Raw genomic sequence first — 70,172 nt, forward strand, 5'->3', positions numbered from 1 at the left:
GACCTCTTCCCATTGATGACAATGATGATGCTTGGGTTGACTATTCAATGTCAGGACTACAGGCTGATCTACTTGTAGAATAGTCCAGCCTCTGTACCCAGACAGCAATTGGGAAATAGAGTAGTTGCAAAAGTTGTTGAATGGACTCCATTAGGGAAGCCACAGCCCAGCGGGTGTGGTCTGCACAATATCACGTCGCTGCCTCCAGCCCAGCCATGAAGAGAAGCCCCCGGGGAAGTGGTGTGGCCGTTGCTCCCGGAGCCTCCATCCCCTGCCCACTCACCCCAGCTAATTTCATTGGGCTTCATTCGATTTTTCCGAGAGGCTATGGCAATATAAATAATAAAGCAAGAGAGGCAGATCCATTTGGCTGGCTCAGTGGACTTCTCCTGAATGTGCTGTGAGTATGACGTCTTCCCTTTGAAAAGATCGAGTGCTTGTCTGTTCCTTGCTTCAGATGGAGGGAGGATATGGTACTATCTCTGGGTGGTGTATTAAAAGAAAGTCCTACAGATGTTCCAAAATCTGGGGATGCCCTCTCACCTTGAGGAGCTCATTGGTATCTTCGAGGGAGGTCCTGATGCTTTTCTGGAGGAAAAAGCTTGATGGGTGTGGGGCTGGGAGTGGTCTTGAGAGATAAGGCAGCCCCTGCAACTCGGGTCCACCCTGCTCTATGACTCTGGCCACACTCAGCCTTGTATGGGAGCTGTTGGTGCATCTCTATCACTCCCCAAGGACAGAGGTTGTGTTCACCAACTCACTATTTCATGGAGAAAGTGAGGCCAGGCAGCTCGTCGGGTGCATTTTTGCAGAGTGGCCTTCGCTGACCGGATTCCCACTCTGACCCATCACTGATGCACGTTGCAGCCTTGGTCTCCTCCTTTATCCACTCTGGGCCTTTTTCCCCTGGAGAGCACAGCTGGTCCTGAAGTTGATGGTCACTCAGCTTTTCCAACCCACGTATTCCCTCATGTTAGCATGAAGTCACTGAAGGGGAGGAGGACCAGGCCAGGCAAAGAGCTGGACTGTTCTCCAGGGTTTGGAGAAGTCCGTGGGCTGGCTGGGCTGGGGATTCAACAGCAGCATCTGTATGGACCATTTCTTGGGCATTGCTCTAGTGCTCCAGTGCCCGACACATAAGGAAGACTCAAAACTATTTCTTAAAAGGATGAAGGCAGAAATCTACAGGGCAAATGAAGAAGTGAGATGGTGCACATGTGCTCCATCCTTCGTTTTCTAGAAAGGAGGAAAAAGTATATTGTAGCAGTTGTTAGAGTTTCTTTTATAGGGCTTCTTGCACTATCCACAGGGGAACAGGACATGTCTCACCACCACTTAGTTCTAAACTTGCTTTTAACAACAGTAATTCAATTTTTAATATATTTAGAGTGATTTCTCCTTAAAACAATATCGATCCCTTAAAACAGTTGGACCACAGGGCATGCCTGGAACGTCTCTTGAAGTCCAGGACTTGGCGATGGTCTGTCGGGACCCAGAGCACATCTTTAGGAAGGATCCCTCAGGTGTCTCAGCCCGGGGGAGGGCACTGAGTTTATCCCAGGGTTGTACACTCCGTGGGGGGTCTCTGGAAAGGATCTGAGCAAAGGTGGGGTCTCGAGGGCCTGGGGTTCCCTGGGGCAGGAAAGGATGCTTGGTGTGTCCAGCCTGCAGGAAGCGTCTCTCCATGGGGCAGGGAACATTCTGGTTGTCCGAAGATCAGGACACTGGGGATGAGAACTGGCCAGAGCACCCTAAGATTTTTGGTCTTGTTGGATTGAGGAAGGATGTCACATCAATGGCCGGTCGGTTTCATCCCAGGGAAGAGAGATAGGAGAGTAAACTATCAGGAGAGGGGTGACCCCTCTCCTCTAAAGTAAGCGGTTGCAAACTACTGTGCGCTGGGTAGACCTTCTGTAGCCTGTGTGTGCTCTGTTTGTTTATTATTGTTTCCTCAAGCTACTGGTGATACGCAGGAAAGCATTTTGTGAAATTACTAATGTTGTTATTGTTCAATCTGTGGTTGCGTCTCACTGTCACTTCAGTCGGCTGCTTCCGATGCCTAAGCATGTGGGGACAGCGTGGCAGGTGGAAGCAGTGGCGTCCCCATGGGGAAGCCCCTCACATGCGGCCTAGAAGCCACCTGAGCTGCTCGTTGAGAGGCCTTCACGCCGGTTTGGCTCTGCCTTCCGGAGGGATGGCTTCTGGGTCAATGAGACACGATTTTATGTATTCATAAGAGAAGGAAATTATTTTCCCAAGTTAATACAGAATGCAGGAGTGGATGGTCAGAGAAGAACTGAAATACTGATCATAGCTTTATCTTCCCCCTCCGTACCCCACAGCGTTCAGTCTCTGTCTTGTTCCATTTCTTCTTGATTTTATTTTCCTTCTATTCATTTATTTGGTTTAATTTTGGGTGACAACCAGACACTCGCATTCCAAACTAAAAGCCAACAGAGAATTGCTCAACTCAGGAGAGCAACCTATCAATTTATTGAGAAATAACCAGTTGCTCAGCTATTTTAATTGATGGCATTAAACAATTAGCCTACTCAGGCATCTTACCCATCTGACAAATATGGGTCCGTGCAGAGCCCATGACAGTAGATGGAAAGGCCCAGAATGGAGCGAGTGTGTGCTGTTTTGGGGGGAGGAGGGCAGGTCAGGTTGTGTTATTTGGGGGGGGCGTGGGCAGGAGGCCCGTGGGGACCACCACAGAGGGACACAGGCTTGCAGAGGGGGAGGAAGCTGAGACGGGGCCAGGCCAGGGTGTGGGCTGCGTCCTAAGAGGCTGGCACAGCCAGCTGATTAGCAGCTTCTAGTGGGGAAGAGACCAAATGACCCCCCCCATTTAACAGATGAAGATACTGAGAGCCCACAGGGCTGGAAGACTTACCTCCCACCACCTGACAAACCCGTGGGTGGGAGAAGACCAATGTCTGGTCTCGGGATTCCATCGTCAGTTCTCGTTTCTGACACTCAGCGGAGTAGAGATTTCCAGGGGCCAAGCGTCCCCGTAAAGCTGTGTAGGAGGAGTGTTTCTGGGCTGGAGCTTGCTGCAGGTTCTGCTTCAGGCCTGCCCGGCCCTGGCTTGTCCCCACAGCTCCCGCCAGGTTGCTCAACCGCCCTGCGTCCCAGCTGGCTGGCAACCCCACTGCCGAGAACGTTCCCTCAGAGCGACATGTCTTAACTTCTCCGCTCCTGGGCCTTGGGAAAGAGCGCCCGCTCGGAGGAACAGAAGCTTCTCTTTTTAATCCGGGCGGCCCGTGTCAACGGTGCAGCCCACTAACCCGAAAATGAATCTTTTCCACTTTCTATTTTCCTTTGTTTATCTGAAGCAGCCTGTAGCATTTTGCCAATTTCTCTTCTATAATCTATTTTCAGACAGCACACAGGGCCTTGTTCATCACCAACTACTTTTAATTTTTACCGAACAAAAAAGTAGCCCTTGTGAATGGAAGGTGCTTAGAGAACACCCAGGCTCAGAGAGGGAAAGTGCCTCCCAGGGTGTCACACAGCTATGGAGGCGTGAGGTCAGAGCACAGAACTCCTGACCTCCTGGTAGTCCTGGCATTTTTTTAATATTGACTTGTATTTGTTAGGATACTTTTGGCTTGAAGGAACTGACCATGTAACTTGACATCACTGGGAGTCTAGAGGTGGGGGGGACCCTGGGGTCAGCTTGGTCAGTGGCTTCATCTCCAGCTTCTCTGCAAAGCCCTCGTTGGCATCCTCTTGTGTTCTGGCTGTGCCCTGCAGTCACTGCCCTCTTGGGGCAACATGGCCCCCCAGGACAGCCAGGGAAGACAGAGGGCAGCACCCCAACATGCCAACACGCAGCCCTGAAATTCCCCTGCATTGGACCCCTTAAGTCACACGCCCTTCCCTAAACAAGGATCAGGGCAGAAATTCTCTCCTGCACTGATTGGATCAGGTCTGGCTTCTGAATCACCCACTAGCAGGGCAGTTGTGATTATCCTGCACCAATCAGACCCTCCCAAACAGGGTGTGGCCCCTGTCCCGAGGCACACGGGCTGCCTGAGGAAAGCGTAGCCACTGAGAAAAAAAAGAAGTTCTGCTGTGAAGCTGGAAGGCAGAGTGGATGCTTAGGGAGCAACAGGTAGCAGCCGCTAGAATTTTCCAATGCTATACCACAAACTCCTTGAAGACTAGTGTCTGCCATGATGAAGGCTCATAGTGCCTGGCATAGAAAGATTTGGGGCACAAAGATCTTGGGAACTGGGGGCACTCCTGTGCACAGGCCCTGCCTGGTGTTCATTCGTCTGTCCCTGCAGTCAACCAGGAGGAGCTCACCGCGTGCCAGGCACTGGAATTTCATGGCAGTGGCCCCTGACAGCACCGGCCAGCTCCTCTCTGTGGGTGGTGCTGTGAGGGTCGGCTGCTGACGGCTCACAGCTGCCTTCCCCTCTCCAGAAAATTGCCCTTGGCCAATAGGAGCTAATTGACCCAGGAAGTTATACGCTATGCCCTGCATCTTGAGGACAGACCACAGCTACCTGTGACTGATTCTGTTCAAAAGGTCAGCCTCAGGGGCCCTCCCGCCATGGATCAGACCAAGGCTAGTTGTTACCTGGGTCTACATCCTGGCTCTCTCCTTCCCGTTCCCATCCCATGTCCCTCACTTCTCCATGGGCCCCTCCTGGGACAACCCCCTCAATACACAATGTGCCCCTGAACCCCCATCTCATGCTCTGCTTCTGGGGACCCCAATCTAAGACAACCATGAACAGCCTTAACTGCAGAGGCCCTCACTGTTTCCCACAGATTACAGATATGTAAAGATGTCAGCCACAGGAACAAAGCAGAGGAAATGACATTACAGAGGACCAAGCAAAGAAATCTGCCTTCATTTTACTATAAATTGGTATAAAAATCACTGATGGTATGTGCAACTAGAGAAATCAGCAAACTTTTTGGAATGCAGTTCTTTTGCACCTCTCTGCAGCATTTGGGCTGGAGATGAAGGGAAAACAGTCAGTAAAAGTCTTGTCCGCCGAAGCTCACAGCTGGAAGACGTCCCAGCTGAGTGGGTGGAAGGAGCAGCAGCCCGGCCGGAAGCAGACTGGGCTGTTTCTCTCTGTGATGCACCCTTTCCCTTCCCTGGAAAGGGTGCAGGGAAGAAGGCTTCCTGGAGACCTGAGTCCTCCTGAAGTGGGCGTCCACCACTTACGGACCATATAATTTTAGACAAAGGGCTTGATTTCTGCAAATTAGTCAGGATTCTTTTGGCTAAGAGGAAAAAAATCCCACTCAAAACCACCCCATCCTAAAAGGGAAATTTATTGGCTCTTACAAGTTGGGAAATCGCAACTTGGTATCTTTCAGAATGGAAGTGGGTGGTAAATCAAGGTGAAAGGACTGCAAAGGGACTGCAAAGATGTCACTGGGTACACCCGTCCATCTCTGTCTCTTCACTTCTTTCTGTCTCTCTTCTCTCCTTCTGCATGTGGAGGTCATGGTGACATTCAGTCTCAGGGCTCCATCGTTAAGCCAGTCACCCCAAAGTCGAGAGGGAATTGCATTCTCCAGGAAAGACACAGATTGATCTCATCTTGGTCACACTCTTGTTCTTTAGCCAGTCAGTGTGGCGGAGGGATGGAGTGTTAGTTAGGATGGCATGGTCTGGGTCGTGTGCCCACGCTGTGGGATGGTCTCTGTGGTCCATGGAGAGGAGTGAGCAGTTCCTCAAAGGAACCGAGACACTGCTACCATAAGGCAGGGGAGGCGGGTGCGAAACAACAACTGTCTTCTAGACTCAGCCCTTTGATTTATGAAATGGGGAGAAGCCTTTCTAGTCCCCAGGTGATTATAAAGATTAAACGCTAAAAAGGACGTCAAAACACCCATCAACTAGTCACTATATTTCTTCTTCCATGTGGGCTTCCTTGTAGATAAAACAGGGGCACCGGGGCTCTTCTGTTCTTTTTTCTGCTAACCTCAGGTCTACTACTCAACAGGACAATCCTCAGGGAAAATGAACCCCACGCTGGGCCTGGGCCTCTTTCTGGCTGGCCTGCTCTCCGTGAAAGGTCTTCTGAAGCCCACCTTCTCGGATCAGAATCACGAAACTTTGGACCGGTCCAGAGAGTGGAAAGGAAGGATGGCAGCCAAGGAGCTTGCAAAGCGCAACATGGGTTTTGGCTTCAAGCTGCTCAAGAAGCTGGCCTCCATCGACTCCAGCAGGAACATCTTCTTTTCCCCCCTGAGTATCTCCACAGCCTTCTCCATGCTGTCTCTGGGGGCCCAGGACACCACCCTGGCCGAGATCAAGCAGGGATTCAATTTCAGGAAGATGCCAGAGAAAGACCTTCATGAGGGCTTCCACTACCTTATCCGCAAGCTGAACCAGGAGACCCAGCGCGTCAAGATGAAACTTGGGAACACCCTGTTCATCGACCAGAAGCTGCAGCCACAGCGGGAGTTTCTGAGAGATATCAAGAACTTGTACTACGCAGACACTGTCCCCACCAACTTTCAGAACATGGAAAACGCTCGGGAGCAGATCAATAATTATGTCAGTGAGAAAACCCATGGAAAAATTAACAACCTGGTCAAGAATATAGACTCTGGCACTGTGATGCTTCTTACAAATTATATTTTCTTTCGAGGTAAGTCTTATGGCATGTTGGCATAGAAAGGATAGGATGACCATTAGACTTGGATTAAAACTCTGGATTGGCCACTTGCTTGCTCTGTGACCTTGAATTCATATGAGACTAATCTCTCAGAACCCCATTTTTCTGTCTATAACACATCAGGCAGTTCCTGGGATTCAAAGTGCAAATGTATGTGCAACGAGTTTTGTGAAGTCTGTCATTCTCCATATGCAATATTTTCATTATTGCTGATCATCCTGACACAACATTGGTTGTGCAAGTTGGAGGGACATTTTGTCCCCATTTCTTTGGTGTCAAAAAATTCCAGAGAGAGATTCATTGACTTACTCCAAGTTACAAAGCTGTCAATAAGCATCATGACTAGAACTCATTTCTCTTGGCCCTAGGGCTGTGCACTTTCCACCACTCCAGGTAGACACCCAGGGTGGTGATTGTGTTGATTGTGGTGATGATGATCACTTGGTGGACGCCTTGGTCTCCATGTCAGACTTTATAGATAGTCCCCAAATCTGAGAGAGAGGCTGAAAAAGAAGATGGAAGAATGTTCTCTAATTTGAGCTTCATGCCCCCCCACCACACACACATACCCACACAACACATGCTCCCACATGTGTTGGCCAAAATAGGTGAGAATCAAAGGCCAACACCCCTCAGTCCAGGCAAAATCACTGCTGGGCTTGTCAGCAACATGGTCCTGAATTTGGAAGTTCAGGCCTCCCAAAATCCCCAGGTAGACTGATGACTCTGGAGGAAAAAGTAGGTGATAATGGCAGTCTGAAACCTCAGTTTGCCCAAACTAGAGAAAAAGAAAGGAAAATTTTGAATTTCCCCAAGTCCCTATGTTCCCTAGATCACAGCAGGAACAACAGTGACAGTAACGATGCTTATGATGACTACCATCCACGCAACACTCACTATACACCATCACTGAGTGTGCTGCCCTGTCCCACTAAGTCTCAAGGGATCCCTGTGTGGTACCTGTCACTATTCCCATTCTGTGAATAAGGACTTTGAAGTCCAGGGAGGTTGAGATACTTGTCCAAGGTCATCCTTTTAGAACAATGAAACCGGGATTTGAATGCAGGGACTTGGCTCTATAGTGGGGTCTCTGAGGGTAGAAGGTTTGAAAAGACTCAGGTCTGAGTTTATGACCAGTGGGGTCAAACCATCATCAGGGTAAAAAAGGAGGGGTCTAAACACCCAGCTTTTGGTGTTCGCTGCTCTTCAACAGGCTCCCAAAGGCATCCTGTTTCATTAGTTTTCCAAGCTCCACAGAGTGGCTCCTTCTGGGCTGACTTAGAATGGAGTCAAGCATCTTTACTCTTGTCAGACCCAATTAAGCCCCATTAATTGTAATGCAGTCCCGTCTGTTGGAACATAATCCACAGGCGTTCTCAGGCTCAGGGGCACCTGGGCTTATGGCAGTCTACTGCTCTCCTCTTAGCATGGCAGCCCTCGTTCTGGCTTATTTGGGAACAGATAATTGGGTTTGAGCCCATCCCATCAGAAGTCTTCAGGGCATGGCATGAGGACAGGGACTCATGGAGTTCTTGTCTGCTATCCCAGAATATCCAGACCCCTTACCCTGTGTGGTGAGATTCTGTGTGGACAGAAACCAGTATTTAGTTGGATTCAATCACCTCTTTTCCCACACGATACTTACATCACTTTGTCACTCTTTAATCCTAAGCCAAGTGGCAGTATGAGTTTGATCCAAAATCAACTAAAGAGGAAGATTTCATTCTGGAGAGAAACAATTCAGTGAAGGTGCCCATGATGTTCCACGGGGGCATGTATGAAGTTGGCCGTGACGACCAGCTCTCCTGTACCGTCCTGGAAATACCCTACCTGAAAAACATCACAGCCACCTTCGTTCTTCCAGACGAGGGCAAGATGAGGCACCTGGAGGAGGCCTTGCAGGAGGACATTTTTGCCAAATGGAAGCCATTAATGTTACACAGGTAAAGAGATTGCCTGGCTCATTTAGCATCTTCCTTCTTCCTGCCTCCCCTTCTACCCTGTTGTTTCCATCCCAGATTTCTTGAGCTCTCACCTCACAGCCAAGTCCTCTTCTGGGCTCTGTAATAACCTTATATTATGGTGGGAAGCAGATTGGGAAAGAAGTCAGAGGAATACAGTGAAACATTTGCTATTTGAGGAGACACATTACAACTGCAGGAGCATAGTGGATAGAGTCTTGGTGGAGGGTGACCGCAGGAAGGGGTGAGAGAAGGATTTCTGGTGGTCCAGACCACTTCAGGGGTCCTCTATGGGAGTGCCAGGGAATGGGCTATTCCTGCATGTTCTCTCTGCAGTCTCCTCCATGCTGGAAGACTAGGAGAGGCCAAAGAGAACATCACCCTCTCCTGCTAGAGAAGTAACCAAGTCAACATACTCACCCCTAAAAGACACACCCCAACTCACGAGTGCCTAGAACATGCTGGGATTTAGGCTGGGGCTGACTTCGCCTGTGCTCTGGGCAGGAGGCTGACACCGGCTTTGTATTTGCATAATGCTGCCACTCTGATTTCCCCAGAGGAAACACTCAATTTTCCCAGGGTCCACATTTAGGAGGCACAAAACTGCTGGTGGCTTTGAAATAGCCATTTTGCTGTTAACCAATGCCAAGGGGCCACTCTCAGCCTTTTCCATATGTACTGGGACGTGTGTCCACCTTCCAGCAGCATCCTGCACTTGCTGCCTTCACTGTGGCACAAACTAAAGCCAACCTCCCCACTTGTGCCCTGGCCCCTACATCCTCTCGCTACTCAGGAACGTCTCCCTAGACGTCCTCTCCTTGCTTTCCTACATCAGCAGACGCTTCTGTTCTCTACGGAATTGTTTGCATCAGATATAAAGATGCTATTATTCTTCCCATCATAAAACCTCACAGGGGCCCAGGGATAACTTACAGTGCATAGAAGTGGCTTCTATGCAAGAAAGACAAGGCGGGAATCTGCCGTCTGTCTGGGCAGCCAAAGGCCATGCGGGGCTGTAGGGCATCTCGGTGCTGTTGTTTTTCCCAACTTACAACCTTCTCTTGACTTGCACGACCCCCAGGTATTGCTCGCTTTGCAGGGAGATACCTTGAGGCATTTGCCTCCATCCGTTGTCCCCATGGTCCCCGGTTCCCATCATGCTCTCCTAAACCCACTCCTGACCCGCTCTGGGCCCCCTCGCACAGATGCTTCCGTCACCAGGGTCCCAGGGTGTCCGTGCTGTGGAATCGGAGGTCAGTGCCAGGCCTCTGCTGGACCTGTTGCTCTCCCCGCTCCTCACTTGGCTGCCAGCCCTGCACTCCCTGGGCGCCTCCCGCTCTCTCCTTCTCTGTCCTTCAGAGGAGACTCCTCAGGGCCTCAGAGCTCAGTGCCTCGGGCCCCTTTCCTGTCTGTCTGCTGCTTTAGTGAGTGCACCAGGCTCAGAACTTCACACGCCATCTCTGTTACCAGGACTGTCACATTTCTACCCCCAGCCCCAGTTCTCCACTCCAAACTCCAGAGCCACAGTCCTTCCGTTTGCCCCGGGATCTCCCCTGGTGTCCGATGGGATCTCAGTGTCAGCATGTCCAGAACAACCTCCCCGAGCTTGCGCACTGGGGAGGTTGCTGCCTGCAGCAGCACAGACTCAGGTGGCGATGGGGGCGGCAGCAATGGTGAAAGGGACAGGAGAGGGGAGGGACGGGAGACCTCAAGGGAGCGGACTCGGGTCAGAATGCTTCACGCTGGAGAAAGGGATCACAGTCAGGTGCTGCTCACCACTGGACATCGGCGGTGACTCTGGGAAGAGCTGCTTCCACGGAATGTGGAGGTCACAGGCCTGACCAGAGTGGCTTGAGGCAATAACGGGGCTAGTGGACAGAGCTGGAAGGGACAATCTCTGCTATCAAAGGGAGAAAAGAGGTGGACCGGAAGCTGGAGAGGTGACTCAGGGTCCAGGGAGTTGTTTTTGCTTTTGATTTGTAAGATAGGGATAGTTCTAGCCTGCAGTCTGCTCGAGCTGACCAAGGAGACAGCATTAATGGATGATGCGGGAGAGAGAAGAAACAGGAACGAGGTCCTTGAAGGTGAGAAGAAATGGGGCCCGGGGCCAGGTGAATAAAATCCAGGGCCTGCAGGTACCTTGGGGACACCTGGCCCGAGGCTCTGGGCAGGGAGGCTGACACAGGCCCGTCCACAGAGGACGTGAGGCTGCCAACTCAGGGCCAAGAGGATGAACACCTGCTGTCACAGACTGTCTGCTGAGTGCCGTAGACATATTGGTTTCAGCACTCTTGGAGGCCCGTGGGTGCCGTGCTACCATCCTCCTTTTCGCACAAGCGATTTAGAGGGCAAGATCGTCTGCCCCAAGACGTGGGGCGCACGAGAGGCAGAGTGTATTTGACCTCAGCTCTGTCTGGCTCCAGATGTCGGGGCCCTGCTGCCCCAGCATCAGGTCTGCTGTGCTTAGGGCTGGCTCAGGGCTTGGGCATGGCAGAGACTACAGTGGGGACATCTTCAGTGGCCACGGCTGAAGGGGCCCTGAGATGGCAGGGACGGGGACGAGGGCTCCAGGGCAGGCTCACAGTTCAGAAAGCACAAGATGTTTTGAAACAAAGGTCCCAGGGCTGAGTGGCTCTCCTCCTTCCGTGGATGAAGAGAGAAGACCCGAGAGACCTTTGGGGTTGGGAGGACAAACAGTCTCATTTATCATCTATCCTGAGGCTCGCCCTGGAGACTGGCAGGGCTCTACCACTCACACTCGTCACTCGCACCTCCCCAGGGTTGTAGACGTGACTGTGCCCAAACTCCACATCACGGGCACCCATGACCTGAAGAGGACTCTCTCCCACCTGGGCATCACCAGGGTCTTCGAGGAGCATGGCGACCTCACCAGGATCTCCCCTCACCGCAGCCTGAAAGTGGGCGAGGTAAGCCTGCCCCGCCCCCTCCAGCACGGGAGCCTTCACAGCCCCGGCCACCAGCTGTCACAGTGGCTGTAGAGTGAGGATTCCAACCGCCAGGCGCAGCAGCCTGGCATCCAGCTCTGCCCCGACCAGCCATGTGAGCCCGGACAAATCACGTGACCTCCCCAAGCCTTGTGTTTCCCATCTCTAAAACTGGTGCTATTTTGGAAATCAATTCGATTCCACAAACATTGATCAAGGCCTGGAACTTTTACCAGGCCTGGAACAGGTCTAGGTGTAGCCCAGAGCCTCTCTCCAAGGCCTCGCAGACTCCTTAGGGGTATGTGGTGAACTCGTTCTGCACAGTTAGGAGTCAGAGAGCACAGGGCCCGTGGTCTCTGGCAAGGGTGGGCACCTGCCTTTTGGGGCAAGAAGAGAGCACATATAGGCAGGGTCACCAGATTTAGCAGATAATATAAGATACCCACTTCAGTTTGAATTTCAGATAAACAATGAATTATATTTTGTGTGTGTATGTCCCAAATATTGCATGGGACATACTTACACTAAAACATATGCATTATCTATCTTGAATTCAAATTTAACTGGACATCCCGTATTCTGCCTGGCAACCCTACTTTTGAGTTAAAAGGGCATCAAAAGGGGAAAAGATTTCAACAAGCAGAGATGGGTACGGGGAGGGCATTCCAGTTGGGGGAACGGGAACGGCGTGGTGGAGGAGGGGTGGTGGGGACTGGCGGGCGCGAGGGGGGCGGGGGTGCAGTTCAAGCCAGTCTGGAGGGATCCAGTCTGCCAAGCGGAGCCAGTTGCTCTGGATCCAAAGGCACAGACTCAGCTGTCCTTTCCAATTTGCAAGAGGGAAAGACTCAGTCAGTAGAATTTTCTCACTTTTGAGTTTTTCTGCCACAGCCATCCCCCAAATGCTCAATGCCAGCTCCCCTTTCTGTGGGTCTTGAATGACTCGTTTCTTTCCCATAGGTAGGTGTGCTGATAGCTGTGATCCTAACACAGGGTATTGGCCTGTTTTCTGCAAGTAAAAGTGTTAGACTTTTGTAGACTAAAATGCAATGTGTGGGTATTTCACAGAGGCCTGTCACGTTCCTAGTATCCAACACCTCGTCACAGTTATTGATGCCATTGGGGTGGGTCTGGGGTCTGAGTCACCTCCAACAGCTAATCCGGAATCTGGCTTCCTCTTAAGCACCCACCAGGTGCATAAAAGGAGGTACGGGGGCTTCAGGCAGGGACGCCCCCACCCCCCTTCTACCCAGCCACTGCTCAACAGACCCTTTCTGCCATGGTGACGGTGGATGCCTCCCTGTAATTCATGGGAAGCAGCCCCCACTCCATTTCCCCCCGCCATAACTGATGTTCCCCCCGCACCATCTTTCTTTGCACTGCATCTGCCTGTCAAATATCCTCCAGCGATGATGGCAGAAGAGCCAGGAGCCCCGGGGTGGCTGGCACCAGACGAGTTACTGCTGTGCTGGGCAGCTTTGGCCAAGTTGTCTCCCTCTCTGGGGCTCTCTGGGCCTCTGGCCCAGCAGTCTCTGAGCAGCAGGCAAGAACTGACCTTGCCCTTGGTTCCCGCAGGCGGTGCACGAGGCTGAGCTGAAGATGGATGAGAAGGGCACGGAGGGGGCCGCGGGCTCCGGAGCACAGACGCTGCCCATGGAGACGCCAATGCCCGTCAAGATAAACAAACCATACATACTCATAATCCACGAGACGTTGACGCCTTCCATACTCTTCTTGGGAAAGATTGTTAACCCTATTGGGAAATAAAGGGGAATTCTTGCTTGCTGTAGACGCCAATTACGGCTTGGGGCTGAAAATGTTTCATCTCCCTGGGACGGAGGCCACATGCACATTCTACTCTAATCCCAAGACCGCCTGGTGAGAGCATTGCCAGCTCTCAGGGCTCCTCTGCGCCATTTCCTCCCTCAGCCCCCTCCCTACTCATTCCACGGTCAAGATCGGGTGCCCCCCACCCGCTTGGTGGTGTTCTCTCCCACCCAGCAGACAGGGTTTTTTTGTGATTTAATAAACAAACACTCTTTCCCCCTCCCCGCTGCCCCAGGTCTGCTGCTGTTGGTGGATACTTTGGGAAAGGTGTGAGCCACAGCAAGTACTTGGGGTTTGGAGTGAGAGAGAGACCTGGGTTCAAATCCTGGAACAAGGTATCTTTGGGAAAGCCACATACCTTCTCAGAGCTGCTGTTTCCTTATCTTTTAAGTGAGGATCATGCTCTCCCCTGTGGGTCTCTGAGGAAGCTAGCTGTTACTAGCATGCTGTTGGGAACTTGGTCTCCCTTTGCCAGCCCTTGGCCTTGGGTCCTCAGCACGTGAGCTATGCAGTTATCTTCCCCAGAGTGTCCATGTAGGAGCTCTGGGCTGAGCCAGGCATCCAGACAGATGGCGAGACAGAGGTGGGGCACAACACGAAGATCCTGGGACTCCCCTGTCTTGGTGTCAAAGGCAGGCCCTGCTGTTTGAACCTTTTAGCAAGCGAATGGGGTCCCTGCACCTGCCCATAGAACATGGCCCTGCAAGGTCTGTCTGTAACCACTAGGGGGCACCAGGTGTTCACGGGGCTGCTTAGGTTCCCAGCCTGGGCAATCTCATTTCAGGCAGCCGTTCCTTTCTTCCTGCAGTTCTCGTTGCCTCTGGTGTTTGGGGAGGAGGGATCCTGACTGGCTTGGCTCTGAGAAAGAAGCCTGAGAGGGGAATCGTCACCCCCTGGGCCTGTCTAGCACTTTGCTGCTCCTGGTGCCCTTTGTGTTCTGGTCACAGCTCCCCTGAGGGCAGCCAGGACTGGACATCTGCATGACAGATGTGGAAACTGAGGCTCAGAGAGGGGAAGTAATTTCCTAATGGCCTCAGGGTTAGCCACAGTGCTGCTGGCTTCTGGTTTGGGGCAGGAAGGGAGGGGTCCCGCACTGACCTGGGGCAGGAGATGCACTGCTCACCCCTTCCCCAAGCTTCAGTAAGCGCCTCCTCCTCTTCCTCCTCCTCCTCCTCCTCCTCCTTCTCTTCCTCCTCCTCCTCCTCCTCCTCCCCCTTCTCTTTCTCCACCTCCTCCTCTTCCTGCTCCTCCCCCTTCTCTTTCTCCTCCTCCTCTTCCTCCTCCTCCTCCTCCTCCTCCTCCTCTTCCTCCTCCTCCTCCTCCTCCTCCTCCTCCTCCTTCTCCTCCTCCTCCATCCTGGGCACAGCCCACAGGCTGGTGGGGAGGCAGCCTGGGAGAGACTGGACTAGCAGACGGTGCTAAGTGCTAAGATTGGGTACATGAGTGGATTAATAAAATGTGGTATATGGAGTTCTATTCAGCTACAAAAAAACAATGGCAGTATAGCACCTCTTGTATTATCCTGGATAGAGCTGGAACCCAATCTACTAAGTGAAGTATTCCAAGAATGGAAAAATAAGCACCACATGTACTTACATCAAATTGGTTTTAACTGATCAACACCTAAGTGCACATATAGGAATCACATTCACCAGGTGTCAGGCAGATGGGAGAGGGGAGGAGGGGATGGGTATATACACACATAATGAGTGTGATGCGCACAGTCTGGGAGATGGACATGCTTGAAGTTCTGACTCAGGTGGGGCAAGGGCAATATACATAACCTAAACATTTGTACCCCTGTAATATGCTGAAATAAAAAAGAAAAAAATTTAAAAAAACAAGATTGGGGAGCCCAAGATTACTTGGCTCCTGAGAAGGTGGGAGTAGGGGAGAAGGTTGGGACCCCACACAGGGACACAGACTGGGGCAAAAGGCTGTGAACCCAGCAAGCACTCTGCTGACATCACCACTTCCCCTGCCCCAGCCCGAGGGGAGGGTGTGGGAAGACATCAGATGGACACAGAAACCCTTGGGTGCGTGACATTTGACCCTGGGGACTTGGCATGCCAGGTAAGACATTTAGGGACCCAGGGACCTGGGCATGTCTCTTAACCTTTCAGAGTCTCAGCCTCTTCATTGTTGAAAGAGGGTAATAATATCTACCTCCAGGGCTGAGGAGCTCTAAGGATTACGGGAGGTTGCAGAGAGACCGTGTCTGGTATACAGGCACACAGCACAGGGCGGTGGCAACCTTCCACCTCCCTCACTCCAGCCTCTGAGATGACCAGATGTTTTCCAAAAATCTGCCCTCCGGACATTTTCCTCTGCCATCCCCTCTAATGGGAATTCCCTCCTGCCAAAGGAGCTCCCACTCACCCTTTAATGCTCAGGCCATTTTGACCTCTTTATGAACTTGACTTTTTTCTCAGCATCTTCTGAGCCAGCGGTCCCCAACCTTTTTGGCACCAGGGACGATTTTCATGGAAGATAATTTGGAGGGAGGGGAGATGGTTTCGGGATGATTTAAGCACACCACATTAATTGTGCACTTATTCCTATTACTATTACATTGTAATATATAATGAAACAATTATACAACTCACCACAGGTTGGGGACCCCTGTTTTAAGCAGCCCTCCAAGACAGCATTCACCTCCATACCTGATGATGGCTGGTGGATCTTGAAGTTCTCTCCACCCTCATGCAGGCTGCAATCCATCCTGTGCAGTCAATCCCGAAGACACGGCTGCCACCTCTGGGCTCGTTGTTGATGTGCATAGACCAGCTCCTGCCTAATGGGGTCAATATTCAGTGGGGGCAGCAGCCATGAATCGAGTAACCACGCATGTAAGTTTCTCCCGAGCTGCAGCGAGCTCCTGGGTGCTGCGAGAGTGTGTACTGGGAGGGTCTGATCCAGCGGGGGGCCCAGGGGAGGCATCCCCAGGGTCGTGACGTTTGGGGAGAGCTCCAAATGCTGGGAATTCACTCACCTGTTTTTAAACTGTTGCTATTAATTAAAACTTCATATATGTATGTGATTTCTAGTGTAGTTAATAACATATAAAATACTGATTGGTATTTCCACGTATGCCCATTATGATTAGTCATAAACTCTAGTGCTTTCCTCATCTTCCTTTTAACTAGCTCTATTTTTTAAAATGACTATTGCACATCTTAATTATTTGTCAATATGATTTCCTACTTTCACAGCCATATTTTTATTCTTCACTACAGAAACAAATTCTATTTTGAAAAAGAAAAAGAGGAAGAAGTTGGGGTGGGAGCAGAAGGGAGGACAGGTGCAGAGGCCCTGAGGAGGGAAGGTGGCGTGGAGGATGGCAGTGGGGAGGCTGCTGAGGCAGGTGGGGCTTTGCGGGCCACACGGGGAGTGCTGAGTTTAACTGAAGAATTATGGTGGCCGTCACAGGTATTTAGTTGGAGAGTAACTCAGGGAAACTCCTGTGTTTTGAGTGTCCTTCTGGCTGCAGACTAGGTGTCCTTGGGTCCCTGTGCCCAGGCTGGTGCATGGCATAGGGCACGTGCTCAGCATAGGATTGCTGGAAAGAAAGAGAGCCACGGCGTCACCCTTGTCCTGACACGGCCAGCCCCCTCCACAGCTCCCCTCTCCTCTAGGAGGGCAGTCTCGTGCCTTAGCCTGGCAGGCCTGCCCGCCGGGATGTGGCCATTCCTGCTGTGCCTACAGGTCTGCACGGCCACCTCCCCGCTCCGCTCGTGCGTCCCACCCTGCCGGGAAGCCGTCCCTGCCGCCCGCTCTGTCCCACTCCCACCACTTCCTTCCAGTTGTTACTCAGCCTTTGAAGAAAGATCAACTCCCACGGTCTTCTCAGAATCCTCCTCGTGTTTCTGGACTGACCAACCTCATGAATGAGTGAGTGAATGAATGAATGGGCTTTGACTCTGATGTAACCAACACTTCCCAGAGGCCTGTCAGAGCCTAGCACTGCACAAGGGCTCTCACCGCCCCGCTGACCCACAGCCCTCCCAGGCTGGTGTGACCGTCCCATTCTACCGATGAGACCACTGAGGCTGGAGAAGCTCACACAACTTGCCCAAAGTCCCACAGCCAGACGGCCACAGCACGAGGACCCTGAGCAAGTCCCCTGAGCCTTTTCCTCTTTCAGTTGTCCCAGCCATCTATCCAGTCATCCGTTCAACAACTGCTTCCTTAGTGTCCCCTCTGTGCTGGGGACTGTTCTCAGGACTTGAGTTACATCAGCGAACAAAATGGGAGAAGATCCTTGCCCTGTGCAGGCCTCAGGCTGGTAAAGAGCAACAGGTGGATAAAAGAAATCAGAAGGTTAAGCTGCACCAGTAAGGGGGACGAGAGGCGGTGCTGGCAGACGTCAAGGTTGGCCTCCCTGAGCAGATGGCGCTCATGGCGGAGACGACAGATTCTATGACTCTGCTCTCCATGGTTTCTGCCGCACAGCTGGCCCCTGGAGCTTCATGGCCTGGAGATGCCCAGGCATGGTGGGCCTGGTGACACGAGAGGGTAGAATCCCAGGGTAGAAAGATCCCCTTTGACGTGATCCAGCCTCACCTTCCACCTGGCGCAGAAAGCCTCTGTCCAGCTCTGAGCAGGGTCTCTCCTGCCTCCTCCAGCACAGGCAGGGTGCCAGGAGCCGGCTTTCCTGGCCTGCCCGACTCAGCCCACAGCATCGCCTGCCCAGGCTGCGGTCACTCGCATGGGCCCACACGAGAAGTGACAGGCAGATGTGCTGGCGAGGATAATCACAGGTGGAAAGTGCTAATCCCCGGCCCTGTTGCCCCCAGACACTGAACGTGCAGCCTGGGCAGATACCTCCTTCCTCGTGGGCTTCTGCTTTTCATTTGTGCAGTGACGGGGTTTCCCTGGATGACCCCAGAAGACCCTTCTATCTGAGACAGTAGTTGGGCACTCAGATTGTAAATGAAAGAACTGGCTGTGAAGTTTCACTTGTAGTCATTCTTCTCCACATTCCTTTATTCAACAAATCTTTGTTGAGCCTCCACTATGTGCCAGGCTGTATGCCAGGGATGGAGACCCCAGGTGAACGGGATAGACAGGGACCCCGTCCAGGCAGAGCTTAGGGGTGCACGGCCTGCTTGCTCCACATCTCCCCGTGTCCCCTTCAGGCCCAGCCGGGAGAGCGTTCCCTGCCCTGCTGGGTCACCACATCGGGGATCAGGTTCTGCAACGAGGGTGCAAAGCCCCGGCACCCTTTCTCTTTGGGAAACCTGCTTTCCGTGAGTGTTCAATTTCTCAGGTTTTATTTATTCCTGAACCACTTCTGCGAATATGGCTGAATTCTCACCTATTTTGTACTATTACGTACTCAAGGTCTATCTTTATGTTAATTCATGTTTCAAACAAAGAGAAATGTGTTTAAGAGAAAAACTAATATCGCAATCATACAAAGAAACCAGTATCTCATACACAGAAACCGGTATAACTTGCCACACGTGGAAAGTAAACATACACACCACAAAACCAATTCGGGGGTTAAGTTCCACCGGGACTGTCGCCTGCCACAGGCTCCCGGCCTGAAGCTCTCCTTTGTCACAAAGGAAAGTCAGCAAGTCCACGAGGTGGTAAAGACGTGCTGACACCACGCTGAGACTCTATCCTTAAGGAGTTCAGAAAGAGCGAAAGAAAACTGGAAGAGGGAGGACGGTGACACTGGGTGATTCCACGTCGTGGGCAGAAACCACCAGACTTTGTTCAGTCTGTGAGCTCAGGGAAGTCACCACCCCGATCCCTGCAGTCTCAGGCCAAGGCTGGAATGTTTTCTGACTTATGTGCTTAACTGGTTGGCCTTCCTTCCTTTCCTTTTTTGTTTTTTAATAAACTTTTTAATTTGGGGGAATAATTCTAGCTTTACAGAAAAGTGATGAAGACAGTACACAGAGCTTCCATATATTCTTCCACAGCTTCCCCTGATGCTAATGTTTCCATGACCACGGGGCGTTTGTCACAACTAGGAACCAATGTTGGTTCATTACTACTCACTAAACTACAGACTTGATTTAGATTTTACCAGTTTTTTCATTAATATCCTTTTTCTGTTCCAGGATCCAAGCCAGGACACACTTTGCATTTAGTGGCCTTACATTTTAAGCACGTTCAAGTGGCTGGAGGTTGGTAGGAGGCCCCAGAGTCAGACAGGCTGAGATCAAATTCCAAGTTGTGCCATTTAGTTGGTTTGTGACATTAGGCAAGTCACTTGACTGTCCCAATCCTTAGTTTTGCCTCTATGTGAAGTGAGGATCACAACATTGATCTCTCAGGGTCTTTGGCGGGGGGATTAAATGATATAATACACACAAACCTACTTAGCACCTGCCAAGCCCCATCCATCCCAGTGATGGCTTTTAAAGGCATCGGGGCAGGAGGGGACGTCTCCTGGGTGGGCTTCGGTGAATGCTGCTTGTCCTTCCTACACAGGTAGATTCTTGGTTGTTGTTTCCTTCACCACGATGTGGACAGAGGAATCACAGATTCCCAGACGGGGCTGGGGCTGCAGGGCCCTGCAGGATGAAGATCTTATCTGGGGCAGGGATCCCATGTGTCCCATGAAACTGAAATTACGCCCTGTTGCCAAACACAAAACAAAACAAAGCAAATTAACAGACAGACCAAACTCCTCAGGGCCTGGGGCCCTGTCTGGATCTATCCCCCCTCCCCTAGCTCCACCCCCAGCTTGGTTCAGACTCCTAGACGTCAGGTGACCACACTGGGCAGGCTAAGAAACGAACAACGTTGCAGCAGAAGAGGCTTCAGGGAGCTCTGAGGGGCACTTGCCCCACGTGACAGGTCCACGGCGGGGATTGCAGGTCCCAGGTGGGGAGGCTTATTCACCATCTGAAGAATACCTTCTGGCGAAGACGGCGCTACAAGAGTGGGCTGGAGACACCCAATCTCCTCCACTGTTAAGAGAAAAACTAGGTGAGATATTAAAGTAAGTATTAAAGTAGGAAATTATAAATATGTAGTTAGATTTAAAAAGTGATATGTATATCTCCATAAAACCAGAAATGGGGCAGAAGCATAGAGTACGGGAAGTAGGCGAGATCTTGTAGCCAGAAAGGAAGAGTCTAGAGAGGCCTGGACATAGCAGGAGAGGCTCCCTGGAGGAGGACGACTTGGGATAAGGTTCCGTCTCCATGGGACCAAGGATCCACCCATGGGGTCTGCTCCTATTGTGTTGCTCCCACAGTGGGACTGGCTTCGTGAATTTGGAGAGAAATAGGCCGTGGCTTTCCAGGTGCCCCTGAGAAGCCCAGAGCTGGAGGAAATCTTGAAGAACTCTCTGGGGCAAGGGCAGAGGTTGGGGTGAAGGGTGCAGGGAGGAAGCACCCACCTCTCCTCACTCTCAAGTCTTCTCACCTTTCCCTGGAAAATCTGATTCAGTAGTTCTTCATGGGGTCTGGGGATTTTCATTTTAATGAAAACCCAATTAACTAAGCTTGGGCAATCTCATACTCTTTCAGGCTGCCTCCCTGTTTTGCTAGCTGTGAGCCTCCACGAAAGTCCCTGGGTGTGGGTGCGAGAATGCAGGGCCTGGCCCTCAGGCTTCCCAACAGTCCTCCCACTGGCCTCCCACACCCTCCTCCCTCCTCACATTCCTCTATGTTCTTCTGCCTCTCTCCCCATCACTTGCTGGTCATAGTCCTTGCCCTGGAGGAAGCCACACAGGGTCCAGACTGTCTAATCAGGGAGGCAGACACATAAAATAACTTGCTGTAGTTTGCTCCAGGTGTTTGTAAAGGGAGGGGCAGAATTTCTGTGGGATCCAGAGAAGACTGTGTGGAGTGGGTGATCTTGAGCTGCACTGGCAGGATGGACGGAGCGTGTCAGGTGAAGAGAGTGGGGAGCGCAGTGCAGGTTGATTCAGGATCACGTGTGACCATACAGAATAGGGAAAGAAATGATGGGGTGGCACTCAGTTCATCTGATTGTATCAATAATTAATATTTAGGGTTTTTTATTTAGATATAGTTTACATAAAGTACACAAATATCACAAATATTTCTGCCCATTACTTCTTCAAAAGTCTCTGTTCTCTACCCTTCCTAGGACTCCAATTACACATATATTAGACCATTGATATTGTCTCACAAGTCACTGGGACTCTGTTTTTTGTTTGTTTATTTGTTTATTTCCCAGCTTGCTCTCTTCAGTTTGGATAGTTCCTATTGATATGTTTTCAAGATCACTGATATTTTCTTTTACAGTATCAAATTTGCTCTTAGACCTAGCCAGTGAGTTTTTTTTTAAATTTCAGATCATGAATTTTTACCTCTAGAGTTTGATTTTATTCTTTTTATGATTTTATTTTTATCACATTATAGTAATATTTTCCTTATTTAAGCATATTTTAAGTAGCTGTTTTAAAGTCCTTGTCTGCTAATTCTTTGCTGTCTGTTATAGATGGGTCTGTTTCTTTTTCTTTTTCTTTTTTTTTTTTTTTTTTTGAGACAGAGTCTCACTCTGTTGCCCGGGCTAGAGTGCCGTGGTGTCAGCCTAGCTCACAGCAACCTCACACTCCTGGGCTCAAGCAATCCTTCTGCCTCAGCTTCCCGAGTAGCTGGGACTACAGGCATGTGCCACCATGCCAGGCTAATTTTTTCTATGTATTTTTAGATGTCCAGATCATTTATTTCTATTTTTAGTAGAGACAGGGTCTCGCTCTTGCTCAGGCTGGTCTCGAACTCCTGACCGCAAGTGATCCTCCCACCTCGGCCTCCCGGAGTGCTGGGATTACAGGTGTGAGCCACCGCGCCCGGCCCAGATGGGTCTGTTTCTATTCCTTAATTTTTCTTCTGGTCCTGGGTTACAGTTTTCTATTCTTAGAGTGTCTAGCAATTTTTGATTGGATGCTAGACAATGTAACATTATGATTTTGTTGTCTTCCTTTACAGTGTTGACATTTGTTTTAATAGGGAATGGAATTACTTGCAGATCTGCTTGACCTTGTCCAGGCATGTTTCAAACTTTGTTAGAGTGAGTCTAGCATAGCTTTAAATCAAAGTTAATTTAGGCTTAATTGCCCAGATGTGACACTTCTGGGTCTCTACTGAGTGCCCCAGGTCTCTCAACTCCAGATGGTCATAACCTGAATATCCCCACACTTTGTGAATTCTAGGAATTGTTCTGTTTACATCTTCACAGTAGCTTTTTGTTTGAGTGTGTGTGTGAGTGTGTGTGTGTTTTCACTAACTATATGGAATTTCACTTTATGTATGCAGAGCTTAGCACTTAGCTTTGGACTTAAGGAGACCCTATGCACATTTCTGAAGATCTCCTCTCCAGTACTTTACTGCACAAATTGTATCTTCCTCACTTTCTTAAACTCTAATGTCTGTCTCCTAAGCTCAGTCAGACTACCATGCTCTCCTTGGGCTTCCCTCCTTTTGCCCAGAAAGTACCTTTAGGCAGAAAATTGGAGCAATCATAGGGCTTACCTCATTTGTTTCCCTTCTCTGTGTGTTGTCCAAAGTCTGAATTATTTTCTATATTTTCCAGTATCTCAATTGTTTCATATATTTTGTCCAGTTTTCTGTTTACAACTGTTTACAAGTCCAATATCAGTTACTTTGTCTTGGCCAAAAGTGTAAGTCAACTCAAACTTTACATATGTATATACCTCTGTAACTTCACCTTAAGAAGATACAGAACTTTTCATAACCCTAAGAGTTCCTTTTCCTCATTTCCAGTCAGTATTATTGTCAGAGGTAAAGTGATCCTTTAATTTATCTCAATTCATTCATTCATTTACCAAACGCTTACTGAGCCCTTAGTATTGGCCGAACAGTCAGTGTACAGGGACAACAAGGTAGACAACATCCCTTATTCGTGAGCTGTTCAGTCACACGAACAAACATTAAACTATGACAATCATAAGTGTTTCACTAAGAAGCTAATGGCTGCTACTATAAAAACATTTAATAGGAGGAATTTTCCTTATCTGAGTGGTCAAAGAGAATTTCCTTGAGGAAATGACATGAGCTAAGACCTAAACAATGAGTGGGAATTAATTAAGGGAAAAGTTGGGTGAAAGGAGTGGGAAGAACATTCCAGGGTTAAAGAACAATGAATATGACATGTGAGCATCAAAAAATGGGTGGAATGGCCTGACATAGAAGTCAAGAGCAAGGAGTTTTGTGACATGATGTGTGATGAAATTAGAGGGGTCTGTATGTGAGTTGAATTAAAGATTTCAGTGTTACTTTGGGAAATGGGAGGCTGTTTGGGACATCTTAAAATAGGTAAGTAACATGGTCAGGTTTGAGTTTTAAAAGATCGTTCTAGCTGCCATATGTATAGTGAACTGGAGGAGCAGGACAGGGTATGCAGAGAGTCCTGTTAGGAGGTTTCCATAGTCATCCAGGCAATAGGCAATGGCAGCACAACTGCCTGCCAGTGGTGGAGGCAGAGAAAAGTGGATGGACTTGAGGAATATTTAGGAGGTAAAATTGACAAGACTGATGATGGGTTGACACAGGGAACGAAGAAGAAGGAAATGCAAGGATGACTCCTAGGCTTGACTAACTAGGTGAGTGGTGGTACCAATGGTTGTAATGTTGAAGAAGGGTTTCAGTTGTGACTGTTGCTGGGAGATGGTGCTTGGGAAAGAGTCTGACTTCAGTTTGGCTCACACTGCACTTACGGTTCATTTGCAACCTCAGGAGGAGATATGGAGTAGGCAGCTGGATCTATGGGGTTCAGAGGAAAGGACCAAGCTGGAGGTTAGACACAATGCATCATTTGCATCTCTTAGTAATGAAGCTGTGGGTGTCATGGCATGAGATCATCCAGAGGGAGAGGAGAGATTAAAGTGAGGAGGGAGCTGCAACCGAGTAACTGAGTGCCAAGGCTCGACAACGTGTGAGGACCAGGAAGAAGACGAGGAGCACAGGGTGGGTAAGGAGGAAGCGCAGAGAGGCGTGAAAAATCCAGGGGACCATGGTGGCATGGAGCCAAAGGGGAGGACTGGATTAGAAGCTGAGTGTGATCTTCAGTGTTGGATGCTACTGGGAGTCAAGGAAGATGAGATCCTAGGCATGTTCGTTGGCTTTTAGCAACATCTGGGTCAGGTTTCTGTGGACACGGGAGCCAGACTGGAGTGGGTCAGGGAGTGAGTGGGATGGATGTCTTTTGGAGGAGGTTGAGGCAATTCCTTTTCTTTCTTTTTTTTTTTGAGACACAGTCTCACTTTGTTGCCTGGGCTAGAGTGAGTGCCGTGGCATCAGCCTAGCTCACAGCAACCTCAAACTCCTGGGCCTAAGCAATCCCACTGCCTCAGCCTCCCGAGTAGCTGGGACTACAGGCATGCACCACCATGCCCGGCTAATTTTTTCTATATATATTTTTAGTTGTCCAGATAATTTATTTCTATTTTTAGTAGAGACGGGGTCTCGCTCAGGCTGGTCTCGAACTCCTGACCTCGAGTGATCCACCAGCCTCGGCCTCCCAGAGTGCTAGGATTACAGGCGTGAGCCACCGCGCCCGGCCTAGGCAATTCCTTTTCTGAAGGTCTCTCTGTTATGTGAGGTAGGAGGACACAGAGGCCACGGACACACAGCTCTTGAGGATTTGGGCCACAGTGGGAGGAAGATGGAGGTAGGGCAGCAGCCAGAGAGAATGAGAGGGGAAAGGAGGGATTTTATGGTTGTGCTGGGGGCGGTGGTCTGTCTGTCTCAATGGGCAAGACTTGAATGTGTGTCCGAGTCCGTGGCAAGCATCTGGCGGAGAGGCAGTGTTTAAGTGCAGAAGAGAGAGGTGGAAGGTCGCGAGATGGAGACAAGAGACGCTTTTCAAAGCTCGAGGAGGGGGACTGGTCTTCGAAGGAGGGGGGCTCCTCTGCTGTGCGGGTGGAGTGGGGGAGGGGGAGGGGTGCCGGGGAAAGTGGGGACAGGCAGAGAGAATGTCTTTTGGAGGAGGTTGAGGCGATGTTTTTCTGACGGTCTGTCTTTTATGTGAAGTAGGAGGCACGGTTGTGTGCCGAGAGTGAGGGTGTGTGTTCATGTATATGTGCACACCCATGTGGTCACACGTGCGTGTGCGGCAGGTGGGTGCCCATTTTGACATGGAAGAGGTTGACATGCTCCCGGCAGTCAGCGGGAGAGTGGCTCCTTCAGTCACATGCTGCCAGGCAAGTAAAGGTTGGTGACCGGGAAAGCACTGTGGGTCAGACTGCCGGGCCAGGCAGGAGCAGACAGACAGGCAGGTTCTGTGGGTTTGGAGCCTGGCCAGAAGGGTGTGTCACAAAGACAAAGGCCCCATGGCTGGAGGGGATTGGGACGAAATGAAGCCCTTTGATACCCAAGCTGGATAAAGAGGCAAATGAAGACGGGGCCCAGGGTGCACAGTGGGAAAGCAGGATAGTGGGGTGCTTGGAGATGAAGCTGGGGGATAAGTGGTGGCCCAACAGAGAAGGACGATGAATGCCAAGAGCTCGGGCATTTCTCCTGAGCTCCGTGGGGAGCCGCTGAGGAGTTCCCAGATCTGTATCTAGGAATCTCCCCGTCTGTGGGCGGATGAGCACTGGCAGTGGGGTGGCGGCAGAGAGTGGAAGGTGGAATGCAGCCGTGCTGCCAGGGGCTGGCCCAGGGACAGACTAGTGTCCCTGTCACCCTGACCAGCGCAGCCCACTGGCTGGACGCAGGCACAACCCCAGGACAATACAGAGAGAGGGACAAGGGCCCCAGCAGGGCTGGGAGAGAGAAGGGGTGACCACAGGAGGACAGCAGCTAGGGGTGGGGAGAGGCCCTCTGCAAAGTTGTGTTAAAGCAAATAACATCTTCCTGACGGTATAAAGGCAGTTCAGGAACTGAGTGGGTGGGGTGCTGTAGGCAGGGTTGTGAAGGCCCCCAAACATTACTTGGTAGAAGCACCCAGATCAAATTCTCACAGAATTCAATACAACAACAATAAAAGCAGGTTATGGAGCGCTCGCTGTGTGCCAGGTCCCATGTGCACACCTTACGGCCTTATGCACTCGGCCTGCTGAACAACTCTGCAAGGTAACGACCCCCATTTTACAAAGATGAAAAAGAGAACTGAAGTCTGGAGAGGTTCCTTGCCCGTCATGAATGTCAGAGTTGGATGAGAACCCATCCCTGTCCTATTCCAAAACTGCTGGGGTTTTGCACTGCCACCAGGTCATTGAGTCTGAAAGCCCCGGTGCCCAAGTCTTGCTGGCACCATGGAGGCCAGAGGTAGAGGCTCACCAGCAATTGGCCACCAGTGCTCAAGGCACCTGGAGGACCACAGTTCCAGGACAGCTCTTTTTTTTATTTTTTCTTCCACTTTTTGAGAGACATGGACATACCAGTAAATACCTGTGGCTGGGGACGGGCAGCCAGGGTGAGGAAATGATCAGATCTACACAAAAGGGACAAAGAATGTGGGGACGATCCTCCGAAGGGTGAGGGGTCCCCTCTGGCTGCTCAGACTGGGACTCTGCAATCTGGTTTCCCATTCTCAATTCTGAAAAAAACAAGCCTATGACGCAGAAACAGCAAAGAGCGTGGGATTTGGAATTTGAGATTTGAAACCTGACTGTGGATCCCAGACAGAACACAGACTGGCCGCCGTGACCCAGGGGAAGTTACACAAGCACTGCAGGGCCTGTGTACTCCTTTGTGAAACAAGGCTGACAGCGGTCCCTGCACCCTGGGGTTACCGTGAGGCTCGAAGGAGGTTCCATAGTTCCGTTCGCTGTCCTGTGGGTCCTCGCTGTGTGGCCGATGGCCTGGGGTGCTTAGGTCTCTGCTTCGGGGACTGCGCCCTCAGCTTACCTCCCTCAACGTTCTCACTTCTCTTGCAGACTTACTTTGTTCCAAGATGGCATCTTCCTTGTATGGGGTTCTCTTCCTTGTTGGCCTTTGTGCTCCAATCTACTGTGTGCCCCCAGCCAACGTCCCCAGAGGAGGATCCCCCCACCCTTCCTCCATAAAGAGCATCCCCACCTCCCAGGTGTCTTCCCGCAACGCTGACTTTGCCTTCCGCCTGTACCGGAGGCTGGTTTTGGAGGCCCCAAGTCGGAACATCTTCTTCTCCCCCATGAGTGTCTCGGCTTCCCTGGCCATGCTCTCCCTTGGGGCCCGTTCAGCCACCAAGACCCAGATCCTCCAGAGCCTGGGCTTCAACCTCACGTGCACACCGGAGCCTGCCATCCACCGCGGCTTCCAGAACCTGGTCCACTCACTCACTGTCCCCGGCAAAGACCTGAGCTTGCAGATGGGCAGTGTCCTCTTCATTAAGAGGGAGCTGCAGCTGCAGGCACGTTTTCTGGACAACGTCAAGAGGCTGTATGAGGCGAAAGTCTTTTCTACAGATTTCTCCGACACCGCCATGGCTCGGACAAGGATCAACAGCTACGTGGAGAAGGAGACCAGAGGGAAGGTCGTGGACTTAATCCAAAGCCTTGATCCCCTGACAGCCATGGTGCTGGTCAACCACATTTTCTTTAAAGGTACGGATCTGAGAGATTGATTTTGTTTTGTTTGCTTAGTCAAATACGCAAGGTAGACAAACCCTAGACAGCAGGGTGGAGCAATGGGAGGGCCTGAGTTCTAATTAGCTTTGCAACTGACCGTCTGCAGGACCTTGGCCGTCTCAAGTTTATTAATTACAGTGGGGGCTCATTCGGCTCTGTGTTTGGATAGACTGATTAGATGTCTTGAGAAGTTACCTTCACTTGTATGTGCTGTTCTATTTAATTGAAATATAGCTCACATACCATAAAATTCACCATCTTAAAGTATTCAGTTCCATAGTTTTTGTTTTTAGTACATTCACAAAATTGTGCAGCTACTCCTTCTGTGTAATTACAGCGCATGTTCATCACCTCAAAAAGAAGCCCTGTCCCCATGGCAGTCACTCGCCATTCCTCTGTGCTATCTTTGCCTCGCCAATTGCACTGTGACATAAAGACCTCTCTTCTCTTTGTGCTAGCCAAGTGGGAGAAGCCCTTTAACCCTGCGGATACAAAGAAAAGCTTCCCGTTCCTGGTGGGCAAGGGAGCCACCGTGCGCGTCCCCATGATGCACCAGATGGAGCAGTTTGCTTTTGGGGTGGATCCAGAGCTGAACTGCTTTGTGCTGCAGATGAACTACAGGGGAGATAGCGTGGCCTTCTTTGTCCTCCCCGGCAAAGGCAAGATGAAGCAGCTGGAACAGGCCTTGTCGGCCAGGACGCTGAGAAAGTGGAGCCACTCACTCCAGAAGAGGTGGGCATCTGTGTTAATTTGTTGAGACCTTAGGCAAGGGATGTTGTACATCCAAGGACAGGGGAAAGACTATGCTAACAGCTGCCGGATAATCACTCCTGCAAATTGAGCACCAACTGCATGCAAGATAGTGAACCTGATGCTGTGTATACATGTTTTCACTTGAACTTCACTATCACCTGATGGATGAGAAGTCTTATTGCTACCCATTTCACAGATAAGGAAGTAGAGGCTCCGAGAGGCTAGCCCAAGGTCATGTAGCTATTATATCACTGCAAAGCTATATTGTCATGGCAGCTATTATGTGCTACCAGAGCTTGCTCTAGAAGCCAGTCTGATACTGAATTTCATGGAATGATCCTGTAAAAGCAAACAAATTAAGAAAGCATTGGTGCTCACCTGTAAAATGAGGATAGTAAAATTACCAAATTCATAGGTTGTTGAAAAGATAAAATAAGTCACTATTTACAAAATGCCCTGGGAGACAATAAGTGTTAGCTAATAGTAACATTGTTATTGGTTCTGTAATTATCACGGAGAGTATCAAAAGAATATGGAGACTATAAAGAGGATTAACTGTAAAATTAAAACGAATGCTGAAGTTTGATGTTCAGTCTCTCAGCAATATTTTCTTGGCATCATCGGCAACATTTCCAGGTGCTCAGCCTAGGAGGAGAGGAAAGACAGGATGGAGGGTGAGAGTCGTTCAAGGAAGACCGTGGTCAGTGCCCCGGGGGTGGGTGTGGGGGCAAAGTGCAGAGCAGCTACTGGACAGACACAGATCACTTTCAACTGGGATTGGGGGACAGCTTCAAGGAGGTGGTGGCATTTAGCCACTAGCATGGATAGGACATGAACACATAGAAGCTTGGGAAGGGCAGTTTTGGGAGCAGAAGCAGCACTGGCAAAGGTGGCAACTGGAGGATCAAAAGATGCTGCAGGATGTTTCGAAGGTTTCTACTCTTCTCAGACTGCACCAGGGCTGGGTAGAGGACAAGGAGGTGGCAGGAAAGCTGGGGAGGGAGGGACAGGGCACAGAGCAGCAGATGGAACAGAGGGTGGTGGATACACCAAGGCAAGCACAGGGGACAGTGACAGGGAGGAGAGAGCTGTTCACAGTGTCAGGTGTCACAAAACGCCTGTCAGATGAGGGCTGAAAAGTGTTCATCTAACATTTTCCTGCCTTCATTTCTGTGAGTCACTAAGTACACAACCTCGGGCAAAGCACTAAAACTAAGCTTTACCATCTTTACAACAGGGGAAACATTACTGAATGTGCCTGGGACAATGTCTGGCACGTAGTAAGTGTTCAACAAATGCCGGCTCTTCACTCTTGTTTCAGGGAAACCATTGCAGAGGAAGAAAACATTATGCCAAACTCTAAGATTGAGCTGTCCAATAACAGTAGCCTCCAGCCACATGTGGTCATTTACATTTAAATTAACTAGAATTTGGTAACATGGAAAATTTAGCTCCTTGTTTGCACCTGCCACATTTCACGTTGCTCAAGAGCCACATGTGGCCAGTGGCTACCATATTGGAAACACAAATATAGAATCTTCCCAACATCATAGAAAGTTCTACTGGACTTTGCTGCGTGGAGCTGAGCAGGGTTTGTGTCAGGAAGGGCTGGTGGAGAGGCAGGGTGGGCAGGGCAGCACCATCGCTGTTTGACATTTCCCATTGGTTTCTCCTTCCCTGGGCCACCTTCTCACCTCTGCACGCTACTTCATCCGGGGGCCTGTTGTCTTCTTGCGTATATTCAGTGCTGGACTTGCTGAGCTGGGAGGCTTACTGCCAGAGCAACCTGGGTTGTTTGGTTGGGACGTCTTGACTTTTTTAGCAGGAACCAACAAATACCTGGAGGAAGAACCACGTCTCCAACATGCCATCTAGAAGCAGAGAGGGAGACATCATGGGCTTGTGACCTCATCTCTTCCTTTTCCCTTCTCCACAGGTGGATAGAGGTGTTCATCCCCAGATTTTCCATTTCTGCCTCCTATGATCTAGAAACCATCCTCCCGAAGATGGGCATCCACAGTGCCTTTGACAAAAGTGCTGATTTTTCTGGAATTGCAAAGAGAGACTCCCTGCAGGTTTCTAAAGTGAGTTGATTAAGGAGAATATTTGCAAGGAAGTCTGAGCTGGAAGTGTCTGCAGAGACTGGTGGATGGAGCACTCTCATTTCACTAAGGAACCGGGCCTAAGAGGTGAAATGATTTCTCTGTGGCCAGAGGGCTGAGTATTGTGGCTTCCAGGCCTGTGGCTTCACAGCCACTGTACCGTGAGAGAGACAGAGAGAGAGAGAGAGATGACTTTTCAAACTTAGTATATTGGATCTAAAAGTCTAGATTTCTGATCCTCTTGAAATAAATCACTGAGCGCAATTCCCACATGGGCAACAGTGAACCCAAACCCCTCCACAGCAGCGGTCACCGGGGCTGAGCCTGAGCACCCCTTTTGGCCAGACTGTGCCTGTACCCTCCAGGTTACCAGGGCACCATGCTCTGATAGGAGGTCCCTCAGCTCACTGGGGTTACCTGCCTAGCCCCTCCCCACCCATGGGTTCCTGATCCCTGACCTAAAGTTTTGTTTTGACAATGGATTATAATGGTCAGAAGTGGTCCTGGGACCACAGAAGGGGATCCTGTCATTGGTGTTCAGGGAATGCAGAAAGATCCCACTGTAATGTGATGAGCATAATAGACTTTTTCTCAAGAAAATGCTTCTGTGCTCCTATGAAAAACCATGCCTATAATGGCATGACGCTCACAGCCTCCCTGAAGCTTAGGGGTGTGGGAACCCTGGATTAAGAATCTCTCCTCTAGAAGACAAAGAAAGGATCTGACCTATAGCAATACCAAAGCCATGTGTGCCGTGCAAGAACTGTAGCAATTGCTGTTGCTAGCAGGTACATGAGCACTTGCTTTGTGTGATCTCCTTTAATTTACCAAATAACCTTGTGGGATACAATTATTAGCACCTTTTACAGATTTGGAAACTGAAGCACTCAGCTTCTAAATAGCTTCTAAATAAGTGACAGAACTGAGCCTCAAATCTAGATCTTCCCCGTCTGTATTTGTAACCATTCAACGGGGAGAGGTCCATGGATCCGTAGCCAGTGTCAGTTGCAGTGTATTGAGCAAAGCTAATGCCAGACATTTGGCGTCCATAACTGCGAAGCCTCTCAAGGCAGGCGTCCCCATGCCCAGGCAAAAACACCAAAGCTCGGTTAAGTAGAGGTGTCTCCCCGGGGGCCACTGATGTTTGTTTTTCCCTTGGCAGGCCACCCACAAGGCTGTGCTGGATGTCAGCGAGGAGGGTACCGAGGCCGTAGCAGCTACCGCCACCAAGCTCGTGGTCCGGTCGAAGGATGGCCCCTCTCACCCCACTGTCTCCTTCGATAGGGCCTTCCTGATGCTGATTATGGATGAAGCCACAGAGAGTATTCTCTTTCTAGGGAAAGTTGAAAACCCTACTAAGTCCTAGGTGGCAAATGGTCTGTCGACTGACTGCACATCGATAACACACAGGAAATAGCACACCACGGGCCTCCTCTTATTCGGAGGGTCCGCCTGACTCCAGCAGAGCTGCAGGGCTCAACACAGAACCGTCAGCAGAGACCCCCAGTCCCGAGGCAAAGCCCATTAACCCCAGCCAGGGCCCCTTTCCTCAAACTCTCCCAGGTATCCGCCTTCATGGAATATTGCTGGGTCGGCGTATTGCCATTCCTTGAAACTCCTGGGAATGTTAACATGTAGGTCAGGCACCTTTATTGCAGAATTACAGTAATAAATTCGATAAAACTACAATGTGAATTCAGCTAGCAACAGGGTTCCCGCATACCTGCAGGGTCTTAATCTGAAAATGATTTATTGTCAAACTCAGAGTGGCTGGGTTGTCATCCGATGACATTTCAGCGGCTGCATGAATTTGTTCAATGAAAACTTACTGAGCACCTAATACATGCTGGGAGTGAATTCAATGGACATGATCCCTGGCCTCTTGGGGCTAACTGGGGACACAAACCACCCAACAACAGCAATAAAACCAAACCTTCAAATCCACATGACCATAACAGATTGGGATAAGTGCCAGGGGAGCACCGAACGGGACGGTTGAGTGAAAGGAGGAGGGAAAGAGAGGCTTTCGTGGCTGTGGAGGCCGTGAGTCAGGCATTAGCAGGTGTGCTGGAGGGATAGGACCGAAGGGAGGCCCTTGTGGCTGTAGCATTGTGTCACAGATGGAAGAAAAGAGGTGGAAACAAGGACACATGCACCTAGAAGTCAGATGGTGTGGGGCGTTCTTGGCCAAGGAGGGCAGTCTGAGTTTGCTGGGGAGAGCCAGAAAAACCAATGGACAACTGCTAATGCATGGGCGGTGACGGTCTCCCTGGGTGCCGTGGCACGGTTTCCCATCTCAGCGGGGCTGGCTGCCTTCCTGCCTCTGACATTGTCATGCGTGCGTGCACACACACACACACACACACACACACACACACACGCAGCCCCCTGGGTGCTCAGCATCCTCCCTGCTGGCTGTGGTGACAATGGTCTGGCTCCCTCACTCTGAGTGCTGAGAGCGGCACGCGGTGCAATGGGCCACGGCAGCACCAAGGCAAAACCAGCTCATGGCCTTCGCGCCATCCCCACCCTCCTCCTTCCTTGTGCCGGCTCCTTCCTCCTCAGCCTGGTTCCTGAGGGTGTCCCCTGCAGCCTCCCATGGAGCCTGTGCTCCCATCAGATCCAAAGACCCCTGCACCCCCCCTCACACTGGCAAAGGCCTTGAAGGGGCCCAACCCCCTGCCCCCACATTCCCACTCTACAAACAGCAGCGCTGAGACAAAAAGAGCAGAAACAACCAACCCAGGCCCCTGGGCAGAATCAGAACAAGGACCAAAGCCCGGTTACTGGGGGCTGCAGCTCTGACTTGCCCATGACGCGGCCTGTTCCAAGCTCCGTGTTATACCCACTGCTCCGCCCTCAGCCATTCCAGAAAGGCCGCAGTGGAGAAACCAGCCCTGCTCTTCTCCAGGGAGCACTCTGGGTGGGACACGGCTCCAGGTGCGTGCAGGTTCCCAAGAGCAGACAAGACGCCCGACGGCAGCAGGAGGAGAGGGCAGGCGTGAAGAACTGACTACCTGCACTTGGGTTGTTCCCAGCTAGCTCTTTCTAGGAAGTATCGGGAGCCCGAGTAGTGAGGGGTGGGTGAGGGCTGTCGGCACCCCCACCTTGCTCCCAGGTGGCCCTTTGCTAGGGAAGCAAGCCTCAGGTGTCTCCTGGTGCCTGTTCCGGCTTGTGTTAACAAGCAGGTACGAGAACGGCCATCAAACACAGTCTGTGAGCTTGGTGAGCTCCGGGTTCTGTTTTTTGAGATAAAATGTACCTTGCATTTTGTTGTGAAATTCATTTTAGTCAGGCGTGGTTAGAGGACAGATGCAGAGCCCTTGAAAGAAGAGCTTATTACTTGGAGGACCCCAGAGGAGGGGCACGTCCCACCACACAGGGCCACCCGGGAGGCCCCAGGGGCGGGAGGAGCAACGGGGAAGGCCGGGCGAGCCTTAGCGCTGCAGTGTGGGAAGTAGGCAGGTGGGGACGTCCGCCTTGGGCAGGAAGCGAAACACAGGGGTTGGGACTTGCGGTTGAGGGTTTGTGGAACCACGAAGACACAGAGACGGCGCGAATGTAATCGTCTGTGCCCATGGGTTTGGCCCAAGATTTCAAGATGCAAAAGCATCAGTCACAGAATATCAAGAATCATCATTACGGCATTACAGGAAGGTTCGACTCCAAGCAGAAGTGACAGGTACAGACTGGGAGGCACCTCTACCTCCACCCCGCAGAGAATCCGGCTCAGTCTCCCGGGAGACTTCACGCTTACAAGGTGCCCTTGGTTGCAACCACTGTGCCAACCTGAACGAGCCTTTATTTTATGATGAAGCTTTACCTGTATGATTAAATAATTCTACTTTTTAACAATAAAGTGTCTTTTCATTATAAATAAGATACAGCTTTTTGTAAGAAACTCAGAGAAAAATCTACAAAGACGAACATAAAAGTCACCTCAATTCCATCATCAAGACTCTCTCATAAACAAATGTTTGTTTTAGTTCTGGCTTCACTCTAGATATTTTGGAGACAGCAGCGAACATGAGTCAATGGTTTCACTTTCTAGGGTTTTCAAAGTGGCAAGATGGAAAATTTTGCTCTACTTGCAGAATTTCCTTCCAATCTATTGTTTCCTGTATACAGATATTTATTTGAAGTGTCAGCAAAACACTGGAACCGTTCAGGGTGGAGGAGAAGGGCTGGGCTGGGGGTCAGATCATCTTCTGAGCGGGGCCTCCCCCTCCACATAGTGAGCAAGTTACTGAGCCTTGCAGAGCCTCAGTTTCCCACCTGTGAGGTAGGGACGACCATGCCCCTCTCGCATCCTTATCATGATCAGCAAAGAACACAGCCTGGACGGCACAAAGCCCCACACACGGATCAGCAGCAGCGACCTTGCCGCCACCCCACCGTCATCCCCCTCATCAGAACATCCCCAAGCCCAGCTGGTCCGAATCACAGTGCGCTCCTCTGTTTGCAGGACAGGCGGCCGGGGCGCAAGCTTTGAGAAAAAGATCCCTTCCTGTTCCCTGCGCACTGTCTTCACACCAGTTCCAGGAATTGCGCTGACAAATATTGACCAGGTTGCTGTGATCTCCAAACACCATTTCCCTGTGGGCAGGAGGGACGCGGCGCTGGAGACCCAGGGCCCCGCTCGGTGACTGCTCTGTGAGTACTGTGCCTGGGCCCAGAGGGAAGGCAGGGGCCGCGGCTCCCCTCCCTCCACCCCTCTCCCCTCCCTCCCTCCACCCCTGCCCCCTCTCTTCCCTGCTCTCTGGCTTTGGTGGCAGGGATGACAGAAGTAGGTCCCCTGAAGAAACAAACGCAGCCACGTGCTGCCTCTGAATCCTGAAGGAGGAACTTCAGGTTTTCAATCACTTTTTATGAAAAATGTGGCCTTCAGGACTTTTGAGAGGGGAACCCCAAGTATTCCTGGCAGTTAGACAAAAAAAAAAAAACAGAACAATACAACCTAAGGCAAAAATGGCAATGTTGCTATAGCAAATTTACCAGAAACTCTGTTTTGCGGAAAGGATTGTGCTTAGGAGCCCGGCTCTGGAACCCGAATCTCACTCCTGCCTCTGCAGGTGTTTGTCCTGAGTCAGTTGTCCCAGGTGTGCAGCAGGGATGATAAGATAACCCTAAGGCTTAAGGCTAAGGATTAAACTAAGGAAGATAAAGCTGGTGTTTCTCAACAAAGGCACAGCCGGCATTTGGGTGAGTCTTTCAAGAGCTTTGGGCTGCCCGACTCGCCCCCACTGACCTCTGGTATGGCCCCTCCTCCAGTCGTGGAGATAATCCGAATTATCACCCCCCTACACATCCGAATTATTACCCCCCTACACATCCGTCCCTCACTTTTGTTGGGAGCCAGTGATACAATAGATCTAATATCCCCATCACTTAATAAATAAGTGAGAATATTATAATTAATGCATAGAGTTCTTAATTTTCCCCTAGGATCTTTCTGGAAAAAAGAATTACTAAGGAAATTGGATATCATTACACACAGCTATGGTAGAAAGGGAAGAAAACTGGTGCCGTTATACTTTGCGTGTCGTATAATCCTTACACGTCCCCACCCCAGGAGGTAGGCATCACCGACTGCGAGTTGCAGTATCAGAGAGGTTGCTGTGCACAGCATCACACAGAGCCTTGATTCAAACCCAGGCCCCTGACTCACAATTCAGTCCTCTGTGGGAAACAGATCCTTCTGCAATCTGGGAGTCCTCGGGGTGCCGTGCGATAGAAAATGGTGCTGAGTTCAACAGGATAAAAAGAATACACTAGAAATAGTTTCATCACAGTTGCTTTCTTATTTTACCCAGGGGCAGACCATTTTCTAAACTGTTTTTCATCTTCCAAATTTTCCAGCAAAAAGCACATCCAAAGGGTAAGGACACTGTCATTAAGTGAGCCCACACTGAGCTGTGATGGAGGAGGGAGGATGTGGCCTTGGGGACGTGCCCACAGGACTTTGACCAGCAAACACGTTTCAACATGACAGATAATGAGGCTGCATTTGTCCCTTGCTTCAGCTGGCCTTTGGGTTTGGCGGGGTATTTAGGGCAGCAAGGGCTATAGACTATCTGCAAAAATATGATCTCTCCTGCCCCGTCACAGCACTTGTAATTGATCCAGAAGTCACTGATTTGGACAAAAAGTATTAAAGATGCCCGTTAAGACACAGATGTCATTAGGACAAACTAACAGCAAGGATGGGGTGGCTGGCAGTGCACGGCCACTGTGCCACAGACATGTAGCACATAGCAAGTTGGTCCAAAGTAAGTTGGGAGGGTTGGTTCCTTCTGCAGGCTGTGAGGGAGGGTCTGATCCAGGCCTCTCTCCTACTTTCCTGGCAACCTCCAGCACTCCTTGGCTTGCAGCCGCACCACCCTGACCTCTGCCTTCATCTTCACGTGGTACCCTCCCCCTGCGCATGTCTGTGTCCAAATTTCCTTTCTTATAAGGACACCAGTCATATTGGATTAGGAGCCTGCTCCAATGACTTCATCTTAACTAATTACATTTGAAATGACCTTATTTCCAAACAGAATCACATCCTGAGGTACTAGGGGTTGGGAGTTCATCACATGAGTCTTGGGCAGACACAATTCAACCCACAGCAGATATTCTCCCTACAGCCCTGCATTAATAAAGACAGAGGTCTCCGCAGCTGCCTAACGGCCATGCCTGGGGCAGAGGGAGGCCCTGCATTACTTATCGGCAGAGCGTCAGGAACATTTGTTCATAGCATTATTCTTGATGTGTAATCCCATATATATTTGCTATTTAGCTACTGAGTGTCACCTAAACTAGTGTCAGCAAGGCCCTAACCTTTATGAGATCAGGAATTATGTTTACTTCCTTCCCCTACTGGTTACTGAGGACCTAGTGCATTCCTTGGACCACATAGGCACTTGACTGTTAATGAATGATTAACTTTCATTGAAAAGTCATTGAAAGAATAACTGGAAAGAAGAAAGAAAAGAGAGGAAGGGAGGAAGGGAGGAAGGGAGGAAGGAAGGGAGGGAGGAAGGAAGGAAGGAAGGAAGGAAGATGGACTATGGAAGTTGTTTTGTTTATAGCGCAGAGTCCTTTACACAACAAAATCTTGGAGCCCAAGCCACATGCAAAGCAGATGAAGGGCTGCTGCCCTGACTGAAGTCTTGGAGGAAAGTGTCCACAGTCCTAACCACTCATCCACCACCCCGTCCTCTGCAGTGCCCCTCATGGCACCCTGGTGGGGTACAGTGTGAACGGTGGGGTTTGTTGTACAATCCATGCAGAACCGTGCATTATTTATGAAGAAGGCTGACATCTTCACCCTCCTATTTTCAGAGAATGGGGCCAGCTTGGCTGTGGCTGCTGGGAGCAGGAATCCTGGCCTCTGTCTGGTGTCAGCCCCTTCCTGCCCATGGAGATAAGAGTCTTGGAGAACTGCAACCCTCCAGCCACCAGCTCTCAGAGCCAGCTCCTGCCTACCACAAAATCACACCCACCATTACCAATTTTGCCTTGCGTTTGTATAAGCAGCTTGCAGCAGACGCCCCCGGAAATATCTTCTTCTCCCCAGTGAGCATCGCTACCACTCTGGCCCTGCTCTCTCTTGGGGCCCAAGCTAACACCTCCACTCAGATCCTGGAGGGCCTCAGCTTCAACCTCACAGAAATCCCAGAGGCCGACATCCACCGAGGTTTCCAGAGCCTCATCCGTACCCTTGACCTGCCCAGCCCCAAACTGGAACTAAAAGTAGGCAACTCCCTGTTCCTAGACAAGCAACTAAAGCCTCAGCAGCACTTTTTGGACAGCATCAAGGAGGTGTATGGAGCTTTTGCTTTTTCTGCCAACTTCACGGATTCTGTCACAACCGGGAGGCAGATTAATGAGTATGTGAGAAAGCAAACATACGGGCAAATCGTGGACTGCCTGCAGGAGTTCAACCAGGACACGCTCATGGTTCTCTCCAATTATATCTTCTTCAAAGGTGAGGGCTGACTTAGAACTATTGCCACCTCCTTCATGAGTACATGCTCCGATTGCAGAGAGACAGCCAGCAGGTTCTTTGCTAGCCTCTTGGGAGGATCTATGAATAGAGTTTTTCCACCCTTGTGTAGCTCAAGTCCCATGTGGGTTGGGAATATGTACAGAGGCAGCGCACCTCAGTGGACCGTGATGCTCTTCATGGGTGGGGATGGGTGTCAGGGAGCTCTGAAAGGAAGCACCCACCAAACCTTGGGGAGGAGGGACGGCTTCCTGGGAAAACAGCCACCTAGGCTGAGACTCAAAGAATGAGTTATATCTACTCAGATGAACAGTCATGGGAGAAGAAAGCGAATTCAGGTTGAAAACAATAGCATATATAAAGGTCCAGGGAAAAGAGATACCATTGTATTTTCAAAGAACTGAAATGAACTTAGTGGGGCTGGAATGTCAGACATGATGGAAGAACGTCCAGAGAGAGGCCCGGGGTTGGGGTGCAGAGAGAACCGGGAGCCGTGCTGAGCATCCCACACTTTATCCAGGGAATCTCAGAATTGCCAAAGAAGGAAAATGATCACATCTGTTTCAGGAAGAGCAGTCTAGCTACAGTTTAGAAGATGGTTTGGAGGGGAGGAAGGGTGGGAGAGGAGAGACAGGAGGTTCTCAAAGTGGTCCAAAGTAAGTTGCAATAGTGGCCCTGACTAACACTGCGGCTTGGGAGGTAGAATCAGCTATACTCAGTCATTGACTGGATTGGGCGTGGGGCTGTGGGGAAGGATGACCCAGCTCCCCCCACCCTGCCCATCGTCAAGGCCAGGGCTCTCACGGGTGGTCGTGGGGCAGATTATAAGAAGGAAGAGGGAAGACACTGCACTTGTGGACGTGACTGTGACCCACAGATACATTTCTAACTACATCTTACAGGCTTTTGTATTGTGCATTACATTGTATCAACTGAATTCTTGCTCCTTTTTCAGTTTGAAGATTAGGGAGCTGGCAGGGCGTGAAGGAAGAAGCTTTTGACCTTCTCTGCTGAAGGCTGTGTGCTGGAGGCAGCTTGGCTGAGAAGTTTTGCAAATGACCTGAGCTGTGGAGTCAGAGTCAGGTCTCCCATCCCAGCTCAGCCAGTTAACGGCTCTGAAAATTGGGATGTTTAAATAAATTCCCAAAGACTCAGTTTGCTCACCCCCAATATGGGGATAATAACATTTGTTTCTTATTAGCTTTTGTGATGATTTAAAGACATAATACCTTGCACGTGGAAGGTGCTTAGTAAAAGGGAATAACTTTTGGCCTCTTAAAGGCTAAGTTCCTTTGAAATGGAACACAACCATAGGTCATTAGAGTTCAAACTCTGGAGACTTGCTCTAGTGGCTGAGCCAGGCATAAATTCCGGCATCCTGGTTCTGTATCCACCCACAACCTTGCCTCATGCTTACAATACCCAAGAGGAAGTCATCCGACCAGTGTGGCTCTGTGTCCATCTGCCCAGAGTCGCTCCCTCGGAATGTGTTCTCATGGTCTTACGGGTTTTGTGTCCTAAGCCAAGTGGAAGCACCCGTTCCGTCGCTACCAGACCCAGAAGCAGGAGAGCTTCTTTGTGGACGACAGGACCTCCCTCCAGGTCCCCATGATGCACCAAAAGGAAATGCACAGATTCCTCTACGACCAGGAGGTGGCTTGCACCGTCCTCCAGATGGAGTACAGCGGAAACGCCCTGGCGCTTCTAATCCTCCCGGACCCAGGGAAAATGAGGCAGGTGGAGGCCGCTCTGCAGCCAGAGACCCTGAGAAAATGGGGCCAGTTGTTCCTGCCCAGGTAAGTGCCAGAGCAGAAAGACTCGGGGTGACCTTGCTCAAGAGCTCCAGCAGGTCCCAACCAGCTCCAGTCGCTGGGAAACACTCGTCTCTCCCACAGCTTAGGCTGCTCACAGACAGAGCAAGAAGAGAATAATGACACAGCACCGTTTCTCTGTGATTCTCTCTCCAGTCTGTTGGATTTGCATTTGCCAAGGTTTTCAATTGCTGAAACGTATAACCTAGAAGAGGTACTTCCACGGATCGGTCTCACCAACATATTCAACTTGGAAGCTGACTTATCAGGGCTCACCGGGCAGCTCAACAGAACCATCTCCAGGGTACGGCGCTGCATGTGCGTGTGTGGGGGGTGGGCGGGTCTTTCCCTTTGACATATGATACATTTGAAAGTCAAGTTCCCTGCTCTTTTTCCTATTCACATTCTTTAATATCACAATCTTTAAGGCTTCTGCTTGTGGGCAACTCCCTCTCCACCTCCCCCTTCTTCTGGATCACTAGATTCCTCAGGGCAGGAACACAGGGCTCTGCGCGGAGTGGATGCTGTTTCACGGTCATCCATGAGCTGGGACTTCCGCAGGTGCGGGACAGCTTTATTTTTATTCCTTGTACTTCCTCCCAGGACAGGTGCCCTGGTCATCTCCGCTGCAGTAACAAAATATCCCCAAACCTCAGTGCCTTGCCACAGCAAAGACTTATTTTCTGTTCCTATCACCTGTCAGAAGCCGGGCACTGCCATTGGCTGCAGAGCTGCTGCCCCTGTGTCCTCTCTAGGATGTGGGTCACAGCCAAAGCCCCTGTTTGGAACACACCATTCTCACAGCAGGGGGGAAAGCAAGAGAAGTTGTGCGATGGCTCTAAACACTTCCCCGCACACATGGCCTGTGCCATGACGACTCCCATCCCATTGGCTACAGCCAGTCTCACAATCAAGACCACTGTCCCTGGGACGGGGCTTGCTTGCCCCTTCAGGAGGCACCGCAAGTCTGGTGGAATGGGCAAAGACTGAAAACCTTCCAACAGGAAGGGACGGTTAATATTTGGGGATAATCGTGTGTTCTTCCACAGAAGGGATGGCAGCAAAGGCCCTTCCCTGAGCTGTGGTTGTCCTTTTTGTTTTAGGGTAGAGTTGTTCATTACCATTTGGGTCTGCGTTAGCAGCTTCATAGGGAAAATATTATCTTTTATTTGGGAAAGATGCTCTGGGGGTTGAACGTGCAACCGAGGCAACAGGCACGTGGCCGTGTGTGTGTGTGTGTGTGTGTGTGTGTGCTGGGAGGGGAACAAGAGAGAAAAGAAATAGTTTAGTTTTTTAAAGAATTTTTTTCACAGTGACCTTAAATGCCAGATTTATCTTTTCATAGAGCTTTTTAGAAATGAAAGGGATCATCAAGGCCAATGTTTTTTCAACTTTTTTTTGAGCCTCAGAGTCCTTTCTTCCTAGGAAGCTGTGTGAAAATGAGGTCAAAAGAAGAAGAAGAAGAAGAGTCCCATGTGGAGGCTGGGAGAGGGCTTGGCACGTCACACAGCCGGATTCCACTGAGCTCATTCTGAGCGCTGTGGATTTAGGCTGAGAAAGCCACTTTAAAGATGAGAAAACTGAGGCTTAGAGAGCTTAAGTGCAGCTAGTAGCAGAAAATGACACCGAAGCCTGGGCCGCACGCACCCAGGTGCCTGAGAAATGCTCCTAGGAGTCGCCGTTGGGCTTTGCAGCCTGGTGCCCACTCGGCAGCCCTCGGCCCCACTCAGGCCCTCGTGTCTCTGACCCACCCACGCGGTCAGGGCAAGCCCTGGGGACGTGATGGAGGGGAAGGTGGAGAGAGCTGGGAAATGAAGGCTGGAGTTGCACCTGGGCAGACAGGGCCCAAGGGTGGAAGTGGGTAGCTCCGCCTCCATCTCCCCAGGGCTGCAGAGGGCACTATCTGACCCTCAAGGCCCCTGAAGGATGCTGTCTGTGTCCCTTCTTCTCTCCTCGTAGGTGTCACACAAGGCAGCAGTGGCCATGAACGAGAAGGGCACCGAGGCAGCCGCGGCTTCAGGCCTCCTCTCCCAGCCGCCAACTCTGAACGCGACCTCAGCCCCACCCGCTCGTTTCAACAGGCCTTTCCTGTTGCTCCTTTGGGAGGTGACCACCCAGAGCTTGCTCTTCCTGGGAAAAGTCGTCAACCCAGCTGCAAGGTGACTGTGGTGGGAGGCCAGGGGGTGTCTTACCTCTTCCCTAACCAAACAGGTAGGCCAGCACCAGCCTGCACCCCTGCGGCTGCTGTGTGGGCCCGATAATCACTATGGCAAGATTCCAATAAAATTGACCTTGGGTTTGTGAACACGGAGAAGAAATGTTTGCAAGGGAAGGCCGGCTCCCAGAGCAGCTTCCAGCCTTTCTCTCAACTATTATCTCAAATCTGGTGTCAACTGTGGTTAGAAAGTTGAATATGAGAACATCCCTCATACTATGGCCTCCTGGGAGGCATCTGCCACCGCCATCACCATTGTAGATACTTGCTGGGCATCCCTTGGGTAAGAGTCACGTTAAAAGGCTCAGAAGCATCAGGAGGAATAAGGGAGTCCCTCCCCTTAAGTGGCTGATCTGGCTGTACAGCCAAGTTGTCCTGAAATGCCATCGCCCAGATGTCAGGGGTTGGATAGCCCTGAGAGGGCTGGGAGCCCTGGGGCAGCTCCAAGCCATGCTCCACATAGAGAAGGGGGTGTGAGGACGGGCAGATGCAATAACGGGTCAACCTAGCAGGGGAGGCCAAATGCAAGCAGCAAGAAAAGAGTGTTGGAGCCCAGGGAGACCCCAAGACCAAAGAAAGTGGGAAGGTCAACATGGCCAGGGGGAATGAAGGGCAGAGGGCAGGGCCAGGGGGGGGATTGGGGGCCGTGCTCAGTGGCGATGGGGCATCCTTCAGAGACCGGAAGTCCGACCCCAGAGGCAGGCCCCTGCAGGACGCATTCATGGGAAGGAAACAAAGGGACACCAGCTCTGCTGCAGGTGCGTCCCATGCACATGACAATGCCCGTCACTAGAGGATGCTGTAGGTGGTGCGTGTCTAGGGAGGAGCCTTCCCCAGAGGTGCCACGTGGTAGAAGTCCCACCCCCACCCCAAGGAGGTGAGGCTTGGATCTTGAAAACCAGCTAAGCCTTAAATAAGGAGAATAGGGCAGGACAGCTTGGGGGAGGGTAGGGGAGAGATGCTACCGGCAAAGGCCACTGAGGGAAGAGAGGAAAAGCTCCATAAAAGTTCCAGAAGATGAGAGAAAACCAGCTTTGCAGCCACGGAAAGTGCAGGCGGGCACAGGGGACGGCAGTGCTGGAGACGTGTTCGGCAGTAAAGTTTGGAGGCTCTGGGCGCCTGGGGGAGGAGTGTGGGCTTGGTCCTGTAGGCTGTGGGGAGCAGCTGTGGGCCGGCGGGCAGATGTGGATGTGACACAGTGGTGACAAGGAAGGGATCTGACAGCTGGGCAAGGTAAGACCGGGTGGGCGGAGGCCGCGGTGAGGAGCAGCCAGGACTCACTGCACTGTGAGGTCCCCCGACCGCGCTGCACGCAGGGCTGTTGGAGCCCACTCACCCACCACCTCGGCACAGGTTCACTATTAAGCACTGGGAAGGCAACGGTGAACAAAACAGTCATTCAGCCCTGCCTTCAGGGGCTGGCACTCTAGGGGGGAAAGCAGACGGGAAACAAAACAAGTAAATAATGTACATGCACTATCTGAGAAAGGCAGGGACGAATCCTTTGTGGTCAAGAATGTGCCCAGGAACGTCTCCATGCTGGACACGGAGAGACAGCTGGCCCCTCTGGCGGTGACAAAGTGGATTGCTGGCCCCTCTGGCGGTGACAAAGTGGATTGCTGGTGGGGAAGCTGGATTTAAGCCCAAGGCTGGAACGTGTCCACATTCATCCTTCCGGATGAAGGGAAACTACAGCGACTGCAAGATGCCTCCCTGTCATCTCTTCTGAAAAAGTGGCTCTTGATTGAGACTATTCCCAACAATCATGAGAGGGAGGTACTCCTACCTCTCCATCTCACAGATCGGGAAACTGAGGCACAATGTGCTAGCCTATGGCAGAGCCTGGATTTGAATCCTGGCTGTTCGTCTCCACAGCCTAAATGCTTAACTTCTCTGCCACACTTCCTCTCGAGAGCACAACTCGAAAGCCATCCAGCCGCACCTCGTCGGCTGCCACTCTGCAAGGACCTGACTCCCAGGGCCAGAGGGAGTAAGAGGGAGGAGAAACCACATGAGCAGGAGCATTTGAAGAAGACCCTCTAAGGAAAGACCCAGAAGCAGGGGCGGAAATTCGGTGGTTTAAGAAGCACTTGCCGAGGACAGGGATGTGCCCTTCATTTGTTCCCTGGTGTAGGGACTGGCACAGGACGAGCAGCAAAACACCTTTTCTGCCTGAATGCTGTGAGGGGGAAGTTACGTCCCACAGTGGGATGGAGGAAGAAAACAGCTCAGTGAAGGACGCGACACACAGGCGTGCTAAGCTTTGTGCAAAGGTTCAGTGGGAGGGACCCTGCTCTATTCCAAGCTCTGCAGCCAGCACACTCTCTTTGGTCCTCTGGGAGGCCAGTTGAGGCAGCCTTCCTGGACTCCCCTTACTACTTACACCCTTCCACTACCTGGGCAACCCTGGTTACATGGCTTTTCCCTTTGTGCCTCAGTTTCTTCTGCAAAATGGAAAGTCCAAAACCCGCTTTGCAGAATTGTTATGAAAATCAAATGAAGGCACAAGTGTGAATCATTAAGCACTGTGTGGGGATGGGTCTATTTCTAGACTTCCTCTTTCACAATTCTGTCGAATTATTTGTCTTTTGTTGTGTCAGTACCACACCGTCTTAATGAACGTAGCTTTAGAAGCCTTGACACCGTCAAGTCCTCCAGCTTTGCTTTCCAGAGGTGTTTTGCTTGTTTGTGTTTCGTTTTGCTTTCAATGTTTGTTTGTTAGCCTACGCACGCCAGCAGTTCTGGCTAACATGGCCGGTGACTCTCTGTTTTTCCAGGTGAAGCCTTCCAGACTTTTATGCCTCCCACACTTAAATAAGCCCCAATTCCTATAGTAAAAACCTTTATTGCAAAAATGCCTGCAGTGCCTCTGTTTTCCTAATAAAAGCCAGACTGAGTCATCTGAAAACATCTTTGTTCTGCCTTCATGCCTGAAGGATATTTTTACTGGGTATAGAATTGCAGGTAGCCAGGTGCTTTCTTTCCATGTCATAAAGATGTCACTCCATTGTATTTTGACTTTCACTGTCTGGTTTGAAAAGTTATCTGTAAGTCCTGTTATTAAACTTGGAAGGTAACAGATTTTTCCCTTTGTCTGTATTAAAATTTTTTTCTTTGTTTTTGCCTTTCAACTGTTTCCAAATGTATAGTTTTTTATGCGTTAATCCTGCTTGGGGTTTATATAACCTCTTGAATATGTGATTTGATATCTGTTTTGGAAAACTCTCAGATACTCTCTTTGACAATTGCTTCTATTCCCTTTTCTCTTCTTTCCCTGGGACCACAGCTCCACATACGGTGACTGTGTTCATCACGCCCCATGTCTCTAACGTTCTTTTCTGCATTTTCCATTCTCGTTTCCTTTTGGGTTTAATCTGGATATTTTCTACCTGCCTGTCTTCCTCTTCCACTCTCTTCTGATGTGTTTCACCTGCTGTTAAATGAATCTATTGAATTCTGAATTTCAGTTATTTTCATTTTTAGTACTAAGACTTTTATTCAATTCTTTTTTATGTATTCCCGTTATTGAAGAAATTCTTCATCTTTTCTTCTATTTCATTACACAGAATAATCAGGGTTATTTGAAAGTCTATGTTTGATAAATTCCAACTTCTAGATCACCTGTGAACCTCTATTGTCTATTTCTTTCTCTTAGTTTTCAGTCATTTTTCCTATTACCTAAAATGCCTGGTCACTTTTTAATGAGTTCCAGACAGTGTGTATCAAAAATGATGTGGCTTTCAGTAATATTACATTCCTCAAGAGAAGATTTTATTTTCTTCTCCCAGGCAGACAGTATAGAAAGATTTCCTTGATCTACTTAAGGTTTGGTTTCGGTCTTTTTGAGGTCTGGTTTGTTTCTTTTTGCCTTACTCCTGAGACATAGTCTTTGGGAGGCATCAACTGAAAGCCTGCGCTGTTTGCCAGGGCCCCATCCCGTTGACATGCTTATACACCAATTTTTGTCTCATCAGTACTGTGAGCCGCTAAGATCTCTGCCCTTTCAGCGGGTGGCTCTTGCATGATCATTCAGTATCTTATCCCACACACGCCCACCCAGGAGTCAGAAAATTTCCTTAAAAGGAAGTCACATGCAGAACATTGGATTCACTTTCTTGGGGTTCTCTTTTCTCTAGAATCTTGGTCCTTGAATCCTAACTGCTTGTTGGCTCTCAGCTCCACTTTTGTTTCTCCAGCCAAGTGACACTACTGTAGGCTCCAAGCCACTGCTTCCTGTTCACCTGCGAAAGTCCCAGAGGGAAAAGGCAGCAGCAAATGTAAGCCTCACCTCAATGCAGCTCCCTTCTCTCTAGAATCTTTTCTGCTTTCTTAAGTCATAGCATTCATCATTGTGCTCCAGCCCTTCAGCCATCTATATTTGTATTTTATTCATCTTTTTTGGTTTTCTTAAGGAAGAGTTAATCTAATGCCAGCTTCTCTGTCATAGTCAGAAGTCAGAAATATTCTTAATCGAGCAAAGGAAACCCCAATCTGTGATGCCTGTGCCAGCTGTGATCATGCTATACGATGGCTGATTTTATGTGTCAACTTGACTGAGACATGGGGTGCCTAGATATTTGGTCAAACACTGTTCTATGTGTTTCTGTGAGGATATTTTTAGATGAGATTAACATTTAAATCAGTAGACCTCAAGCAGACTGCCCTTCATAATGTAAGTTGGCCTCAACTAATCAGTTGGAGGCCTGACTAGAACAAAAGGCTGATCCTCCCCCAAGTAGGGGAGAATTCTCCTATAATAGGCTGCAAACTGGAACATTGACTCTTCCTAGATCTGTAGCAGCTCTGGCCTTCAGACACAAATTGGGAACATTGGTTCTGCAGATTTTGAACTTGTCTGCCTCCCTATTTGTGAGCTAATTCCATATACATAAATAATAGGATATATATAAACAATAGGTATAAACACCCCTGGAAAATAGGATATATATAAACAGGAGATTTTATATATGTGTGTGTGTGTACACACATGTATGTATATGTATATGTATCCTGTTGTGTGAGATGGCCTTTGGTAGTAAGCTATGTTGTTACTTCTTTTCTGGATCTTTCAACATTGTAGAATAGGGTTTTTATTTTGTCTTTATTCATTGATGTGTTAGAAACCGGTGTGCTATTAAGATCGTAATAGGGCAGGAATCTGGAAATTCCCGTGTCCTACTCCCTACCTCTCCAGGAGTTTAGTAATGGTGATGTATGAACAGGTGCAAAAGACAAGTGGGAGTCCAAAGTTTAACATTGCTGGCTATGGCTTTGAACCAAGACCGCTCACAAAACCCTGGTTAGTGTAGCCGGACCTCCCGACATAGGCCTGAGACCCAAGGGGGCCTATTTTCCCCAAAGCCCATAAACCTAAGTCTTGGATTGTACCACCAAGAGGTCCAAGACCGAAAGCCAGTGGCAGGTGAGAGGACGAAGGAGTGTGAGATAGGGACATAAGCCGACAGCAGAGCGAGGAAGAGCACGTTTACCCCAGCACCTCGTGCTGAATGTATGACGAGGGCGTTGTCCTGCCCTGGCTGCCCGTGTAGGGAAGAAAGCCTTCCCCACAAAGTTAGAGGGAGGGATGACCAAGCCTGCTTGAAGGGCTCCGGCCAGGACAGACCTACCACTGCAGCTACGTGGAGATGTCAGAAAGTCAGGGAGACAGTTGAACTTCCTCCTGTGTGAAGACAGAGCATGTCCTTTGCACTGACATTTTACCCCACAGAGTCCGCACCTGTGGACAAAGTTCCCACATCTGCATCCTGATTCAGGTTGCGGGCCACCAGTCTGAAACACCTGTAAAAGGTTCAGACTACTGCATGTTTAAATAATATCAAGAAAACCCAGGCTGGGAAGTCCATTGACTTCAGTACCAAATACAGTACTAGTCAGACGAGTCTGCGGTGATGTCTTGATCGGCTTAATGTTTATGGGGAAAAATGCCTCTCCCGGTAATTGGGACCCCTCAACTATCCGGCACTCTCAGCCTATGCTTTGTCACACACTGTTTACATGGCGAGTGGCAACAAGATGTTGATCCCACCCCAGGGCCCCATCGTCAAGGCCGGCCCTGCCCCCTGCTGGTTACGGAGGGTCACTGATGCATCTAGAAGCAGGTCCCTCCTCCCTTGAGGCTGGGCTGAGGAGTTGGGGGGTGGTTCTTAGTATGTTTTTGCTGCTATAACAGAATACCTGAGACTGGGTAATTTATAATAAACAGAAATTCATTTCCTCACAGTTCTGGAGGCTGGAAGTCCAATCAAAGTGCTAGCATCTGGAGGGGGCCTGCTTGCTGAATCCTGAGAGAGAGAGAGAGAGAGAGAGAGACAGAGAGAGAGAGAGAGAGAGACTGAGACTGCAGCCCAAAGCCCTTTATGAAGGCATTAAACTCACCCAAGAGCGTGGAGCCCTCATGGTCTGATCAACTCTTAAAGGTCCCACCTCTTAATACAGAGCAGGAAGAAAAATCACACGATCACATCAATAGATGCAGAAAAAGCATTTGACAGAATCCATAAATCCAATAAATATCTACACTTAACATCTGGCATACTAAAAAACAGAGATTCTTCAAAGATAATAAGTTTATTTGGGAATGAGTATTACAATGGGAATTTATGTGGACATATTCAGGGAGGAAAAGGAAGACAAGGTTTTTTTGTAAGATGGCAGTAGCCTGTAGTGATGAGGCCCTCTAGTTACCTGCTACCTGAGGGTTGTTTACTTGAACACCTGTGCCCAGTCTTCAACCCCTGCGTCAGGTCTCAGCCCTGTCTCCTAGTCTCCTACTCCAACACGATGATTATTTTGTTTCTTCAGAATGATGTATTTCCCTCATGGCCAGAGATGGAGGGAAGAGAGATTCTTGAAGTTTGGATTTGCAAGCAGGGTGCGGGCATAGTAAAACAAGTATTTTCAGTGAAAGGTAGCCTTAGGTAAAAAGTTCTAAAACTGGAGTTTTACTCTCCTGGTCCAAAGACTCCAATCCTCCAGGAGTAGAAAGGAGAGACCTTCTGCACAAAACAACTCCTGGGTAGAGGTTCCTTTTTATTCACCACCATATGAACTCTGGTAGCTTTTAAGTCCCCTCTTGTCTCAGTCAGGGAGAATCACCTTCTTCCAGGTGGAGGTCACCTGTCTGCACTCCGCTGCACTGCCCAGCCTCTCCTGCCCCAGGGTGTGTTTCCAGGCAGCTAATTATGTTTCTGCTAATGTGCTCAGTCAGTGTACAGCTTTGCTTTTTTGGAGCATCTGCAAGGTCTCTGACAGGCAGGGAGAAGAAACCAGGAAGATTCATTGATTCCTGTTGGATCTTGTCCTGCCCAGAGACAAGTGGTGAGATTTCAACCCACAGTAAGTGTCTTGGGGACAATAACACCCAAAGGTGTGAACGTTGACAGCTGGAACCACCCGCCTGGCTGCCTGACATCTTAAATATTGTTTCCTGGTCTGTTGTTTCCTGCAGGTTCCCAATTCTACAGCAAGGCCTTCTTACTCATCTGGCTTTTCATTTCATGTTCTTTCTGCTCTGAACCAGAGGAGCTCTGGAGAGCCATTTACAAAGAGAATCATTCTTTCCATTATCCTGGAGTGGAGAAAGAAAAAGAAAAACGGCCTGTGGATTGTGCAAATTGTGTAAAGAACGAAAACTCTAATAGCTTTTTACTCCAGTTCTAAGATTTGGCAAGTAGTTAAAAATAACTCTGAAAACCATTACAATTTCTGGGAAGTACACGGCTTCAAATTTTCATCTCCTACACTGTGACTGGTAGGTCCTAAACAGTGGTTTGGGAGAGTTTTCTTTAACTGCAGTGTTTTACTGTTTTTTTAGTTTGATTCCCATAGGAGGCTTTATCACAGATCTATTGTACATCTGGGTCCTCTTTCTACCTGTTTGAAGCTGATCGCCACACATTTTTCATAAATCTCAAAGACAAGCTTCTACATTCCCTTTCCAGCTTCCTCTGCAAACGTTTATTCTGATCAAAACTTCTACCAGTTAGCTTCAAAGAACAAGACGCAATATAAAGTAGTAGCAGAAAGGGAAAAGATATATAAATATATATATATAGGCTTAAATCCCAGCTCCACTATTTACCATGTCTCTTTGCTAAGTTACTTAAACTTTCTGAGCCTCAGTTGCCTTGTGTGTAGGCTGGGAATAATAATGCCTCTGGCATATCAATGATCTTAGTAATGAACTCCTTTGAGTGCTAAGTGTGTGTCAGGCACTTTGCCAAGCACTTTGCATATATTACCTCATTTAGTGCCCATAATAATTTTGACATGGTTATAATATCATCTTTTTTTTTTTTAACAGGTAAAAGAACAGAAGCTCAGAGCCATTCAATAACTTGCAATTCAGGTTCCTGGAAAACACCCTCTGAGATTCACATGTGAGAATTTTATTAGGGAATGCTGTCAGAAGTGAAGGAGCAAGAAAAACGAGTTTGGACAGAAGAACTTCCCTACGATTTAGCAACAGCCTCAGATCCCACAGGGCGCTCTGAAATGGAGATACGCCAAATGAAGTCAAAGGGGACTAGACCTTTGTAAACCCCGGCCGCCCCACACTTGAACCCATGATTGGTGTGGATTCATCCCCAGAGAGGTTGTCACTTTGGGCATGGCATCTCCCCTCAGTAGAGAAAAAATTTTCAGAGAGAAACAAAGCCAGGAGCTGTCGGCAGCCAACACTGTTGGCAGCTAAGTGAACGAGGAACTCCTTCCTGGAGGGGGATCTGGGCGCAGCAGCAGAGCATCCTCTACCCCATGTCACAGAGATCACAAGTAGAGCCAGAACTGTCATGCTGATCTGCCTGGTTCCAAAGCTCGTGCTTCGATCATCCGCTCTCCTGCACCTCAGTGTTGCCGTAAGTCTAGTAGCATATATAAACTTCATCAAACATGGTTCAGTGCTAATTAAATGTTAATTTCTGTATCTATCTAGGTCCAACCAGAAGACAGAAACCATATTGTGATTTAAACAAGGGAAATCTCATATAAACAATGATTAAGCTATGACAAAAGAGTAACTATAATACGTAGGGGAACTCCACATGTACTCTAGGGTTGATGGAGAACATCCAGGAAGGACAAACTTGGAAGGGAGGGTTCCCTCCCTGCTCCCCACGGGGTTCAGACCTCGCTGGAGAAGGTGCTTGCAAGACACGGGATGCCGGAGACATTTGCTGGTTTTCACAGGCCAGAGCTGGTCCACAGTCACTGGGCAGGCAGGAAGCAGCCCCCACGGCACAGAGAGGCCACGGTCAGTAGATGGCTGTGCAGGCTGTGGAGGGAGTAGGGGCTCCAGTGCAGACAGGAGGACACGTGGTGTCCATGTTGAAAGGGCCACAGCATCAGAAGGGCCATGGGAGACACAACTCTGAAGGGGAGAGCAAGCAGAGGGACATGGGGCACCAGTGGGGACAGGAGGCCTGATGCTCGTGAGGAAGTTACGATATGGTGATCACCATGCTGGGCCAGTGCTACAAGGTTGCTGAGGGGTAGCACACTTCTGGAACGTTCTGGGACAGAGCAGCACCAGATGTCCTCACACCCACGACCACAGACTGCCAGCACAGCCACCGGAAGCACCTCTTCTTCCATCAATGCCTCTCCAGTGCTCCCTACTGAGAAAGCTTAACCTTGTGCTCACCGTAAAAGAAAAATGCTTAAAGGAATCCCCTCCATTATCAAAGAGCAGGTATCGAAGGGTGAATTTGGAGGTGGGAGGCAGTAAATTGGCAACTGGCACAAAGAAACATTATCATAGATTAGTTCTTTGAGAAGTCAAAATCATGAAGAGACTCAATTGTTTTAATAAAAAAAAAACTAAATAAAAACCAAAAACCTGCAAACCAACTAAAACCACATCCCTTTCCAATGATTCACAGATATCCCTCCATCTGCTCCTAGCCCACTAGCAGAGTCTATTTGCCTTCTGAATATAATTTAAGATGGCATTTGAAAGAGCCTAAAACCTTTCTTGTTTGTCTTTCCTGTGCCTAGATTCAATGACAGGCACAGAAACCAGGTTTCCTGGATGCTGGAGAGTCAAAGGTCAACAGAACCAAGGCTGTTGTGGGGACATGGATGGGAATGGCCAGAAGGATCACCAGCTTGTTGCTTGGGACCACATGCTAGTGGATACCCAAGGTCTCTCAGGAAACTCACTCTCAACATCGTGTCTTCTATTTTTTTCTTTTCACGGAAGGAACTACATATATCAGAAGACTCAATTTTGTTAACATGGCAATTCTCCCAAATTGATCTATAGATCCAGTGCAATGCCAATCAAAATCCAAGCATATTTTTATGCATAAACTGGAAAACTCATTCTAAAATTCACATGGAAACGCATAAGACCTTGAATAGCTAAAACAACTTTGAAAAAGAAGAGCAGAGTTGGAAAACTTATACTACCTGATTTCAAGACTTATCATAAAGCTATCTGGCCTCTGAATTTTCAATATGTAAAAACTGTTTAAAGAAAGAAATAGGACCACAATGTTGAACAAGCTTACCAACTCTTCAGCATACATGCTGATACAGCTGGAAATAAATGGAAATTGTACGAAAATAGCTCACTATCTTAAAATTTGTTTTTAATGAGAGAATTTCCCCTTGTTTATTATATTATCATGTTTTATATGAGATTTAAGTTTCCAATTTGCCTCATGCAGAATTTGTTTTATTAAACAGAATGCTTTTGATGAGTCAAAACAATCTAAATTACATCCTGTTAAACTCTCAGAACACTGCATATGTTCTTTTGTAGCACTTATCACAGCAATTTGCAATATGCTTATATTTTATGTATTTTGTGATTTTTTCTAATCTATCTCCTGCATAAACCTCTATGCTCTATCCAGACAGGAAAGACATCTACAAGGTTGATTTCTGTAGCTCCAGCATATAGTAGGCATTTAATAGTTATTGAAAAAGGAAAGAAATAAATTAAGATGTGGTAAATCATAAAGTTATAACACCTGTGGATGACAGCGGTCATGCCTTTGCGCAGTCGGGGGAGTACCTGATTAGGTTCTGCATCAGGTATTATTCCTGCTGCTGCAGCACCAAGTAGATGTTATTATGGTAATGTGGTAAAGTACAAATTAAAAGGTGAAACAAACAGGGAGACAGGAATCTGAAAAAAGTTTTTGAGGATGTAATGGTCTTAAAGGGACAATGCATGGTCCGAAACTGAGAGAGAAGCCAGGAGGATGCATAGAGGGAAGTTAGGAAGGGTGGGGAGGGGAAATGAGATTGCCCCTGCCTGATCAACTCAGATGTTTCAGAAGAGTAGCAGGTGCTAAGACCAGGCAGGCAGGATGAGATCAGGCTCCAGAACACTGAATATTTTAACAAGCTGCTTTGGGGCACAGGAGAGCAAGGTCACCTGACAGGTTGGGGACTGGACATCTGTGTGCTGGCACCAGGTACACAGCAGTTGTACCAGAATTGTAATGGAAGCCAAAGTTTCACAGTTAAGAATCTCCAGGAAAAATTCTTCAAATTCAGCAATTCAAGAAGACTGTTCCTACTCCCCTATTATAGGACTGAATATTTGTGTCCTCCCAAAATTCATATGTTGAAATCCTAATCCCCAATATGATAGTATTAACAGGGAGGGTCTTTGGGAAGTCATGAGGTCATAAGGGTGGAACCTCATGGATGGGATTAATGCCCCTTGAAGAAGAAACAAGAGAGCTCGCTCTCTGCTCTCGCCATTTGAGGATACCAGGAAAATATGACCGTCTGCAAACCAGGCCCTCACGAGACACCACGTCTGCTGGCACCTTGATCTTGGACTTTCATGGCTCCCAAACCACGAGAAATAAACGTTTGTTGCTTAAGCTGCCCAGTCCATGGTAATTTGTTAAGGCAGCCTGTCTCAGCTTGTTCTGCCTGCTATGACAAAATACTCTAGACTGGGTCGTTTATAAACCACAGAAATTTACTGCTGTCGTTTCTGGAGTCTGGTAAGTCCCGGATCAAGGTGCCGCCAGATTCAGCATCTAATGGAGGCTCATTCCTCAAAGATGGTGCCTTCTAAGTGTCTACACCTGGGGTTGCAAGTGCCTCAGGCCTCTTTTCTAAGGGCACTAATTCCATCCGGGAGGGTTTCACCCTCATGACCTAATCACCTCCCAAAGGCTCCACCTGTGAATACTATTTCACTGGGGATTAAGTATCAACATGTCAATTTGGGGGAGACACTAACATTCAGATCACAGCGCAACCTGAGGTAAGACATCCCCTCTCATCCTATTAATGCTCTGTGGAATCAACCAAGGATTCTCTGGAAAGAGAGAAAGAGAGACAGACAGACAGGGAGACAGACAGGAGATTGCACCCTGACAGAAATCAGCACACTTGGCTTAGGGCCCAAAATGTGTGCCAGGACTTAAGCCAACCATGGGATAACCAGAACTCTAGATTATTCATAGTTGCTAATTTAAAACATTGTTTTCATGTTGAAACAAACACTGATTTATTATGGAGCAAAAGGTAAAATTTGCTAAATTCTCAAAGGAATCCATGCTCTGGAGACCACCCTGCTCCAGACCCCGGGAAAATATATCCATTTTCACTGCAGCTTGGGGGCATTTGATGACAAAGTCTGCAAGGCACTGACCTGAGTAGCGCCAAGCAACGTCCAGCCAAGCAAACACGAAAGAAAGGATCCTCCTTGCGATCCTGAATTATGCTTGGTACAGCGTCCCTGCTTAATCCTCTGCTGAATGATACTGTTTCTCTTGTTTAGAACTAGAACAATCCACAGCAAGTCTGTGCTGTAAATGCTCGATGGATCCACACCCATGCCCTCTTGCCAAGAACCTCACCACCACAAGGCATTAAATTCTAGGCGCCAACTCTGGCCAGGTTGCCAGGCACGATTCCTGGCCACCCCACATTCATAGTGAGGAATTAAAGACTTTTAAGACATTTATTTAAAAACTGGGAACCCTCGCTGCCCACGGGAAGCAAACACTAGGCGTGAATGTGCCGACATGGTGGAGATGGCTGGCTTACACATGGTGAGTGACTCCATCCTCTGCCCTCTCCACCTTTCTCATCCCTCGTGGGCCTTTTTTCTTTTATTCTGCCTTTGCTCATGGTTATCCTCATTAGTTAGTGGTCTTCTTCACTCTCCCCATTATAGGCCAGTGGGGCCACCCCGTGGCGTCACCCTCCATGTAACGGAGGGCCGAACCCACACTGCGGAGCTTCTCCTCCGGGCCCTTGGCCAACCCACTGTTGTGCAACACACTGTTGGGCTCCCGCCACACCCAGTGACTATGTGTGACAGGCCATCCTGCACAGCCCTCGCTGTTCTTGGTAGGGTGTCTATTCTTTTCTGCAGAACTTTGCCATCTTTTACTCCCAATTCTATTACCTATTCTTCCGTACAACTTAGATAGGAAGACAGAGAGAAAGCAAGCACATTCCTAACAGAGCAGGCAGAACCGACTGCCCACCTACGTCCACGCAGAGAAGAGCCCAAGCTCCAACAGAGCCGCTATGAGGGAGACCCCAAGCAGACCCCCAAGACGCAGTGGAAAGCAAACCGCTGCACCAGGAGAATGTGTCTGGCAGTCGCAAGATCAAGCTTCCCTTATGGCCAAACCACTGACTGGGGGGCCGATTCAGGTGGGACCTCAGCGTCCTCCTTGGGAAAATTAGATTATTTACTTGCCACTTCTACCTGCTTCACAGGGAAACTAGGCATAAACACTACCAGAAATGGTCGATTCCCTGTCCTCATTATACCAAGGGGACACACAGCAAAAACCTGAAGTTCATATATAGTGCATGACACTATTTAAATTCAGCCAAAAGTGTCTTATTTGCTCTCTGATCTGTGTCTTTCGTCTGCATCACACCCAGGCTGGGGGCAGATTAATAAGAATCCAAATAGATCCCTTTGAACAGTCCCTTTGTTCCTGGCCCAGTGCTGAGCACAGCAGGTACGAGCCCAGTGTGCAGAAGTGGGGGAGGAAGCTCAGACAGGACTTGGGCTTGTGGCTCTCGCCACAGAGAAGCATGGGGTGGGGCAGACCCAGCTCTATCCAGCGGGCAGTGGGCATCTTGTGCAGAGTGGAGGTCACTTTGGGCTGAAGGGGTGCTGCAGGCCTGGCCTTCCTCTTGTGGGGGTCATGCTTGCCTGTGACTCAGGAGGGTACAGCAGGGTGCCAGGCATGCCTTGAGCACTTCAGCTCAGAGGCTTGATAGTCTGCAGATGGAAGCTCCCAACCAGGTGGAGGAAGTAAGATATTTGGAACACACCAGAACTATAGCAGCAAATATTTCAGTATCTCTACTCTTTAGCATTCCAGCCATGGGCCACAAGGGTGCCCCCTCAGGGAGAACATAGCCTACTGTGGGATCAGAGGAGGTCGCAGAGGAGGGCATGCTTTATAGATGGCTTATAAACTGTGAAGGACTTCCTGAGACAATTGTCAAAAAGCAGAGGTTCTGAAATGCCTGTCAGCAGGGGAAAAGATAAATGAGAGAGTCAGATGGAGGATGACAGTCCAAAAGGGTCACAGAGGCAGCATCCTGCAGTGGTTGGGACACGGGGCTGCTCATGTCATAGCCCTGCTCATCCATACCCCAGTTGGTGACCTTGGCATGTCACCCAGCTTCTCAGTGACTCGGTCTCCTCTTTGGTAAAATAGGACTGATACTAGTAATCACCTAAAGACTTGTAATGAGGATGAAATGCATTAATATGTGTAAATCACTTAGAACAGTGTTTGGCACATAGTAAGTGCTCGATAAACATTAGCTATATTTATGGCTATTATTACTTGGCCTGAGCCAGTTGTTGCCAGGTAGGAATCCACCAACGATGCCAGATCTTCTCATTTTCTAAGCGAAAGTGAAAAATCTCTTGATTTTTAAATGTTGGCAACTACTTATTTTAAAAACCTGTGAAAAGTTGAAGTCTAAAGTTTAGTGAATAGTAGTGTAATAATGTTGATTTCTTAGTTTGACAAATATACTGTGACTATGTAAGAGTTTAACAATAGGGGAAATTGGGTATATGGGAACCCAATCTTTGTAACTTTTCTGTAAGTCTAAAATTATTCAAAAATAAAAAGTTTATTTTAAAAAACTGCAGGGAGCAGCCCCCCGCCACACACACACACGTAGGCTAGGTTTTGCTTCGGGACCGTCACAGAGAGAGCTTTGGCATAAGAGCACTTTGCTGGGCGCCTGGATGGTGCTGAGAAATGTAAGAACAGAGCTCCTGCCTTCCCGAGGCTAACAACCGAGCGTTCACTAATGAAAAGGTAACTAATAAAATAAAGAACTGTTTCTAGGTAACAGCCAGTTTGTTTGTTTGAATCCACCATGCTACTGATAACTAGAAAACCTGGGTTTAAAAAAAAATCTTAACAGCAAAATTAATTACAAGGACAAAAGTAGGAAAAACCGAGAATGCACAGGAATAAGCAAGCATAAAACTGCTTTTACCTTGAGGGCCTGTGCTAATGTGACTTTTGACAGCTGCTCCCAGCTCCTGGGGCAGAGCTGCCACAACGGCCATCAGGTTCACGGCTGTTCACTTGCATGGTGCGTTTCTCCCGCAGAGGAGCCATATTGTCCATTAGATTTTTCTTAGGGGTGCTTGACAACCCCACCACACACACAAATGGTTAAAAGTGTAAGGTTACCAATCAACCATTTTGATAAGAATTAAGAAGACATGGGAAGAAACCTATTGCTCAAACCTCCCCCCTCCCTGCCCCGCCGCCTCCCGCCCGGCCCCCACCCCCTTGTCACCAAGGCCTGGCATTCCTCCACCAGGGAGGTAGGGCATGGGGAGGGGTTTTTGGCCTTAGCCCCTTGCTTACTACGTGTCACATGGTCAGACCCTGTCCAGAGAACAGGGTTCATGCTATGCAAGGGCAAGGAATCCTGGGTGGGCAGGGGGTGTAGGTCACAGCAAAGGGATGGGGCTGGAAAAGGGGACCTTCCTGGTAAAGGACAGAATTCAGGAAAAGGTGACCAGGCTGGACGCATGGAGCCTCCAGGCATTCTCTCCGTCTTACTGAAATCCAGCTGTATTGGTCCTTGCCCAGCCTGGTTCCTGCAATATTTCACGTTGTTTCCCTCATCCTGCCAGCAGAGGGCGCGCTTCCGCGTAGGCAAAGTTGGAGGGGACCGCAAGCGCCCGGGTCCCACCCTGCCGCCCAGCGCGGGAACTCACGGGGGGACCAGTGGCAGCGCCGGCCTGAGACGCTGGTTTCCTGAGCCAGGCTCTATACCTTTTTCGTTTGAAAAACCCCTTTGAGAACGTTCCCATATTATAAACATTCCTACATTTAGGAATCAATCAGGACCTTCCTCATTCTTACACTCATTCCTGCGCCCTTTCACTCCCTGGAAAAGCACTGTCTGAGGGGATTTGGCGGGAAGGTCTGCACGACATACTCTAGCCTGCCCTCCAGGACGGTAGTGGGGTAGACAGACAATACACAAGGTCACACTCGAACCTGCCCTCCAGGACGGTAGTGGGGTAGACGGACAATACACAAGGTCATGCTCAAGCCTGCCCTCCAGGACGGTAGTGGGGTAAACAGACAATACACAATGTCATGCTCAAGCCTGCCCTCCAGGACGGTAGTGGGGTAGACAGACAATACACAAGGTCACGCTCAAGCCTGCCCTCCAGGACGGTAGTGGGGTAGACGGACAATACACAAGGTCAGAAAGTAAAAACCCAGCAGGTTAGATGAGGATGAGTGAGTGCTCAGGAGAGAAAATCAGAGCGGGCAGGAAGCTATGGAATATCATGGGTGGGAAATTGCATTTTAAGAGAGGGTGGCCAGAGAAGGTCTCACTGAGAAGACTTTTGAGGAAGTCTTGAAGAAAAGGCAGAAGCCAGTCAAATGGGGATATAACACTCTAGGCAGAAACAGCAAGAGCAAAGGCCCTGGGGCTTATTTCAGGAAGCCAGTGGAAGCCAGTGTAGCTGGAGTGGAGTGGGATGGGTTGCACGGGACATACAAGGAAATGAGGTCAGATAACAGGGTTCAGGGGTTGGATTTGGGGGCAGAACGGCAGCATGATCTGACTAATGCATTGACTATAGACTTCAGGGGGTTGCAGACAGAAGTAGAAAGGTAAGGAAGGAAGCAACTGCAATAATCCAAAGGATGGTGGTGGCTGTGACCAGGGCGGTGCTATTGGTGATGGTAAAAAGTGCTCGAGTTCTGGATGCATTTTGAAAGTTGAGTTTATTAGAGTTTCTGACTAATCAGATGTCGGATAAAAAAGAAAGGAGTAAAGGATTGAAACAGCCCTTTACGCAAATCAATAACAGGGTGCAAGGCGAGAGCTATGGTAAAAGCCTGGCTGAGAAAAACTATAATGGTGAGTTGCTGTTCCCCTTTTGCCTCTCTGTAATTCCATAAAGATTCTTAACTTCTCCCCATAGCTGGTGTCCGTGGAGATTCTTAACCTTCTTCGTAGGTAACATCACCTTTTCGGAACCTAAAGGTAGTTTTGAGGATGTCTTCCAGGCCCTGCATTCCGGGGGATCGACTGGCCCACCCAGACCAGCGGCCCGGACCAGGAAACTGACACAGCTGGAACTGTGGCCCCAGGGACTGGAGCAACACAGGAAGGTGATTTCCACACCCCTATAATTCTGCCCCATTTAATGACCTAATTACCTAATCCCTTGCCTGCTAAACTATCCTTAAAAACCCTGTCTCCCAAATTCTGGGGGAGGCCGATTTGAGAAATTTCTCCCGTCTCCCTGCTGGTTCAGCGGATCCGCTGCTTCTTGGACAGCGGCAAATAAACCTGGTTGGGCGGCAACAGGATGACACAGATTTTCATCTTAAGACACTGGAAGAATGGAGTTGCCACTTGTGCAGGCTGTCGGCTTATTGTCAGCTCAAAATTCACCCTTCTTTGTCTGCTCTGAGAAAATAAATATGAATCCTTTAAACAGCTTTTCCTTTGCCAGCAGGCATAATGGAAAGCTTTGCGAGCCAAGGGAACCGGAGAGACACTGCAGGAGGAAAGGATTTTGCTTCCCCGATCCAGTGTGCTTCCTTGACAGATTCCTGCAGCTCACTCGGCCTCAGCTGCAGAAGTGCAGGGGGCCTTTCTGGGACCCCCCCCATCCTAAAGTGCACAGTGGCCAACTGTTCCCTCTGACAGCCACTTTACATGGTTTTGTAACAGGGAACCTCTAGTGAAACCCTTCCCCATGAATGGCTTTCTACAGTACCCTAGCAGATAGATTTCTGGCAAGTTCTAGAGAGTAAATTTTCAGAAATTTCTGTTCACACAGCACCACAGTGACTTCTCTGTCATTCAGAGAGTCTCATTACTCCAATTGCCTTTTGTAGGTAATGATTTTTTATGTTCGATGTTCCCTTGCTAAATTACTGTGTATGTTTTTTCTCTTGATTGGACCCAGACTGATACAAAATTGGCTGCTACCAGAAGTGGAACCAGGAGACAACCCTGGGATTTGGGGATTGACTTGGTTGCACCCTTGGGCTTGGCAGAGTGCTGGGCTCCTCCACAGTGAGAAATGGGAAGCAAAAATCTGTGGTGTGTAGTGACATCGCAGTTAATCAAGGTTTAGATTTGGGGAGAATTGTGATGAAGCCCATGCTTCACTTGACTGCCATGGCCATAATGACGGCCATTAACAAGTGCAAAGACCCTGGTATGGATGGATTCTTTTGAGTGCACCTGAGCACTTTCAAAGTGAAAGCAACAAGTTCAGGTCTGTTAGCTCTCAGTTCAAATCGGAACCTGAGAATTACAGCACTTCCATGACAGCCCTGGAAGAAACTTCAATTTATTGTAGTTGCAGGAGTGATGTCGCTGAAAATTACACACAAGATTGAATCAAGTGGGTTGCTGAATAGACATGATAATTGAATTCAGAGTCTCCACAAGCTTCTCATGTGAAGGTTAGAACATTGATTGGTAAAAATTGGAATCCTCAAACTTAGAATAGGGGCATCTTGTTGACAAAGGGAAACTATTGAAAGTTTTTCATAATAATTTTTTAAGTATAATAATGAATAATAAGAAAAGAAAAAGGAGGGGGAGAAGTATCAAGGATGGTCATACCTAGCACAGTCAGGGCCTCACTGAGGAGGTTTCCTGGGGATTGAGTGGTTTAGGCCGTGTTGAGATATTACCTGCAAGGTGACGTAGCTGTACTCTGTACCACCTACCACAACAAAAGAGGCCCAATGCTTGCTAGACTTTTTTGGTGAATTAAAGAAATCCACATTGGTATTCGTGGCTCACAACAAGTACTATTTTTTTCTGCTTTTCCTCTGTGAAAGCTGCCAGAATCAAAATGGAGTCACTTACGTTATAAACCCTGACAGATGGAGCCAGGAAAGACCATGAAGGGAGGGTTCTTGTGGATGAATGCCTGATAATAAGAATGATCACAAAAGACTGCAAAAACCACAACCTTGCACAAAGGCCATCACAACCTTACATGCAAAAAACTACTTCTGTGAGGATGTCTACACAGCAACTGTATGTCCAGCCTCAGACTGGCATGACCTTGTTGATTCTTATACCCAAGGATAATTATCTCAAAACAATTGTGTAATCCTCCTCATTTTCCCTTTAAAAGCCTTTGTCTTCCTTTACCTCCCTGAATATAAACATAGTTTACTATGGCATGTATAGTCCCATTGCAGTGCCCCTTCCTGAGTAAATATCACTTTCTTTTAAAGAGCCTCTCTCTGTCTGTTATTTAGGTTGCAAATAGTGTTAGAAGTGGGATCAAAGCAATCTCCCCTTGGACATATCAGTGGCCCCTGGATTGAGCATGGTACCCACTGAGCCTTCTGCACTTTCCATGTCCATGAGTCCCTTTTCTGCCCTGATGAATGTCCCCTTAGATTCTTGGACTCCCTCCTCTTGGTGAGTTCCTTTGTACTGTATTCAGGATTGGATGTGGTTCTAAGGCTGCCTTAAATGAAGGACCCTTGCATCCCTCTTGGTACTAGAAAAACCTCTTTTTTTAGCAAGCACTTTCTGCTAAGTGTCCTTTTGGACAGTACTCTGGTTTCTACAGAATTTACATTCTGGCCATAAGGCATACCTTTTCTGGCGCATTCACTTTTGGTTCTTTCTACATGCGTAATTTAATATCTTGCTTGGTCTCGATGCCTGGCTTAATATTTTTGTGAGCATTCTTATTTTGATTTCCTTTCATTTTGGTTACATGTATGTAAAATTATTTGGCTCTTTTATTTTTTTTCCCCTTGCTTGTTTCTGAACATGTTCCCACAGCAAAAAAATAAACATTCTGAATGTTGGGTGTAGGATGGTTAATTAAAAGCCATTAGGGAAGTCCCCACCCTCTAAAACATTGATTCAGACTCCTGACATTCCCTGATAGGATTTTCTTTGCTCTTGAGAGATTAATAAGAAATGGTATGGGATCATCAAAATTCTAAAGCATGCCAAACTCTCTGGGAGTGCAGCTGTCTACAAATTCAAAATGTATGATCCATTTGCATGCACATTTTTTAATTGATGGGCAAGTTACACCAAGAATAATTTATGGCTATTAAAGGAGGATCATTTGAACTTTCCAAGCCTGGTTTTCTTAGAATTGAATTAGAAACTGCAACCAACTACACAGTTAACCTTTATAGCCTTCTAAGTTCTCTATTTTTTTTTCTGCCTACTTTGAATCTTCTGACTTTTCTGATGGTATTAAGATAAACTCACTGCTTATGGTATTCCAGCCAAGATTAAAAATAAAGAAAGTCTTAAAGGGCTTTAAGTTAATGGCTGTACAAATTACAACAGCTCCATGGTAACCAACAACCTCAGACACCTGAGTCATCCCTTTTGAAAATGTAAATTTAGGTTTGCCTGGCTAACAATCTCTTAGGATGATAAACAGTTACTTGAAAGATTGATATTGTAAATGGAAAGAACTAGATAAATTTTTTTAATGGACTGGGCAGGGTGGCTGACGCTTGTAATGCTAGCACTTTGGGAGGTCAAGCTGGGAGGATCGCTTGAGGCCAAGAGTTTGAGAGCAGCCTGAGCAAGAGCGAGACCTCTTTTCTATGAAAAATAGAAAAATTACCCAGGCATGGTGGCACACACCTCTAGTCCCAGGTACTCGGGAGGCTGAGGCAGGAGGATCTCTTGAGCCCAGGAGTTGGAGGCTGCAGTGAGCTATGATGACACCACTGCACTCTAGCCTGGGCAACAGAACGAGACCCTGTTGAAAAAAAAAAAGGTAGGCTCTGAGACCAAATAGGTCAAAATCTTGAGCTCAGAGTAGTAATATTAGGTGTCCCTGCCTGGCATAAAAATTGCTTTGTCTGCCATGCATAGACCAGAAACAGCCAGAAAAAAACCCTGCAAATAATTTTTTCTAAAATGCTTCCTCACCCACATTGACTGCAAACCAGACTGACAAACAAAAGACAGATTTGTTACTAAAATTCAAGGCTGCTTTGTGATTTTGTTTTTCTTACACAATTCAGCTAGCTTAGCTAAAATGTAAACATTTAAATATTTAACCCCTAAACTCATTTAAAACTGATTAAAAAAAGAAGAAAAAAGGTTAAAGACTTTTTTCAAAAAGCAAACTGCTGATTTATTCAAAATTTGTGTCCACAAACTTCATCAGATTCCCAATCTGGGAAAATACAATTTAGCCACGTGAACAGGTCCCATTTTGTCAGAAATATAATTTGGATTCAACTGTCCTTTTTAAACCAGTTTGAATTATTATCTTTTCCTGTCTCATGACTAAAATTCTAAAACGAAACCTATAAGAACTTCATGTATGTATATAGACATGTCTACACATGTGTGCATGTATTATGTTGTATGTTGTGTCCACACAGTAGAATCTGGCATAGTCAGCCAGAATCTCGTAAGGAATTCTATGGAGATTGACTTAGATAAGTGAGTACTCATATAAATCGTTAAAATATATAGCAGTTAACCCACATGCCCTCTAGTTCACATGACTTAAGTAAATCTTTGATAAATAAGCTGGGTTTTAATTTGTTGATAAAATGAAAATGTCTTCATTTTATTTAATGTCACTTAATTGTCAGCATAGTTTTGCCTGAGGTTACTGGTCAGACGAGATTATATTTATCTCTGCCAGATATTTTAAGGTCATAAAACAATAAATCCAGCCTAAAAATAGAATGATTTTTGTTTGTGAAACTTTTTGATAAGACTAATTTAACATTGTTGGTTTAATGAAAACAGCTGTATCTTCTGAATTATCAGCAGAATACACACGTATTTAACTTCAAGGTTCTCACTTAGGTGAACCCCTGACATTCACAGGCTACACAAATGGTTAACAGAAAAAAAATAACTTGAAATAATAATTAGCTTTGTCTAATATCTGGGTTTTCATAAGTAACCTAGGTATAATTGTTAAAAAAATAAACAAATTAGGTGAACGTACATGGAATAAACATTTATAAATTGTCTTTTCATGTGATTTAACATCTTGAAGTTATATCCAGGTCATTTCTAAATAAAATAAAATGCTGAACATAAACACAAGTTTGTTGTTGACTCCTTAAATTTTATACAAAGACTAAATATATTTGGGTTTATTAATATATACAAAAACTATGGGAAATATGTTTCTAAAATTATAAAATTGTCCTCATCTACAAAATACTGACATATCACAGATAGTTCAAAATTTCTTGCTTCCCAGGTTTTCACTAGAAATTAAAGCTACTGAGAGTTAAAAATTCTAATTAATATATATAACTCTGTATACAAAGTATACCAAATAAGTAAGATGTGTTTTTGATGAAAAAAAATAAGAAAGACATAAAAATGTGTTAAAATACATTCTATTACTCTATAATACATGACTTTTATATAGGCTATTTAACCCCCAGGTATGATGTGTCTGAGATTTTTATTAAAAGAAAGTACCTAATAAGCCAGCACACAGGAAAGTAGAACAATCTCATCTGCAGGCACAATAATTCTGAGATGTTTTCTGTAAAAATGATAAAGTTGAATTCATTAATGGACTAAGACGACTTAGAATCTAGTCATACATCAATCATACAGAATTGTTGTTCTTATTTAGGGCTTGCTAAAAACCAAAGTGATAACCTCAATCACTTCAAGGCAAATAAGAGATTTATTATTTTAACTAAAATGACACTTTTTTATAGCAGGAATTCTACAGTCATGAGCAGGCTCTAGCATGAGGTGGCTTCAGCAATATGTCAATGTCATACTGTATTAGTTAGGGTAGATCAGATTATGCTTCAATAACAAACAACTCCAACAATCTTAGTGGCTTTGATAAAACTTCTCTCTCCTGCAAGTCGGCTATGAGTTTGAACAACTCTCAGGCCGACTGTTCTTCAGGCATCATGCAGGAAGCAATACAGTGATGAAGGTGTCCATTCTTATGGTGTCACATCTCAGCACAAGCCCTGTAGTGACCACTGTGAGGAAGAGCCTGGAGAATCACTCAGAGGCCTTTACTGCTGCGGGACAGACGTGAGGCACAGCATTTCTTCCAGCGTTTCTCTGGGCAGAACGTGGACCTGCCCAGCTGCAAGTGTTGCCTTCCATGTGCCCAGAAGAAAAGAAGAACCAGATATTGGTAAGTGTTGGTAATGTCTCCCACACTCAGCTTAGCCCTCACTCTCCTGAAAGTTTCTATTGTGGCCTGGCAGCCAGCTTCTGGAACACCCCAAGATAAAGATGATAGTTTCCTCATTACAGTCAGTTATAATCTTTGCTGTCAGCAAGACTGTCACTTACAGTGGCCCAGTCCTGTAAACACTGCTCAGTAAAAGTATTTGTTATTTGTGTTCCCCCCGTTGTAAGCAGGCAAGAAGGGTGTACAGCCAGTTGTTGGCTGGGCCTAGGAAGCAGGGGAATTCAGAAATCGGCTGCTGCCGCTTGCTAAGATTATTGGCATCCAAACCAGACAGAGGGAGCTTGGAAGAACAATATGTCGCTATTCTTGTTCTCCCATTGCACACCTTCCCATAGCCTTTACTAAGAAGTAGGCTGCAAAGGCAGGGTAGATGTGATTTCCAAGACGTTGAAGTGCCAAGTGCTAAATTCATGTGTGTGTGTGTGTGTATGTGTGTGTGTGTGTACACACATACTAAGCATACAGAACTTACTGTAACATCTCACAGCCCGTTATAGGATGGGGCTAATTCATGAAACTACGGGGAAATGGAGATTTCAAACTTTCATGTAAATCATAAGATCAAAGGTGGTACTCCTGGCCTCTATGGGAAAAAGCCATCAGGAAAGATACGCAAGAGATTTACTAATTAGATTTATTGCTTAGCGTGGTAGACAAATGGTCAAAATTATAAACTGGTATCCTCCTAGGGTCCTTACTAATGCCAAATTTAAATGAAAGAGGAAAGAAGTTACCATAAGGTATGGAAAAGTATAGGTTGTGGAATTAAGAAATTTACTCAGCAACTTCCTCAGATTAAGACGTGGTAACCCCAGGGCTGTAAAAGGTCCAACAGATTAAGAATTCCAATGGTTGGGCCAACTGTGGTGGCTCATACCTGTAATCTCAGAGCTTTGGGATGCCAAGGTGGGAGGATTGCTTGAGGCCAGAAGTTTAAGACCAGCCTGGACAATATAGCAAGACCCCGTCTCTACACACACACACACACACACACACACACACACACACACACACACAAATAATAAGAAGAATCTCAGTGGCTCACAGACATGTAGTTCCTTCCTGATGTGATGTTTTAATGCACTGAGCTTAAAGTTGCAGGGGGAAAATACCAACATCATTTTTTGTTGATTTATTCTTGTGTTCAGTTGTGTAGGGAGTCACACTTAATCTGGGATCATGATTTAGAAAATTACACATGGAGATGTTTCTCAGAACTGCCCTGAATTCAGGAGAATTGCAAATCCTCAAGGATTACCAAACTTTTTGGTAGAAAACAAGTCACAATTTCACAAGAGTTCTGCCTTGGGTGACCAGATGATCATATGATCAACTATTAAGGCAAAGGCTCTAAACAGGGATCTCAAAGGTACTGCTTTTGCATCTGGAAGATGTTATTAATATTTATGTGCAAAAATAGTGGATTCTCCAGGGTCTTTCCATATGAATAAGGCTAATGGGATAAGGCTTGGAATCCAGGCCCTGGGGACCCTCAGCCCCAGGAGGCTCCAGTCTGGGGTTGGAGGATACACCACGCCTGGTGCAAACCGCAAGAGGTCGACTGAAGGACAAAACACAGACCTAAGGACCTTTCCAGGCACCGGAATCGAGGCTGAAATATTGTGTGGCCGTAATGCACACAATGCAGCTACTGTAATGTGACACGGGGAACAAGAGCAATGCTGTTTTTCCAGGGCAAAACTCGCTTGGCAAGTCACTTAAATTGAGTTTCAGTTGCTCATCTGCAGGGTGAGATGACAGCATACGGCGGCCCCAGCACAGGACTGTCGGAGGCAACATCTCCTGAGACTGAGCTCGCACACGGGGGAGGGACACTGCCACTCTGTGCTCGGACCGTATGTTGTTATTTCATTCAGCTCTCCCCAAAACACTCCAAAGTAGGTATATATCCCGATTTCATCGCTGAGCTCACAGAAAGATTAAATAATTTTCCTAGCTTCTCATTCATCGGCTTATGTTTAGAGCCCTGTGCTGTCTGACAGCATCAGACTACCCTCCGAGGGATAGGCGCTTGGGGGAAAAGCAAAGAGGCAAAAGCAAACTTATGAGGATGTCACCTTCTTAGAAGACCCTGAAAGAAACTGTCACATATTTAAATATAGAGTCTTTCTGTTTGGTTAAGTGAAAATGAATTAAAGGTGTGTTTCTTATAAAGGCAACCCATGCTTGTGACAACATAAACAAGAGAACTTAAAGAACAAAGTGAAAGTTGTACCAGCTGGTAAGTCCGCATTCCGGGATAATCACTGGTTTGTCTCCTTCCAGAGCCTTCTATGCATGTACCTTAGTTTCTGTAAATATAGGCTCTCACCCGATGCAGTGTATCGTGATCTGTTTTGTTCTCTCACTTCCGCTGCTGAGTGTCCTCTCTGTGCGGGTCCTTACCATGTACTCGTTTATTTTATATTAACAAGCTCTGAGACCTCGGAACTACAATCTCCATTTACAGATAAGGACAGTGAAGCCGCAAGATGCTAAGTAACTTATCCGCAGTGATCTGAGCCCAGCGCTGACTGTCCCCAGTTCCGTGATCTTGCCAGAGTCCACACCGTCCCTGATGGCGTCAGGACCATCATTTTTCCAGAGCCCCTTCTACAAGGAAGGGAAACCCCAAAAGTCTGCTGTGGGGGTGGTAACGTGTGTGTGCACACGCATATGCAAAATGTTTGCCTTCACCCCCCAAGTGGCTTGAGGGCTCCCGCATGGGAGGAGGGAGGAGGGCACTTCTCCAAGTCTGCACTTAATCCCACCCTTAATCCCACCCACAGGATTTGCAAGACTTCAGCCTTCCCGCCTGCTTCCCACTGAGCCCCCGCGGAGGACGGGGTAGAGGGAAGAGGACGTCCTCACTGTTTGCTGGCGGGAAGCAATGTTGACCTTGCTGGTGTTTGCGCTGCTTGCTCAATGCAGGGTGGAAAACCGAAGACCAGACCCTAAGGACAGGTTTAAGTAGAATGGAAATCATTGATTTTTCCCTAAATTTCTGGAGCAATTTTGGCTTTTGTTCCCAGCCATTTCCCTGAAGCATTTGATTTCTATTTTCCTGCCATTAAAACAACAGTCACACAGCCCTGAGAGTGAAAGAACAGGGAAATTATAGTTCTTGAGCCAGGCATTGCATGATCGGAATTTCACGTAATCCTAACAATCCACAGCCCAACAATGCCAGGGCTGTTATCTCCATTCCAGAGACAAAAGAGATTAAACAACTGGCTCCAGGTTCTCAGCAGCCAATGGCAGATCTGGGATTTGAACTCTGTCTGTCTAACTGCGTCTCCACTTGCTTACCAGAATGCTTCAGACATTGCAGGGAAGAGGAGGGTGCTTGTAGAAGCTCCATTCATAACAGACAAAACTGGAAACAACCCAGATATCCATTAACAGACGGACTCACTGCGGCACCTCCGCACAATGGAGCAGCACTGCGCAGGAAGCAGGAGCAAACTGCTGATATACGTGGCCACGCAGTCAAATCTCAAAAACATGATGTTGAACCACAGAAGCCAGACACACAAAAGTACGTGGTGTATTCTCCCTTCCACATGCCGTTCTGGAAGAGGCAAGGCCACTCCACGGAGGCAGGAGTCAAAACAGAAGTTACCTTTGGGACATGGACAGAAAGGGGACTTCCTGGGTGGATGGATTTGTTCTCTCTCTTGCTCGGAGTGGTGGTTGCACAGA

General features: G+C 48.3%; 3 protein-coding genes and 1 long non-coding RNA gene across 5 annotated transcripts; 3 read left to right on the plus strand and 1 right to left on the minus strand.

Annotated features, from left to right (window-relative positions):
• The first annotated feature begins 248 nt into the window (after positions 1 to 248).
• Positions 249 to 13,562, plus strand: SERPINA12 (serpin family A member 12). The gene is made up of 5 exons (XM_045561429.1): positions 249 to 400; positions 5,979 to 6,629; positions 8,329 to 8,599; positions 11,397 to 11,544; positions 13,135 to 13,562. The coding sequence occupies exons 2-5, from the start codon at positions 5,996 to 5,998 to the stop codon at positions 13,324 to 13,326; spliced, it is 1,245 nt and encodes a 414-aa protein (XP_045417385.1). The 5' UTR covers positions 249 to 400; positions 5,979 to 5,995; the 3' UTR covers positions 13,327 to 13,562.
• Positions 13,563 to 27,228: 13,666 nt separating this feature from the next.
• LOC123644976 (serpin A9-like) lies at positions 27,229 to 32,113 on the plus strand. 2 transcript variants are annotated; one of them, XM_045561450.1, is made up of 5 exons: positions 27,229 to 27,455; positions 27,756 to 27,868; positions 28,351 to 28,624; positions 30,582 to 30,729; positions 31,910 to 32,113. In XM_045561450.1, the coding sequence occupies exons 1-5, from the start codon at positions 27,238 to 27,240 to the stop codon at positions 32,111 to 32,113; spliced, it is 957 nt and encodes a 318-aa protein (XP_045417406.1). In that variant the 5' UTR covers positions 27,229 to 27,237. The 2 variants fall into 2 exon arrangements, with proteins under 2 accessions (XP_045417406.1, XP_045417403.1); XM_045561447.1 differs by having other exon boundaries at positions 27,229 to 27,868.
• LOC123644992 lies at positions 29,155 to 36,608 on the minus strand. The gene is made up of 3 exons (XR_006737358.1): positions 36,416 to 36,608; positions 30,340 to 30,516; positions 29,155 to 29,290 (listed from the first exon to the last, which is right to left on the minus strand). It is a non-coding gene; the product is annotated as an uncharacterized LOC123644992 (long non-coding RNA).
• LOC123644967 (serpin A11) lies at positions 35,325 to 42,853 on the plus strand. Its single transcript, XM_045561439.1, has 5 exons — positions 35,325 to 35,400; positions 38,074 to 38,719; positions 40,260 to 40,533; positions 40,705 to 40,852; positions 42,508 to 42,853. The coding sequence occupies exons 2-5, from the start codon at positions 38,077 to 38,079 to the stop codon at positions 42,709 to 42,711; spliced, it is 1,269 nt and encodes a 422-aa protein (XP_045417395.1). The 5' UTR covers positions 35,325 to 35,400; positions 38,074 to 38,076; the 3' UTR covers positions 42,712 to 42,853.
• The last annotated feature ends 27,319 nt before the right edge of the window (positions 42,854 to 70,172 follow it).

This window comes from Lemur catta, chromosome 1, assembly GCF_020740605.2.
Source record: "Lemur catta isolate mLemCat1 chromosome 1, mLemCat1.pri, whole genome shotgun sequence".
Classification (NCBI taxonomy): Eukaryota; Metazoa; Chordata; class Mammalia; order Primates; family Lemuridae; genus Lemur; species Lemur catta.

Bases quoted from the DNA above. Each gene is read 5' to 3' on its own strand.
- SERPINA12 (XM_045561429.1), top strand. From the start codon at position 5,996: ATGAACCCCACGCTGGGCCTGGGCCTCTTTCTGGCTGGCCTGCTCTCC. The intron at 6,630-8,328 runs GTAAGTCTTATG...TTTAATCCTAAG, and splicing joins AAATTATATTTTCTTTCGAG to CCAAGTGGCAGTATGAGTTT. The intron at 11,545-13,134 runs GTAAGCCTGCCC...TGGTTCCCGCAG, and splicing joins GCAGCCTGAAAGTGGGCGAG to GCGGTGCACGAGGCTGAGCT.
- LOC123644976 (XM_045561447.1), top strand. From the start codon at position 27,238: ATGGCATCTTCCTTGTATGGGGTTCTCTTCCTTGTTGGCCTTTGTGCT. The intron at 28,625-30,581 runs GTGGGCATCTGT...CCTTCTCCACAG, and splicing joins AGCCACTCACTCCAGAAGAG to GTGGATAGAGGTGTTCATCC. The intron at 30,730-31,909 runs GTGAGTTGATTA...TTCCCTTGGCAG, and splicing joins ACTCCCTGCAGGTTTCTAAA to GCCACCCACAAGGCTGTGCT.
- LOC123644967 (XM_045561439.1), top strand. From the start codon at position 38,077: ATGGGGCCAGCTTGGCTGTGGCTGCTGGGAGCAGGAATCCTGGCCTCT. The intron at 38,720-40,259 runs GTGAGGGCTGAC...TTGTGTCCTAAG, and splicing joins CAATTATATCTTCTTCAAAG to CCAAGTGGAAGCACCCGTTC. The intron at 40,534-40,704 runs GTAAGTGCCAGA...TTCTCTCTCCAG, and splicing joins GGCCAGTTGTTCCTGCCCAG to TCTGTTGGATTTGCATTTGC.